Source organism: Gadus chalcogrammus, chromosome 18 (assembly GCF_026213295.1).
Source record: "Gadus chalcogrammus isolate NIFS_2021 chromosome 18, NIFS_Gcha_1.0, whole genome shotgun sequence".
Classification (NCBI taxonomy): Eukaryota; Metazoa; Chordata; class Actinopteri; order Gadiformes; family Gadidae; genus Gadus; species Gadus chalcogrammus.
This window is the reverse complement of record NC_079429.1, coordinates 9080693-9145430: the sequence shown is the minus strand read 5'-3', so window position 1 is coordinate 9145430 and position 64738 is coordinate 9080693. Positions and strand designations below refer to the sequence as shown.

The 64738-nt window shown below is 45.0% G+C and overlaps 1 protein-coding gene across 3 annotated transcripts; it reads left to right on the top strand.

The window, feature by feature from the left end:
* The first annotated feature begins 30950 nt into the window (after positions 1 to 30950).
* Positions 30951 to 59237, top strand: pax2b (paired box 2b). 3 transcript variants are annotated; one of them, XM_056577126.1, is made up of 10 exons: positions 30951 to 31008; positions 32296 to 32473; positions 33100 to 33297; positions 37715 to 37794; positions 38288 to 38407; positions 45927 to 46102; positions 48970 to 49087; positions 56698 to 56799; positions 58582 to 58668; positions 59011 to 59237. In XM_056577126.1, the coding sequence occupies exons 1-10, from the start codon at positions 30966 to 30968 to the stop codon at positions 59130 to 59132; spliced, it is 1224 nt and encodes a 407-aa protein (XP_056433101.1). In that variant the 5' UTR covers positions 30951 to 30965; the 3' UTR covers positions 59133 to 59237. The 3 variants fall into 3 exon arrangements, with proteins under 3 accessions (XP_056433101.1, XP_056433099.1, XP_056433100.1); XM_056577124.1 differs by having other exon boundaries at positions 30966 to 31008; positions 32308 to 32473; XM_056577125.1 differs by having other exon boundaries at positions 30966 to 31008; positions 32308 to 32473; positions 58992 to 59068.
* The last annotated feature ends 5501 nt before the right edge of the window (positions 59238 to 64738 follow it).

The window sequence follows — 64738 nt, the reverse complement described above, 5'->3', positions numbered from 1 at the left end:
CACCACCACCCCCCCCCGTCCCCCCCCTCGTCCCATGTCCCCCCGTCCCCCACCCACGTCGTTTTTCCAGTTCAGGTTTCCAATTAACCTGAGCAAAGCGTGACGCCAATCCGACGCCGTCACGTATCGACAGCGGGAACCAAAATAATAATGCTGTTAGGATGATGTAGCTTACAGGCGGGGGGAGGGGGGGGGGGGGGGGTGGAGTGTGTGGAGTGTGTGTGAGAAGTGTGTGGGTGGTGGTGGTGGTGGTGGTGGTGGTGGTGGTGATGGGGGCTGGTCTCTCTCTCTCTCTCCCTCTCCCTCTCCCTCTCTCTCTCTCTCTCTCTCTCTCTCTCGGTTGACAGGAAAGTTGGCTGCAGTCATTTATCAAGTCTCCTCTGGCCACCGAGGGTCTGGAGTGTCCCTGCAGCCTCCTGCTGCTCAGGGAGGGGGGGGGCGAGGGTGGGGGTAAGGGGGTGTTGAGGGGGGGAGAGGAGGTGGGGGGAGTGGGTTGGCGCCTTGCAATATGTGCATTTTAGGCCTCTGGTGGGCTGGGTGCAAAACTGCTGATGTGCTCGCCGCGGCTAAGTTTGATGGATTTGTTGTTGTCATTTGCTTTTGGTCCCGTTGTCTCCCTCCCCTCCCCTCACCCAACCCCCCCCCCCCCCACACACACACACACGCACACACACACACACACACACACACACACATACAAACGCCCCCTTCCCCCCCCCCCCCCGATCCCCGCAACAAAACAAAGGGAATCATTAACTCTTTTGTGCTACATGGGACTTTTATGGGGTTGGGGATAATGCAGAACGAGATGGGGTACAGATGGGGTCAGCGTGAGCACTCTGTTCGCCCGGGCCCCGGCAGAATGGGGCGCCGAGCATGCATGGGCGACTCGGGCGGCACTGAGAGCTGATTACAGAATGATTTAGTGACCGTTGATATCCTCTCTCTCTCTCTCTTTATCTCTCTCTCTCTCTCTCTCTCTCTCTCTCTCTCTCTCTCTCTCTCTCTCTCACTCTCCCTGCCCCTCTCTCTCTCTCTCTCTCTCGCTCCTTTCTCCTTTTCCCTCTCCTTCTCGAGCGCCCATCACTGGCCTCATTTCAGCTGCGAGAGTGCAACTGGCAGCGCTCGCCACTTATATTTATAGCCCGTCTCTGTTTAGCACCTCATGCGGTGTTCCCCGGCCAAGCTCAAGACCAAGACCATTACAGTGCATCACGGTTAGCGGCCCGCAGTGTTTACTGATGCACACTTGGCAGACGCAAGCCGCTCTGCCGTTTAGGGCTCTTGCCAAAAATGGGAATGCGGTGAAACCCTAAACCTGGCCTAACTCGGAAGGCTAAGGGGGGAGGGGGGCAGTAAGTATGAGTCTAAACGTATACGGCTTAACCGGGAGGTATTCAACAGGAAATGTTCACTTTAGGTAAGCTTGTGTAGATTCGTGAACTAGCACATTGACTTAGTGTTCAATTATTCAATTGGTTGTTGCCTCAGTTTTACAAAGGTCAAGGAATGGGAAAGCGACCAGAATAATGTTTCGCTTGGAAATGTAGTGGTGTTCATTTGGAAAGAAAGACTGATAAATAATGTATTGTATACATTATTAAGTATTTGATGTTAAGGTTGAATGAAATTTGTACTTTGATGAAAAAGATTAATCGACTCATTTACATACAAAAAACTCCCATTTTCAGATCCCATATTTGGGTGTACACAGTGTATAAAATCTAATTGAGCGTTTTGAACGAATCCCATTTAATACGTTCAATCTTGCGATGACTGTTCACACGTAAATGTATCTACTGAACGAGGGAATCCAACAGACTGTTTTGTTTTCTAATGAAACAAGAATCAACCTAATGCCTGTCTAGGTCATAGCAAAACAACACAACCACCCACACACACACACACACACACACACACACACACACAAACACACTTGCCGAACTTCAAGGTGAAAAAGACCCATATTTCCTCAGAGGAGAGATGAAGAACAAGATAGATCTTCATACTTCTCTCTGTCAAGTCATCACAACTCCCCGGCAAAAATACAAATTGAGATTGTAGCGAAGGGCTATGACGGTTGACTGTTGACTCCGAGGGTTACCTGGGTGATCGAGTATGTGTTTGACCGCCCGAGGCTGAGGGCTAACAGCACTGTTACACGGACAAGGTCAGCTCAGAGGGAGAGAGAGAGAGACAAAGATAACAGAGAGAGAGAGTTGGAGAGACAGAGAGAGGGAGGTAGGGTGGGAGGAAGGGAGGGACAGAAAAAGAGAGAGGCAGAGAGAGGTAGGCAAGAGGAGAGAGAGAAACCGGGAGGAGAGATGGAGGCAGAGAAAGACGGAGAGAGAGACATAAAGGGACATGGAGAAAGAGAGGGTAGGCTCAGCAGCATAATGCCAACATTCCCGACTACTTTGAACACAGGGCTTCGACAAAATTGATTACGGTTGAGGAACAGTACATGGGAGAGAGCAAAAAAAAAAGAAAGCATCAAGGTCCATCAAGACAGATGGAAACACGCAGGCTCTGGCCAACAAGATTAACTGCAGCCGCACAGCATTGTACTCACTGCTCATGTTTACGATGTGGTGAGTTTACACTCACGGAATCTCACCTCCCGAAACGGGGGGGAAATTTGCCTTGAAAAAACGGCTCGATTCTTTGACCAATGTTGAATCACATTTCCTTTTGAGGGGTCAGCAGTCATGATAATAACTCGATTTAGCTTAATGTCACATGAGCGCCCAAGAAGAATGGCTCCAGCATGCCAAGGCAATATTTTATCAATATTGACCAGAGAATCAAGCCAACCTTGATATGCTCCCCCCCCCCCCCATCCCCCTATTTTCATCAATAACACAAAATAGGAAAGTTATTTCCTATATAAAACTAATCTTTCCATTTTATTGTATTTTAATGAAACAGAGTTGGTTCTAAGAGAGTAATTCATTCCATTTGTTATGTTTGGACAACTCATTAACATTATCATCCATTATCATTAGACAGGAATTTTAAGCTTCTAGCCCCTTGAGATGCAATGCGGTCCACTTCTTCACTTTGCATGAGAACAAATGTGAATCTGCTGATGCATTTGATTAATGTGCCCACTATGAAGACCTGCCTCTACAGCCCCAGTGTAGCTGAAGAAAAATACCCAGTTTGTTCTCCCTTTAAACGTGTTTGAAATTTAAAAACTAGGTACGGTTTTCCTCAGTATATTTTGGTCGTTTGTTTGCTTGATTTGCTTACGATAGAAAGTTATCGAATTTAATCCACCTGAATCCTCTCCTAAACGTTCACGCGAGTTATGAAAAGAAACAGAAAAATAACATATTATTAAGAAAGAAATCGATATGTCTACACTAAGAGGCCTATGCTCAACGAAACTAGACTATATTATTATGTTCCCTGAAATGAATCTGTGCGTTGAGTCACTGCCTAATAAAATCATCCAAACTTCAAGCCTTTTAACACAGCAACACTGCTCTTGGCTGACTTCACATAACATTTGCTAATTCTTAATGCTAATGAGTCATTTAGACTTCCAGATCAAATTGGAAGCTCCTTATTCTCGCTGAGTCTGGTGCAATAGATAAAGCATTTTGCTAATTACAAAGTTTGCTTTTTTTTTACTGAATAAATAATGTTGATTAATTAGCAAGTCAAAACACGTGAAGATGATCTATGTAGTATATATCACTGTCATTGCAACGCGCTGAAACGTTTCATTTACATTGCTCGACTTCTTAATTACCTCCGTCCAAACTTTCCACGTCTGATGGAAATTTAATATGTTGTAAGGTGAAAGGTTTCATGGAAAACCTGCCAACTTCAACTAATCTAGGCGATTGAGCAAGCAAAGCGTAGACAAAAAAACATCTTAAGGCGTCAAAACGATTTATACTGTATTCATAATAATACCATCTTGGATTGCAACAGCTAATGTTTGTTCTTTCTGTCCGTCGTCCTGACAGACAGATTTTTTATTTTCTTCAATTCATTGTATTTATTATTTATTTATATTTTTGCTGCTACATTTTTACCCTTGTTTTTATGATATTATATTCTTACCGCTAACCAAAACTAACACAACCTCAATTGTATAATACTTCCAAGAGCTATCACTAGCCAAAACACCAAATATCAAAAAATGGCTGAAATTATTGAATGAATGAAAGACTGCTGTAGACAAAAAAGGTTATATAGTGTAATAGACTGTGTGTGGATGGAAATTACACAGCTAGTGCACAGCGTTAGCAAACGGCCCTACTGAGCAGAATGGAAGCAAACGTGCCAGGTAATCACTATTACACCCACGTCGAACATTCATCACCACCAACTAAAGTCCCAATTAAAGTCAAACATATCAAAATACATTCATGGGGGAAAAATGAATACAGTGTAATGACATATCATTCATTTTGTTCATTAGGAGCATTACTGTGAATTTAGAGGATTCTAAAAGCTAATTTGGTCATTCAACCTTTGAATGTTTTGGGTCTGTTAGCTCTTCAAATGGAGAAGAGGTGGAACACACAAGCACGATTCAAGGGTTTAGAGGTTCTCTGGCTGAAAAATTGCCTGTAATTTACCTGTAATCACCTTCTCCATAAAGGAAAAATGTCACGGTTTATAGCTACACATCATATTACACTGAATAAATTTGCCACAATCTTGCTAATTAGTTCTCTCAGACAGACCACCATATATTCATATTTATCGTTAAACAAAAATAAACGTTTTTGTTCATCAATCGGGAAACATTCTCCCAAGATTATCTTGCCCTGATTTAAATAACAACTCACAAACAAAAGGGCGAAGAAAATCTGAATGGCTACAAAAAACATCTAGTTAATTATCAACATAAAAATGCCAATTGTCTCCAAGTCTGGTCAGCACATGGCAGGCTCCTTTCAAGACCTGTTTCCCTCATTCAACTTGATTACACTGCAATTGATATTTAGGTAATTGATAATGCCTTTGTGAGTAATGTTGTCAATTTGGAACCTAAATCCTATTTTGGTGGCCATCTGGGCTCAGTAAATTGCTCCCTTGGGTTATAGATAGTAATTATTCAGAAGTCATTTACTTTAGAGGTGTTTAGTGCTTATCTGTTTTTTTCTGTTTAGTGGAAATGATTGCAAGCTATCAGCATACTTCATTCAAATGTCGAGCCACTTTTAAACTTTGCCTCCTCTAACATCGTAAGGAAAGTGTGAATTGGGTCATTTGCGCAGCATAAAAAAAACAATTAGGATGATTATGTCACCAAATGACAACTAATCAGACAATGTGTTGCCAATGTTAAGGCCTAACTCTGCAAATGATTATTAGCATAAAAGCTTTACTGAATACTTATATTCGATTTTATTGTATTCATTAATAGTATATATACACATTCCCTGTATTAAAATACAGTCGGATAATATAATTAATAATTATCAGTATGACGTTTAACACAGCAACATTGAAGAGAGACTTTTGTCCTAATAAGCCAATGGGCAGTGTCTTCAGGGTATTGTCTGGATTAGCAAAGCTCAGCCTGATGTACACAATCCATAGACTTCAGCCCCCATTCCAGTGTGAGGACACTTTGTCAAATTGATTACCCGTTCAACTACTGTGTCTTCAAGTCCCAGTCTATGTTTAGCCAAAGTATGATAGAATCATTGGCTCCCAGGGGCCCAATTCTCATTTGTGTGTCTGTCTGTGTGAGCGAGTATTTATGGGAGAGGGAGTAACTAATCAAAGAACTGGGCCAGGAATCGAGTGATAAACAAAAGGGGGCAGTTATTGGATGTGCTTCTTTTTTTTGTTGCAGTTATCAATGGCCAAGAGATAAACATGGCACGATGGGCCATAGCTTTGAACCATCCTATTGAGGAAGGAAACCAAAAACAGAGCATTGCCTGTGACAGAAGCTGTTCTCTACTAAATCTGTTTAAATAAAAATAAAATAAAAAAATAAATATGTGGCATTTAATTTATAACCTTAAATATATGTACTATAGGCTGTAGATAATATAATCTCAGATTTGTCTAATTTAGTTGAGATCATTGCTGATTTGAGATCCTTGTACTCCTGCCATTTTTTTGAACTGCTCACAACTAATTGTTGAGGTTTTGACCATGATACAGATTTAATCACCGCAGGGATAAAAAGCTGCTTCCTCTTAATCAGATGGAGCTGCACTGCTTGTAGCTCGCGCCACAGCCTTGGGGGGCTCCGGCTACGTTAGCACGTTAGCGCAGGACCGTGTGAGGTTGAGCACGGTTCAATGGCGGTTGGTCACACAAGGACACGACAAGGTACTTTATTTGCTAGTGGAGCAGAAATATCTTTATTGCATTATCCACACGGCTCCTGGCCGGATCCCGGCCAGCCAGCAGCGTCCACGGAGAGGGGGGGGGGGGCTGTGTGTGTGTGTGTGTGTGGGGGGGGGCAGGGGGTGGGTGAGAGGGGTCATGTAGAACCAGACAGACACTGGTGTGACACTGTGACGTGTTCAGATCCCCTCCACTGAGCTGTGCCGTGCACAACAACGCCGGCCGCGAGGAAATGAGCCACAAACAATGTTGTCCTGACCTCCTGAAGCCAGACAGACGCAGGGCCAGGCGCATGCGAGGCATGGGGCCACGCATGGACGTTCACGCATGTCCACTCACACCACGCACGCTAGTGTGCGCCGTGCGCACAAACACAGGCATATGCACAAAAGCACACAATAGTACATAGTATTCCAAGCAGGATTTCCCCCCCCGAAAGAAATTCCTGACAATGAATGAAAAAAAACTAAATTGTCGACTAAATGGACTTAATGTGGACTAACAATGTCAAAATTATCTTGTTGTCATTACACATCAGAGAATTCTGATGTTTATTTTTTATCTTACACGTGCCTGGAAGCTCTTAAGCACTGCAGGACGTTATTTCTGCACAGTGGGAAGGACGGTCCGGTGTGCAGGATGTCGGCGTTCCTGTGTGTTCGTCTTGTCCACGCGCCGGGGCTGACAAGGCTCCAATGGAAAAGGGAATTATAAGTCCTCCACAGGGCCTTCCCTCTAAATGAGAGTCATTGCCCCTATTAGATAAAGGTTAATAGTCACTTGGTGGAGGGGCAGAAAAAACGACACATTTTTATGTCTGATCTGAAAGCAAAATATGTTGGCCACAGGATAATATCCATTCCTTTTCTTTACCAAAACCCCTAAACATTTAAATTTTGACCGTGTGAAAAGGTTTTTTTTATGTTCATTTCGTCGTCTGTAGCCCGCGGGCAGGAATCAATGACATTTGAAATAATTGTTGGTGCAGGGGTAATCTCTGGAGGCAGAATAGGCCCCCAAAAAAAGAGAAAGCGGCAGAGAAGATCTGAGTAGATTACTGTGTCAGCTTGTATTTATTTGCGACAGCGTTGCCAGAGGCAGCACTTCAAGATGGCCATTAGGAGTCGGGGGGGGCAATAAAGACAGAGCATGTAGCCATTGTGGAAAAGTTAGCGTGTAATGCTGCAAGTTATCATCAAAGCACTCCCCGCCGTGAGCGCGGGGCGCGCACTGAGGAGTGTACATGTGAGGAGAACCAATTATAGCGTTTCAAATCCCACTTTCACAGGGGGAAAGACCATAAATAGATTCTATACGATTGAGTTTGCGCTATCAGGCAGCAGGCCCACATGGAGTTGCAATCTGGGGGAACTCCACCTTAAACAGAACCTGCATTAGCCACCCGCCATCCCGGGCACTTTCACTCACAACCGAAACATATGGGAGATCTCTTAAACCGAGATATAGCTAGCAAACTGAGGAACAGGAATAACCAACTTATGAATGAACTGATGAATTAGGTAACTCGCTAACTAGCTAATTAGCAAATTTTTGTATTTGGATTTCCGAAATAAACTTGTTAATATATCGGCCCGGTAAAATAGTTAACTCTGGTAAAGTTGTTTACGAGAGGTTCACTCAATATGTGTATGTTAGTTAAAGACACTTGCAGGGTTTGAGTTAGATTTTATTATATTATCGTGTCATATTGTGTCAAGATTATTAGGAAATGACAAGGGTGTCCGGGGAGGCCCTGGTTAATAAAGAAATCGCCATGACAATTTAAAATCCTCGCTAATCCTTTTTTATGCTGTTTACAGAACTAGTCTCACCTCTTAAACCCGAATGTCTGCGGTTATGAATCGGAAATAATGATAAAACAATGAATATGTAAGGTACTCATAATCCCGGGGCAAAAATGACATTTCTTTAAACCCCTTAGCTATTCAAATATATTGTGATAACCTGGCGGAGGCAGTTGACTTTTTAAATCCCCCTGACTTAAGTGAGGGGCTTGAAAGGATCAAACAATGAACAGGAAGTGGGGTTGCGAAGGGGAGGGCTGCATTAATTAGATGCCTGGCGATAGGCTGGGGCGGCGGTGGGGGGGGGGGGGGGGGGGGGACAAGGGCCCGGCAGAAGAGAGGGGATTGGAGAGTGTTTGTAGGGCCCTGCTAAACAAATGGTGCGAGGTCCCTACGGGGAGAAGGGATTATTACAGGCTCTGTGTCTGTCAAACATGCAAACACAATGCAGAGGAGAGAAGAGAAGAGGTGGGTGGGGGGGGGTGGAGGCAGCGTGTGTGTGTGTGTGTGTGTGTGTGTGTGTGTGTGTGTGTGTGTGTGTGTGTGTGTGTGTGTGTGTGTGTGTGTGTGTGTGTGTGTGTGTGTGTGTGTGTGTGTGTGTGTGTGTGTGTGTGTGTGTGTGTGTGGGGGGGGGGGGGGGTACCAGGCAGGCGCTACAGACGCTGAGGGCCACGCGGGCCCTCACTCTCCGCGGCAACACTGACCCTGGCGAAGAATGCCTGTAATCTGCGTGGGGGGGGGGGGGGGGTCCTGGCTTCTCCCCACCACCCCATTGTCCGGCGTGCCTCAAAGCAGAGCTTGGAGGAGAGGAAGCCCAAGAGAGAGGGGAGAGGGGAGAGGAGGGAGAGGGTTGGGGTGGGGGGGGGGGGGGTGCCGGCGGTTTCCCTTTTCTCAGCCCGGCCTTCTTCTTCTGAGAGCAGCCCCCCCCCCCACTTGCCACCATTGTCCGAACACTACAATTGCACTTTTTTTTTCTGATCTTTTGTTTGCGGCCCTGTTGACTGTGGTTCTGCGGTTATTGACTAAGCGGTTGGACATGGAAAGGATATGACCCCCAAGACCCCCCCCCCCCCCCATCCCCATCCCCACCCCCCTTAACCCCAACACCACAACCACCACTCTCTCTCTCTCTCTTTTTGGGGGGCCTTGACAAGAGAGGAAGCGAGCCCGGGGTTTACATGTAGCATTAGCCTCAGAAAGAGGCTTTGAGGAGGCTTACGGGGAGTAGCAGCGGGCAGCGGAGAGGCGGTGGCAGGGGCCCTCCGACAAAGCCTCTCTACGCCGACACACAATGACCAAGAGAGAGAGAGAGAGAGAGAGAGAGAGAGAGAGAGAGAGAGAGAGAGAGAGAGAGAGAGAGGAGAAGAAAGCACTTTCTCCTCAAAGCGAAAGATTTCTTCTTTCTACTTTTTCTTTTTTGTTGTGTTTCCATTCTCCACTCAAACAGATGCGGGGGCAGATGGTAGCAAATTAGCAGAAAATGGGCAGAGAAGGAGGAAGGAGACAGTATATTACAACAGGGTCCGGGGAGGACGGACATTATGAAATAGAGATTAAAGTGGCAGAGGGAGAGAGCGGCATGTCCGACCGGGAGAATGTGGGAGGTCTGTGTTGTCGTTCTAGAAATATATAACGCACAACACAACAGAGATGAGGGATACACTGTGGGCCCTCTGAGCAAGGACCCACGTTACACTATTAACCAACAACATTGTTTCCCTGTGTAAAATACTGCGATAACTAAAATGACTATAGTACATACTTATTGACGTATTTAGTTAGTGGAACAGTAAACAAATATGCAAACACGTCATTAGCTTAATTAATACCATTTAAAAAAGGATTTCTGCATTTTTGTTAAAACAGATGGTTGTTGAGAAGTAAAGATAAATAAGTGTGTGAGCGCTATGTCTTGCTCGTATTAACGGTACCGTCATAAAAATCTGCTACCAACAAGCTGCCCCACCGTCAGTTAGCCAAGTCACTTAAACGTGGGCTATAACCCATAGGGTATGGCCCCGGTTTGCTTGCTGTTTGAAAACGCTTGGGTTGAATCCATGCCAATGTGAAAAGGAGGATTCAGAAAGATAAACACACGAGAACGGAAGAGCAGACTAGGTTAAGACTACACAACATCACCACCTGTGATTGTGGCTGCCTGGGAGATTTATCAGGCGCCGTGCTCGTCGAGAGCACGCACTTTGTCTTCGGACATGAAAACAGCATCTCAAGTGTTCCCAATTCCACAGGGGTGGGCGGGAAGTGGAATTGCTGTTCTTTTACATTCCTGTATCTTTTTTTTTTTCTTTTTTTGCCCATAAGGAATATGGATAACAAATGAAATATTCAGCCCCATTGTCTGATTTATTTCTTTTATTATCTGCACATATCACCGGGGCAATTTAAAGGCTAGGATGGGCCGCCTCATTCCCATTCTGTTCGCTTGGGGGATGGGGGGGGGGGGGTGGGTCGTAGGGGGTGTTCTGACAGCCTATCAACTTCCTACTGCATAAACAGGTCAGGATTGTCTGAGCGTTCCAATGTGTTATACTTTAAGGTTTTGAGCACACTGAATTTCTAAATAGATATTGAAGAAAAAAAATGGACAGGGGTGGGAGAAATGCATCCTTGAGGGGATGGCTACAGCAAGCACCACACGCATACACATACACACACTCACACACACACACACACACACACACACACACACACACACACACACACACACACACACATAAACACACATACAGGAATTACACATTTGTACTGTGTCCATTTTAAAAACAGGAGGGAGAGGATTGGGGTGAGTTAGGGGTGGGTGGGGGGGGGAGTGATATGTTATTAATTTCAAACCAACGGGAGACCACCCTATCACAATTTCTCAGACTTTAAATAATATGAGGCTGGCGGTAAAGATGGCTGACTGACAGGTGCTTCTGTGTGGCTATTTCCTTTCGGCGTGTGTGCGTCTCAGAGCTCATAATAGGGCTCCCCAGTTCTAGGTCTCCACTGTTGATTCACTGTATACTCCCATTAGTGGTCAATAATTGCTCAGTGATATGTCTCCCCTGTCAGTGGGAAAGGGCCTGAGCCTGTATACAAAGATACAGGCATTGAGAATATCACTGGGGCCCACAAGCATATACATGCCTCTATGAAAAATAATTTAATGTTTTATTTTTAATACAGGGTGAGGTTATCCTAATGTATAATTTACATCTGCCTTTTATCTCAAACAGTACTCCTTTTATTTGTCAATAATATACTATATTTGCATTTAATAATATACCAAAAAAATAATAATTACATTTACAGTGGCCATATTAATTGTCGTTTGCGTTTCTGTGACACATGATCAATGGGATATTTCACATTAGCCATAAGCCAACCATAACAAGGACAACACCAACCCTAGCCCTTTAAAAGACAAACTAACACAAGTCCACCGCGAGTGAATAATCACTGCTACCAGAGTGCGAGTCCACTCTTATAGAAGACCTCCTCAAATATTTACCCCGGGAGGCATTGCACAACACCATGATGAATAAACTCCCTGTGCCACCACAACACCATGACCTTGACAGTGAACGTGAACGGGTGGCTCTCCGGAAAGCTCTCTCTGCTCCTCGGCATATACACTCTGTCCCTCGCTTCGAGTCTCCACCTCCACCACCTCCTCCTCCCCCTCCTCCTCCTCCACCTCTTCCACCTCCTCCTCCTCCTATTTCTGTATTTCTGCTTTTCTAAACACACCGGCTAAAGATAGTTCTTTCCCTACCTTGAACCGATCTGCAGCGCCTCCCGGGAGAGACGCGCTCTCCCACAGGCAGAACCCAAACCTCAGTACAGCGATGTGTGTGTGTCTGTGTGTGTGGGTGGGGAGGGGGGGTGGGGGGGGGGGGGGGTCGGAGGGAAGGATGGATGGAGGGGGGGGGGGAGGGAGGGATGGTTCGTGAGAATATTCAGAGGGAGAGAGACCCAGTTTAAATCAAGATAAAAGACTGAAATAGAAAATAATAGTTGGGTGTGGGTGGGGTGGTGGGGGGGGGGGGGGGGGGGGGGGGGGCTAGACGGTGGACCCCCCCAGGACCCTAATAGAAACACATGGCTGAAGGCTGAGGTGTTGTCAGCCTCATCCAACGAAGAGACGTTCCCCTTCTGATCATCTGGCCTGCCACCAAATTAGGCTAGCAAAACGCCCGGTGACAAAGATGCATGTTCCCCCTCCATAGGGCCGTCGTAAAAATAAGAAAGAGGGAGAAAACCCTCTATGGGTGACTCTGAGCTCCACGCAACTTCAATTTAAATTTACAGCGCCGCGAAAAAAAAAAAAAAGGAAGGGGGGGGCGAGAAGTGATATGCGCTCAGAAATTTTAATAACCTATTAAGTTACGACTTCAATTTCATTTTATGAATATTTTCCTTGGGGAGCAGAGCCATCACCAGAGAAAGATAGAAATTTAAAAAAGATAAATAGTGCCATTAATCTCCAACATTTCTCTTCCATTATCCCTGAAAATGAGGAGTTATTTTTGCTCAGATCCTCACATAATTAGCTCCTTACACTTGATTCACTAGCCAGAAAATGACCATGTTCAGAAAATTAAAAAATTGCCATTAAGTGGGATTTAACATAATACCATTTATCTTTATATATTCCTGGGCTGACACACGCCAGCCTCTGGAGTGTGAACAGGCTATTGTTCCACGGCAAAGACACTGTAAATGGGGGACTTTGTGCTTCAACAGCATCTGAAAAGTGTGGGTTAGCAGCTTACCGCCAGGTTCACTGCTGTGGGGGACTTTGGTCCACGTCTGAGAATATTTATCCCACTAATGGCGCTGTCATTTGATAATAAGAAAGGGACTTGCTGCCATTTGTGTTGGAATGAGTGTCGGGAACGAAACACACTGCGAATCCGCTGCCTACTCGAACTCTATTATGAAGACGAATGCGAACGTTTGGTTCACTTTATGTGTTCGGTTCGCTGTGAAGAAGGTTGCTGCTGAGTCGATCCACCTCCAGCATGTGTTCTTTAACTGTAAAACACTAAAGCTTGATTGAAGTATTATCTATATCATTTTTTTCAAAAATGTGCAATCATTGATATTTCCAGACAGCGCCACACAACTCAACTTTCAACACCATGAGACATTTAGTCTACGTTTTTTTCTCTTTTAATTTACATTTAGCCGGGACACAAGGAGACACATTGCCCTTCTTACATGACACAACAGATTCACCAATGTCACTTTTTCTCATTTGGATAATCATTAACTGAAACGTGGTTCCATTTATTTAGATAGATTGGGGCAGGGACCAACATTCCACTCCACGTGCCGTCGCTGAACTGTTGTGTCATTTAGTTCAAGACACGGAGAAGAAAAAAATAAAAAAGAACGAAAAGAAAAAAGAGAAAACGGATGAAGACGACGACGGGGAAAACGTTGAACGTGGTCATCATCAGAGTGCACAGCGGGCTATCCATTAAGATCTAATTGATCATCAGAAGGAATGGGGCAAAGAAATGGAGTTGATAATGGCGAGAGAAATCATTTTGTGTGGCTCCTATTACGTGGGGGGCCCCCGATGCTCTTGTTTAGTTATTATTCTCCTGTGACTAAGAAAAGAGGAAGTAAAATAGCCCACCTGCTGTACTATTCTAATGCGGTCCCGGAAAAACCCCGTCTCTGAGACCACAACACAGACACCCAAACTACCCCATCATCGTAATAAGACCCACTGTGGTACACCTGTGGGTACTGGTGGAAGATATGTCGTTGGATGGACACTTTTACACGCAGCAGAGACAAAACTGAGACCATACTCAAAGCATAGAGGGGGAAAGAAAGGTACAAAAATGGAGCAATGTTTCTATGTAAAACTTCCCTTGTCAGGATGCAGAATCCTAACCTATTGTCACTATACGCTTAATGATGAAATAATTTGTGTGATTGCGTTGCATAGCACTGAACCAAATGAGATAGACGAGGTAAAAAGAAGAATTCAGGTGAATTCATGTGGTTAATAAAAAGGCCCACGTCACCCATGCCTGCTCCCCTAAAGCGCAAACACATTACCGCTAGATTTAAAACTAATAAACTCATTTCATAATAATATGTGCATCTGGGCAGGTAATAAATCATTATGGGAGTTCTCGTTCCCTTGGTACAGTATTGAGGCATTGACCCCAATCAGGCACTTGTGACAAATACTTGGAATTACAATGGGCGGAGTTGATTAATTTCCACAGATTGTATTAGGCACCATGCATCGAAACATGGCCTGGTTGTGTGAGAGAGAGAGAGCGAGAGAGAGAGAGAGAGCGAGAGTGAGAGAGAGAGAGAGAGAGAGAGCGAGAGAGAGAGAGCGAGAGCGAGAGCGAGAGCACGAGAGAGAGAGCGCGAGAGAGAGAGAGAGAGAGAGAAAGCAAAGAAAGAGAAAAGGAGAACAAAAACAGAAGAGTAGAATGGATAAAGGCCAGCCACACAGAGAAAGGCATTCAGATTACAGTACAACGGAACACAGAGTCTTGTGATCTTTCCCACTCAAGATGTAAAAACTCTGGCCTTTACCAACACAACTTTCTTTCTCCCAACATCTTGAAATCAAGCGAAACTATTGAGTATTGTTTTGAGAAAATTCTTGTGCAGTGATAAAGAGGACATCTTTAGTGTAAGAACCTGCACGTAAACAGAGATCATAATGAAAATGAAGAAGATGGTCCATTGTGCGTAATGGCAACGTGAGAACATCCTGTAGAGCTGCCAAACTCAACCATAGATATTTTTCGACAACATCACCACCACCACCACCACTACTGCCCCCCCCCCCCCCCCCCCCATCTAAACAACATGGCACAACCTTACATGCAACTCACATCGATTCAGTTTCCCAGGGGCTCAAACCAATTTCTCTTGTCTTCTTTTTCGGCCAGTCTTTTATTTTTTTTCTTCTTCTGCCTCAACCTCAACAGCTATCAAACCCATTAATCCATCCACCGAAAATGACTATGAGCGATTTGGTGGCCAAACAATCAATTTGTTACCGCTCTCTCTCCCTCACTGTCTTACTCTCTCTCTCGCTCCCTCCCGCTCTCTCTCTTCTGGTGCGGATGTACAACATATCATGAAAAGGTGTCAGAGGTAATAGTTCCAGTGGTGTGAAATAATAGAGTAATAAGCCAATCAGCGTTGACCTTGGTGGACAGTTAATTCGTTCGCCCATCCATCTTAATTATTTCCTCTGAAATGGCTGGGAAAAACAGAACAATTTGTTTGTTTCCTGGTGACAATTCCATTTTTTTGTGTGTCATGTCCTCGTAATGGTTTTATTTTATTTTATTTGAGTGTGATACAGCAGTTTCTAGGCGGGGCTCCGTACCAATACATGATGAGTTGTACTAACTGCACTGTATTCAACATCCTGAGAGCAGCCCTAATGTATTAATATATAATTGAGTTGGTATTATTACAACCATCCTCTGCATAAGCCACAGAGAGAGCTCTGTACCCAGGGCAGAAGACAGAGCCTACAGGAGAAATGATGAAACCTTTGGATGAATTTCAGTCCACAGGGAAGAGGAGTGCAATCTTTGCTGGATTAACAAAAAAATACAGTTGTTGTTGTTTTTGCGGTTGTTGTTATTATTATAAACAACTTCATCATAATACAAAAGTGCCAGAATAGAGTGCTGGACACAAGGCAGAAGAGAGAGCATATAGGATCAATTATTATAGGAGTATTAAAAAATATCTATATTTTGCCAGTCCACAAGGAAGAGTGCATAATCTCTTCATGTCGCTATACAAGTTCCCCTTATGCACAGGAATTAATTCCATTCCAAGTATTATCTTATCAAACAAACATGTAAGATAATTTACTAAGCTAGTAGATGAGATATTCATTTACTGTAATGGCAGTCCATAAAAAGTATTTTATATAGCATCATTGTGGGCAAAAATCATGATATTATACATCATTTCATTACAGTCGAAGTAGGTATGTTCTATTTTTTCACAGTTTAAATACTTCCAAGACCAGAATACCGTGGTTTGTTACTGTTTTTTGTCTTTTGGGTCAATACAATATGAGAGATGTGCATTTTACACTTTTACATTTCATGTTTAATAATAACTGACCGACCATGAAACATATTAACATTTTGGAATAATTTTGAATTGAGCAAACGTAACCCATTTTTTTCTACAAACCCTGTCTTCCCGAAACTGAAACATATTATGTATGAATAAATACATACATACACACATGCATAAATACTCTATTAGATATACAATATAATTTATTCCGCTTTTTTCCTTAAAGTACATTTACCAACAGTGAAAGGCAGGGAAGATAACGAAAGAAAAAGTACATCCAATGATGTATGTTTGGATAATATTTGCATTACCCCAAAGGTTGTATTGCATTATTTACACAGATACACACATTTCTGATAATGAAAAAAGTGTCTTTCAACATTTGCTATACCAAACGTAATTGGGAGCATGATAAAATCCAAGTCATTCCGGGGCTTAGTTCAGACTAGTGGGACAGGATGGGTGGGGGGTCCATGTAGATAATGCAAAGCATGTCTAACCCTAGGCCTCTCTCTCTCTCTCTCTCTCTCTCTCTCTCTCTCTCTCTCTCTCTCTCTCTCTCTCTCTCTCTCTCTCTCTCTCTCTCTCTCTCTCTCTCTCTCTCTCTCTCTCTCTCTCTCAGCAGGACAAACATGCTAGAATGCAAAGCAGGGAGCGCCATCTGATAGCACAGAGCAGAAGGTAGCAGAGGACGCATGTGTCTGAGAGCGAAAGAGAGAGAGAGAGAGAGAGAGAGAGAGAGAGAGAGAGAGAGAGAGAGAGAGAGAGAGAGAGCAAGAGAGAGAGAGAGAGATAGGGGACAGCGGAGCCACATTTGTCAGGGAGAAGATGACAAAGGGGGCGGGGCTGTAGGGGCCTTGCTCGGCGCTATTCACAGATAATTTGTAAGCCAGGCTGTTGACGCGGGGCCAAAGACTGGCGAACAGCTGGAGTCCCGCCGTGATTGATAAATGTGTGGAGTGGGGTAGGGCAGCGGGGCTGGTGGGTGGGTGAGGGGGAATAGGCCCCCAAGAACTTCATTTTGATATGAATGAAGACAAAGGCGCGACAACGCGGTGCGAGTGTTTAATATTACCATCATTAAGTGGCGACAGTGGACAAACCCCCGCGTGTCCTCAGCTGGGGATACACACACACGGAGAGCGAGGTCAGCACCCACTGGTAATTAACATTGGAGTGTCAAAACCAAAACACTCTTTTTCTAGGGGGGTAAGGGCTCGGTAATTAATTCAAGACGAGCGATTAAAGGGACGTTTAATCTGGATTAAAGGGTTGGTTTGTTGTATGTTTGGATGGGATGGGGTGGAAGACATAGTGGCTAAACGCTGGTCTCAGGAAGGGAATAACGCTATACTGTAGATGTGTGTGTTTAGCGTTATAACGTCATGTTTTTGTGGTGCTACATAATGGATTGTTTGAAAAAAGGGCCTGTATGTGTTCGACCCTAAATAGAGGGCACACTATATTTCGATAAATTGCTGTTTGATTTAGATTAGAAAGCAAATATTTGAGCAACAATAATCTTACAGAATGAATTGTAGCATGAATAATGTGTGGTACACATAAGTGTTAGTATATTGGGCATATAGCAGTACAACAGCTACTTTACACAAGCTAACGACACAATGGCTGAAGTTGCACTGGACAATTTGAAAGAGCGAGAGATATTCTGATTGTCCTGACTCTTTTTGACCCACGTGGACCAGAAAAAAATGATCAAGGTAGGACAAAATGGGATATACTCATTAAATATTGGGTTCACGGCCTGCTGGAAACAGCTTTGGCAGATGTTCCTTGTTTTTGTTCAGTTTATTTATTATCAGTATTTGTCATTGTGTCACTATTTTGATTTCATTGTGTCACTTACCCTAAAACTAGTGACTTGCTGTGCACTGTGTTGTGTTTATACAAAGTATACTCAAACTACATTGATTAATCTTCAGTATAGCTGTTATGAAGTGTAAACCAAATATATTCACCCCTATTGTATGGTTGTGGCAAGGATCTACAAAAATATTGCATATATTTTTCCTTCTGTCATTAAGTGATGTATATAGCTATGACTGGGGTCAGTAAAAATTGGGAATTGTTCCGAACTCATTTAAAATTCCATTTCACATATTCTTCACAGCGACAAAAGGAGGGCATCCATCCAGTGATGCAGTAGAGAATTTGCTGCCAGGATTCACGATGAATGAGTGAATATTGATGAAGTAAAAAAAAAAAAGATCTTTCTTTCTACATCACTTCAGCTCAGGATTGGATGTGTGGGATGTGTGTGTGTGTGTGTGTGTGTGTGTGTGTGTGTGTGTGTGTGTGTGTGTGTGTGTGTGTGTGTGTGTGTGTGTGTGTGTGTGTGTGTGTGTGTGTGAGGGGGGGGGGGCAGGGTGTTTATGTGGGTTTCCATGGAGAGCTGAAGCTCTTTTTTGTGTCACCATCCAGAATATTCCAGTGTTCTGTATGAAGTCTCCAAAGGATATCAATCTCACTTTAAAGCACTGGGGGCTTCATTTGTTTGTGAAGGATGTGAGGTGCTGCCTAAATGACTATGCCAATTCTTCAAAACCCACTCGCACTTGACACACCGACGCCTCTCTATTCATTGTTCCTGGGCTCAAGTTCGCAGAACCGTAATTGAATATGGGCGCCACTTTTCAAAGAAGTGAACTCCTACTATAGGGGAAGATGTAGGTACTTTATTCAGGGCTGCGACTGAGGCCTAAACTTTGGTATGAAAACAGAGCTGAGCTGTGACTAGGGGCTAGAGTTGTGTACAACTTCAGTTCTTAACCACTTTGCAAAGGGAAAAAGTAGTAATTTCTGCACCACCAATGTATATAGTAGCCTATAGAGCTCATTTTAATTTGTATTTTTTTCTCAGGATATATGGGAGAACCTGATAAAACTGTTAAAACCCAAATAACACTGCCAACGCAATACAAGGCTGTATGTAAATTATAAATGTCGTTTTTGTCAAGTCCCTCCTTAGATCCTGACACAAGAAGAAGAAAAACAGCATCCTGAACGCTGTTTTTCCCTTGCTGGCCTGGGCTAAACTTGCCCCAATCAGGTCCTCTGCTCGCTTTTTATCTTCTGTGCAATGGGCCATGCCCCTCCCTCCCAGAGAGCCTTTGGAGAGTGGATCGCTCCACGGTCGCTCGGCTCTGCCTGCTTTACCAACACTATTGATTGCAGGTGATGTTCTGGACAGAGTCCATCTGACCTCTGGAGGGGGGTTTAAATACATCATTGTCCAAGGAGAGACCCTTCGAGACTCTGCTGGTCATACTGTGTGTGTGAAGTGTGTGCGTGTGAAATGTGTGTGTGTGTGTGTGTGTGTGTGTGTGTGTGTGTGTGTGTGTGTGTGTGTGTGTGTGTGTGTGTGTGTGTGTGTGTGTGTGTGTGTGTGTGTGTGTGTGTGTGTGTGTGTGTGTGAGAGAGTCTGTTCCACCACTAGACACCACTGATAGAGTGGCCGCCACAACAAAAACAGAAAGTCCAAGAGGACACATGGCTAAGCACTTCTTAGCCATGTGTCTCTAACCAGTTCTTAACTTCCCAGTAGACCGAACCCTAAGAAAAAATACTACTCGAATACGAGACCGCTTTGCTGGTTGATACTAACGCAGCGCTGCGTCACGTTGGGTTTGATCAGCTCTCTGAACATGAAGCCTACAGGACCGAGCGTTTTATTGGTTTAAGATCCGGCGGTCACCACCGGCTTCAAACTACCGACCGCCGTTTAGAGAATCCTCCGCGAGCCGTGTCCCAATCAAGCCCATCCACCCTCTCAGCCACCCCGCCACCGAGTTCTAATTGGCGTTATTAATAAGCAATCATGTTAACACTCGCTACCCTGATCCGCGCGCCATGCCTTTGTTACGAACACACCTCAGAGCCATTGATGGAAATCCAATAACACATAGGTTTACCTGCCATGAAAGCACTTTACCTCGGCAGCACCGATCGTCAACACGTTGTGGAGGAAGGGGTGGAGGTGGTGGTGGTGGCGGGGGTGGGTGGGAGTAGACTTTAGATTAATTAACATCAGACATCTTGTAGCAGTTCATTTCTGTAAACAAACATTCTAATATGGAGTAATTAATTAAATATGCCATGCTTCCGTTCGGGTTCCCTCCTCCTTGCTGATCTCGCCCTATCACAGCTCAGCTGAGAGGGAGGAAGACACAGACCCTATATAAACAATAGATTAAAGAAATAAAAATACTAGGCTTCTTCTGCCAGCACTAATGCCACAAATAATAGTATGGTTAGGGTTAGAAGGAGTGATAAGAAATCATCAACATCGTTATTAATATAGTAGCTTAATGATAGTTATGGTGAATTAATTAATTATTAATAATAATGCGAATAACAATACCCGTTTAAAATAATAGTAAGTAAATAATAATAATAATAATAATAATAATAATAATAATAATAATACATAATATAAATAGGAAGATGTTGATAATATTGAGATGATATAACGCACAGGCAAAAAACCTAGGACATGCTGTCTTCGTGCGTTCGTCTTGTCTTTGTTTAAAAAAAGATAGCCTATGTAGGCCTACTTCCGATTTTCCATATTAAATACTGGACACAACCGGCTGAGCCATCCGGCCGAGGCTGGCTGCGTTTGGCCCGGAGAGGGGAGCGCCATCCAGCAAGCTGAGGGCAAGCATGGCTGGTCAGAATCATGAAGAATAATGTTTAGGCTGGCACACGATTAGGGATGTTAATTTTTTAGGCGGGGCGGGGGCTCGGGTTGGGGTTCAGATTTAGCGTGGTGGAGGAGGTTGCGGTGTTGGCACTTTGTGGTGTCACTTTGGCTATCCGAGCTCAGTCTGGCAGTGAGGGGCCCCGATTTTCTGGCTCCCTAAAAAAAAAAAGCTCAGCTCAATTTGTGCGGCTCCTGCTCCATTTGCCTGTTAATGAGCGCTGTTGTTGGAGGTACCCATGTGTACCATGTCACCACGCAGGCAGGCAGCACACCTTCACCTGCCGCTCTGACCACAGAGGGAGAAACAGCAGCCGCAGCCGCCATGACAGATGTTTCCACCAGCCTGGGGAGAGAGGGCCAGGGGAGCCATGGAGGAGAGAGCGAGAGAGAGAGAGAGGGAGAGAGAATGATGGAGAAAGAGAGAAGGATATAGGGAGAGAGGGAGAGGAGGTTACTCTGGCCCCATAGCACAACACACTGCAGTATGTGACATGTCAAGCTGCCTCCGATCACCTTCAGTGAGAGTGGTGAAACAAAGACTCAGCTGTTTTTCTGTTTCTTTAGGAACTATATGAAAGGTGACACCAGTATAGCTCATCATACGGCCGCACCAACACTTTCATTTTCAACGAAAAATCTGCGGTGAAAAAAACCCGAACATAGATATCTTTGTAGGGGGGGGGGGGGGGGGGGACTTCGAAAAGAAGATTCCGGTTCCATGAAGATCTCCCAGGGTGCATCTGTTGTGCATTCTTTAAAACGACATGCTGTGACTAAAGTGTGTATTGTGCGGGCTGTGACAGCTCCCAGTGAGTCAGAGATCCCCAGGGCGGAGCAAGCCCCTCATGATCACAGTCAGCGGACAGAGGGGCCCGTGCTGAACTCATTACATCACACCATGACTAAAACAACACTTCATTACGATGAAACAGGGGTCAGCCGTCCCCGTAAGACACCTTATTGTGGTGTACAAGGTCTTGATCCCTCAGCATGAAGAACCTAAGAAGGGATAAGGTTCACAGTTGGAATAAATTCTTATGACAAGGGAATGGGGTCATGGTGTGTTGTACAAAATATAGCCTACATTTAGTAGTGGAAAATAAAAAATAAAGTCGTCTTAATATTAAATGAAATATATTGCCGGAAAGCAGTAGGCCTAGGCCTATGAACAACGTGCCCGCAAGCCAAACTTTAATTCATCCGAGAAGATTTGTGTTGAAGTTGAAGGTTCTTTAGTTATTTATTGCAGTCCTTGAATGGAATTAGCAAATAGCTCAGCTATACATTGAGGCAATTACCCAGCGCATCATTAACCCGATCCATAAAAAAAAATACACCGGCAACCGGGGCTCCAAAAATTTTAATGACAAGAGCACTGATCTGAGATCAGTATAAATATGGCGCGATTCAGCAAAGGTTTCACGGCTGGTTAAGCATGTACATCTTCCGGTGCAGGCGTTAACTGGTATTCTTCCAGCGCGATATATCAGAGCACATCAGCACCAGGGTAGAATTATCAATGATGTGTGTGAGCAGACCCGTAGGTCCAGGGGCTGCAGCGTGTCTGGATGATTATGTCGAGATGATAGCCTACAAGCCCGTCCTGTCCAATCCGAATAGGTGTGGCATAATGTGAACATCGTCAGTCTAGAGGGCAGGTTAAAGAGTGGTGGGGGGTGGAGTCGGGGAGAATAGGGTAAAACGTTTTGGATAGTTGTTTTTTTGGTGTTCTTTTGGTTGAAACCAAAGGCTGTCTCTGTTTTTCTACCCGTGGATCACTGAGTCCAGCAGTTGCATATTCAGATATAAATATGCTGGTTAGACAACCCCTCTCCCCTCTCTTCTCTCCTCTCTCATCCTTGCAGCATACCCCCCATCCCCCCCCTGTTTCCTTCCATCTGGCAGACAATAGTTTCAAAAATTCTTAATCCATGAGCAGCCATCGAACATTAGCACATTGCAAATTACAGCTGTTTTACTGTCTCCACCACACACCCCACACACTCTTACCCCCACCACCCACATCCCAACCCCCACCACCCTCTCTATTCCTTCCTCTTCTTCCTCCTCCTCTGCTTTCTTTTTTTATTATTATTTTGATCCCCACTGTCACTCAGTGTCACGCTTGCAATCCTCGTTCGGTCTGCATTCATTAGTCGCTCTGTGCCATCACGGCGCCATATGACACTGTCATCATTTGGTAATTAAACCTTTGCTCGTTTAAATATGAAAAGCTGGCAAGGGTGTACTTATAAACAACGTTGCGCAAACCCGATTCTTGCAGACTAGAAGAGGGGGTCTTTTGGTTGGAAAACGGGAGAGCGACATCACGGGCCGTTGTTTCTTCAACTTGGAGCAGAACAGCTTTCTCAAGATGGCTCCCCCACCAGCCCCCTAGCACCACCACCACCCCCACCACCACCAATAACCACGACTGTGACCAATTTTAGTTTGTGCATATTTGTGTTTTATTTGCATTTATGTTAATACAAGCATATTTATTTCCAATGATAACTTTCATTGTTACATTGGGCAAAAAACATAATTACTACAACACTTTGATGAGTTGGTTTTCTTGTTTGATCAAAATATAAAACGATACTTTTCATTCATGACTCATTGGTTATGTTAATCACAGCCCAGGCTTATTAGTGCTATATTTCTCCAGGGCAATCATACTATATCTCCCGGTTGAAGTACCAGGGCCAGAAGCACGGACGTAATCCGATGCTCGCATCGATTGATCCTTGATTTCCGACAACCACCACAACAAACAACACCATAACCACAGAGATCTCTAAGAGGGAACACTTAAACGACACAACAAGCACACATGACAACAATGCAACAACCCCAGCGTCACCAGCCTATCTGAAGCGGCTTTATGGCATCCTATTACCGCCGCCACACAAGACGATAAAATAAAACCCGGGGCCCCAAGACAACTGTCAGCGTCTCCCGAGTCGAATCTACATCCACGCCACCGCGCGGACCGCCGCCGCGAGATTTAGCCAAACCATTCCCGAGCAGTGTGGAGGAGGAGGGGGGAGGACGGCTGAGCCATTATGGGCTAAAACTACCGGCTTTTTATGACCACTAAACAATCCCCCCTCACCCACTCCAGACCCCACCCCCGACTCTCTGCTTCCCCCGGCCCCTGCGTGCTCAGAGCCAGGGAGGAAGTATGTGGGAGGAGGACATTCAGTCACATTATAGCTTTCCATAGATCAAGGTCACAATTTTCATGATCATTACGCTACCGAAGGTGACAGGAAGCATTTACAGAAGTGATCAGAAGCTTATGTGGAAACTGCTCATCCGTACGTTTCTGGTTGGGGGGGGGAGGGGGGGGGCGCTCTGTGTGGTGTGTGTGTGTGTGTTTGTGTGTGTTTTCGTTTGTGTGTGTGTGTGTGTGTGTGTGTGTGTGTGTGTGTGTGTGTGTGTGTGTGTGTGTGTGTGTGTGTGTGTGTGTGTGTGTGTGTGTGTGTGTGTGTGTGTGTGTGTGTGTGTGTGTGTGTGTGTGTCAACAGTCCTACGCACAAAGTCCCATAGCCTCTCTCTCACTCTCTCTATCTTTCTCTCTATTGCTTTAACTCCCATTCTCCCTCTAATACACACACTCACACACTCACACACAAACACACACACACACACACACACTAATGACCAAACAACACACATGTAACAGACACAGGGATGACAGCATTACACCATTACCATCAAAGACAACCACCACGAGATGAAATGGAGGAAAAATGTAAAAAATGAACAACAATAACAACACAAACATGGCCGACCCCACCTGCTGCCATGAGGTGGCTGCCACATTATGCATTCACACGCCATAGGCTGTACCACATGTCAGCGGGCTCCGTCGGACAGACGCTCCGCACTCAGGCCCCACATTGCTGACACGACTCGGGAAGATGTTGGCTGTCTGGTCGGGGCCCAGGCAGCTGGCGGGCCACCCCGGAGCGGCCCCGGGGCCTGGGTCCCAGCAAGACACCGCCCCTCCGATCCAGCATAAAGGCACGGGGCCTGTGGCAGCAGCAGCAGCAGCAGCAGCACAGGGGCCAGGGCCCATGGTGGAGGGGCCCGGGCGGGGGACTGGAGGCCACCGCAGAGAGAGAGAGAGAGAGAGAGGGGGAGAGAGGGATGGTGGATGGTGGTGGTGGGGATGGGTTGATGGAAGGGTTGGGTTTTTGGGGGATGCTGTTAGTTTGGGCCGGTGTTGTGTTGTGGTTCTGGTGGTGGATGAGGGAGGACTTGGGTGGATTTAGGTGTCTACCATGTGTGTGCGTGAGCAAAGACGTTTGGGGCGGATTCTGGTGAGAACAAAAGAGATTCTTTGGGAGATGGGTGACGATGGTAAATATGGTGCGGATTGAGGTGATGATTAACGAACAATTCAAGACAGATTTAAATTGTGCAGCGAAATAGGTAAAAAAATTGCCGCATGGGCAAATCCCAGTGATGCTCACAGAGAAAGGAGGGATGCTACAATGTAAACGTGCAGATGTGTAAATAGTATACAAATATACACATACACACACGCTCAAATAAATAAACACACGTAATACATTATTAAAAGCTCTCATAGTTCAGCGATGAATTCACCTTTCATTATTTGTTACATGGTAACTTAGAGGGGCACACACTTAACTATTCATGTGGAAAGTTTGATAGAGGATGCGGGGGATGTGGAGGGAGGGGTGGTGGTGGTGGTGTTGTGTGTGGGGGGGTAGCCCTTGTTCCCAGTGCAATGCAACAAAGTGAATATTTTTGAAATGATTTCCTATTTTTAATCCAACCACTGCAGGGCATATTTAACAACTACTCCCCAAATCTACATATTATATGATGAGAGGATTTGATCCCAGAGTGGTTTCAGTCAGATGGGATTTACAGCCACACACACACACACACACACACACACACACACACACACACACACACACACACACACACACACACACACACACACACACACACACTGTGCAGAACATATTAGAAAAGTGTTCAGAGGAGAGGTCATAGAGACCAATGTTGTTCACAGCCCATATCTTTCGTTTTTTTTGTAAGGCTTTTTTCTTTTCTTTTTAAGCAAAGAAAAACTTTTTTCTATATGATGCATAGCACAAGAATGTTGTGACAAATTGATCATCTTATTTGTATTTCAATACGTGTTTTGGAATAAACAACTACCACACCAATATATTATTAGTATTAATATTAATATTATTAATTGTAATAATAATAATAAATAAACAAATAAAAATAATAATAATATAAAATGGATTTATAATTATATTATCACCAGAATCTCTCTTGACGTAAGGTAATTTTTTTATACGTTTAAAATGCTAATTAGATGTTAATTTTACTTAATGATTTGCTCTACCTGAGGCGTGGAAAGCTCAGAACCTCCACTGTCTGACTGCTTGTGTTCTCAGGGTATGAAAAGTAATTTAACTAAGTGTTTTCCAATCAAAGTAATATAACCTGATATCTTGTGCATTTGGACACAGAGCCCATGTTTAAGCGAATCACGGAACATGGTGAGGGTGATGGTTGAGAAAGTCGTTGTGTGCGTGTGCGCGCGTGCCTGTTTGACGGTTCGCGCGCGTGTGTCCTCTGCAAGAATGGAGTAAAAAGTGATGATGGGGACATCAGACACAGCAGATATTATTACACTCTCGCAATGGGATGACATGCAATGAGGGCTACTATTTTAAGGGCGATGTGTCTCAGCCCATGCTGTGTGGATGGCCTGCCTTTTATCTGTGGGAAAGCTTATATGATAGTAGGCATATCACTTTCATGGAAAATTTATAAATACACAATAATAATATGTCGATATAATCACAACAGTGATGTTCCAAGATTAAATAAACGTGACATGAATAACGATAATAATAATAACCCAGGCCTATAACATTGACGATAAGAACAATAACGTCGAATCACAATAGAAATATATAATTAACTAAATTAATTAGAACTAATGAACAGAGATGTTCACAGCCTACGACATATAGATCACAGACTGATTCACGTTTTAATTTTACATTCAAATTGGAAGATCAATGGAATGCAGTGGTAATGATCAAATTAATTATGGAAAAATTAAAAGCAAGTACAAAATCAATCTCTCGTTGTGTCGAGGACGGAATTAAATTGATGCTCCATCTGTTCCACCAGCAGGATGTGTTGCCTAAAGTGCTTGTATGGGCAACATATCAGTAGTGTCCACTAGATAGCCTGCATGGTTGCAGGTTATTCTGATAATTGCAGACACACGTCCGTTCAATATTATGTCCAGGATTCTATGTCGTGACACCCCTCCAGCAGTTATAGTTCTGGTGTGGAACTTTCTTTCTTTATTGTATTTCTCTCATTATTAGTATTATTATATTTATTTATTATTTTTTAGTTTGTTGTGGTTTTGTTTTTTCGTTATATGACACACACGACGTTTGAAGTTCCCATTGAATATATTCCCTGCAAAGCCGTGGTTGGATGGGGAGATGGTTGCCAATATGCCTCTGCATTGAAAAGCCGTTCGGGCTATTGAAAGGTTTATTTTACTTAAGCTAAATATTGAAGTCCAGTGTTTGACAGACCCAATAAAAAAATCAATTTTCCAAACAACCTATCCATGACTATAAGCCAGGAAATTAACAAACCAAAATCCGAAATCAGGGAAGATCAGTCTGATGACTTAAAATTAAACAGACAGTTCCATGAGCTCTGCAGTGCATGAATCATCGATTTGTGACGTTGGGACAACCGACGGGATGAGAGCGTGGACTAAGGATACAGAAAATCAAGATCACCTGACCACCAACAAATCAATTATTAACATTAATAATAGGAAAAAACATCGTTGTAACTCAAACTGTTCCTCCTCGAAATGATCGTGCATTTGTCAATGTTTTCTTCTAATATCCTGCACGCATGTGCTCCCCAGTCCTCCTCTTCACACGTCTCTCTCTCTCTCTCTCTCTCTCTCTCTCTCTCTCTCTCTCTCTCTCTCTCTCTCTCTCTCTCTCTCTCTCTCTCTCTCTCTCTCTCTCTCTCTCTCTCTCTCTCTCTCTCTCTCTCTCTCTCTCTCTCTCTCTCTCTCTCCTTATAGACTACACAGACCATTAGCAGGCGCGGCAAAGATAAATTGCTCTCTGTCAAAGTATCACACCTATCTTAATGGGTGCACGCGGGCTCCAAAACATTTTCAAAACTCTTGACATCATCGTTGTCTATTTGCCTAATACTTCAGTGATGTAGCCTATGCAATTAAACAAATCAAGTCCAATTTTATATCGGACAAAAATATAGACTAACAGAAATGTAATTTATCAAACCACGTGCATGGCTTTAAAAAACAATTATTTCAAGTTCGATTTTAGCAGAGGGTGCTATTGACAATGTATTCAGTCATTCTATTGTTTATATGTCTCAATGGCTTTTAAAGAGACTCCGACCCTGTGTACCGTCTGAATGGAGTGGCCTCTTTAAAAATAAATAAAAGAGGGGTTATATCACCAAGTATGGAGCACAGAGTCAAACACGATGCACACGTGCTTCACAAATACAAAGACAAAGGGGGGGGGGGGTTAAATGCGTCTATTCATTTGGAAATGTTGACACAAATATCCTCGTATTTTGTCCTTCCAGGTTCAAAAAGGCATTACTTCTTAATTTTGGTTGCAATGGGACACTGAAATGTGCAGAGCTCGCGCAAGGGCATAGGCAAAGAACTGGTGGGGGGTGAGGGTGGTGGGGTGGGGGTAAAGGGTGGAGGGGGGGTGTCTTACAGAAGAAGAAAAAAAAGAATGTAGCTTTAAGGGAAATGTGCAGTCAAGTGTGAAATTACAGCCTATAGTGCTACATATTGTACCAGAAGCTCGCTCCAAAAACAGTAACAAAAAGAGAAATCATCCCCTAACCTGACCAGAAGGCAGAGCAAAGATGTGACCCTCTGCCCCGAGGAGATGGCCCCTCCAAATGCCCAGATATCAGTGGCGCTCGTTCCGGGCACGGGCCGCTGGAGCCGCAAAATAGCAGATTAGCAAAAAATTATAAAATAAAATATTTATTATTATTATTATAATAACAATAATTATAATGATAATAATAATAACAATAATGTGAAGTAGTTGTGAAGAATGTGAAGAAAACATGCAAATTGATTTGTTTATTATTTTCACAATAATAATATTATATTATTATTATCACTTTTTGATTATTATTTATAGAATAAAAAAAATAGGTAAAGAAATGTTGGTTTCTTAATAATTGTACATAATATGTAATATTTAATTCAAAGAAGCACATTTTATGCATATATAGGCCTATATATATATATATATATATATATATATATATATATATATATATATATAGTGTGTGTGTGTGTGTGTGTGTGTGTGTGTGTGTGTGTGTGTGTGTGTGTGTGTAAAAATAAACATTTTAAGCGATTTCAACCCTTTTTCTCGTTAATGAGAGTCAACAACTCCTGCTAGCATGAAGTCGTTTTACCAGCTGGCTTATACCCAATTTAAGTGTAAGACATGTTACCATGCAGAAGTCAGAAGTTAGGCGGCGGCCCACCTAGCTTAGTGTCTAAATCAAAGCACCTTAATTGATTTGCCATTTAGCCTCCTCGAGTTTTAATTTCTTTGAAGTGCCCCGCATGCATAGAGACTATACAAAGGCCTATACTGCACTGTCCGTTTAATAATCTGCATTTGTGAAACGATGCAGCGCCATCTACAGAATAGAGCAAGCAATGCTGTACGGTGATGCACCTGCTGTCTCTACAGAGCGGCTCGCTTTTACCTTCAACCTCCGACACAGTTCCCTGCCTGCAGGCTCAACCGAAGAGGGATGTAATAATCGGGCTATAAATAAAGGTCCACTGCATCTGAGACCAATCGTTAGGCCCGAGTATACAACGCATTGCCTCAGCCCTGGACACATTAAAAGAAAGTTACTAATAATTCGGTTGCAGCACTTCCATTGCTTTGCTATTGAAAACCATACTCCGGCATAACAAATCCAAGGGTGTGAAGACAGAAAAAAGAGATGCATCTATGCAAGCCTGTGGACATATTTACCGTCTATATCTTCAAGGCAAGGGTGCTATAAATCCGCTGACCAACGGGGATATCTGTGCGTCGCTGGTGCTATTACTGCACACCTCCGCTAAGCATCACACAATTAGCACTGTAGTAATGTCTCCAAAACTCTGATGCCCGCAACTCCGAATCCATTTCTTATTTATTTATTCCCTCCCCCTTTTCTCGGTGTGTCAGACCTGCAGAACCTCCTCGTTTCGGACCCCGGGGTTCTTGCGCTGGCGAATCACAAAGTGTTGGAACCTATTGCCTTTGTCTGACAAGTCATCCATATAAGCAAGGGGGGTCTGCGGAGGGGAGGGAGTCGCTGCTGCTTTTAGAAACGCACACCACGCGAGGGGGGCTTCATTCTCAACCCAAAGACCCTGGCCGGCGCATCCCTGACGGTCTTCTGTGTGAGAGACAGAAGGAAGCCACACTTTTACCCGGTGTGTTTCCCCACCCACTCCTTTTTCTGATGTGTTTGTGTTTGGACGTTTCTGAACATCGGCCCATCCTCAGCCAGACCACCGGGACTAACAGCGAGCTGCGGAGAGTGGAGATGAACATTTCCTAACGTGGTCTTTCTTGAATCGTTGTATACTGAGATCACCTTCCGCCTTGAGGGCTTTGCAACGAAAAACAATCCTAGAAATATAAACAGGAACAGCGTACTCGGTCATGAAGTGCACCTGTCGAGACCACCTCCCCGGAACGGACTGTTGAGATAAAGGCAACTTTTTCAGGAAGAAGTTGCCTCCGATCGATCGAAGACCCCGCGATCGAGAAGGCTGATACTCGAGTCGTTGTTTTTTTTCGTAGCACTTTTATCTTCGTTACTAAGTCGAAACGGCGAATTCAGTTGATTATCTGTCCTTTCTTTGCTATCCAATGGATATTCACTGCAAAGGAGACCCCTTCTCTGCGATGCACTGTAAGTAGAAATGACCTGATCTGAGATGGTGCTGTTTGCATGCGGAGGAGAATAGAGAAGATTCTGCATGATCGAAGGCCTTTGATGGGAAAGAGGCTTCTTTTTTTTATTAATGTATGTATACATGTTTACTTTGATAGGAGTCTAACTGAACTCAGCTTCAAAACGTAAGCATTAGAGATGTGGGAATGGAGGAGTGAGTATGATCTGGAAATCATACTAGCCATCACTCATTTGATTTGGCTATTTCAGTAATTGCAATTCTGCTGCCTTCAAGGAATTAGTTAATCGACCGTAAAAGGCAGAGATTTAACAGATGCAAACTTACAGCAAACTAGGGTAAACAAACAAACAAACAAACAAACGAATATGCTTAGAGTTTAAAGCAATTAGACCAGGCAACGTTGTGTTCCCCTTACTGGGATTTTCTTTAATAAAATAAAATAAATAGTAATAAAAGTAACTTACATTTAACTAATGTCAAAAAGGCATCAAGCATTAGTAGCTTAATATTATGATACCAGTCCTACATTTATTATTCATTATTCTAATAATAGGTAGCCTACACACGTGGCTCCTCTAACTAAATACACCTGCCAGAAGTGGACTGTATTTTGTTCACTAGTAATTTAGTGACTCTTTAAATAATTCATAGCTTCTTCGTTTACCATATAATATGTAATATGAGAAATCAAAGCTCATTTAATTATTTAGCCTCCAAGGAAAATGAAAGAGCTTGCAATTGAGTAGCCCACATGAGCCGTGGACGTGCTAAGATAATGTAACCTCTATGTTTTCAATAAGAAGGTAAGCTGAGAGACGTGAGGTCGTTATTTATAATAATAATATGGCCTAATCTCAGTCAGGAAAATTTGACTCTTGATTTTTATGCGCCAGTATAATGAATATAGCCTACTTAAAAAACACAATATTAGGCCTGGATTATATATCAAGTCTATTAAAGCATTAATAGTCAAAGATAATATAGCCTATATATATTAACGTGTAAGACTGTGCAATGCATTGCTTTACCATTATAAGTAGACCTTTTGGTTTTGTTTCTTACCGCGTTTGAATATTAATTTCTAGAAACATAGCGAGGCCTGGCGCACACAAACCCGGGCACGGAAACTGTGAAGAGAGCAGTAATCCTGTCCATGAAATGAAACATTGAACCCAAACTAAAACGAACCACCAAGTGGATCTCGTCGAGATAAATGTTCGCTCCACGCGTAAACACAAGCTTTGCGTAATGTTAGGTTCTGGTGTCTTTTTTTGGTGCTGTTGTGTCCCACGTAGGGCACGGGGGGGTGAACCAGCTGGGCGGGGTGTTTGTGAACGGAAGACCCCTGCCAGACGTGGTGAGGCAGAGGATCGTGGAGCTGGCCCACCAAGGTGTGCGTCCCTGCGACATCTCCAGACAGCTGCGGGTCAGCCACGGTTGTGTCAGCAAGATACTGGGCAGGTAAGAGAGTGGAACTGGGATGCCAGTCGCAATGCATCCCCCTTTGAAACCCCACGGTGTCCAATTCGATTGGATGCAGGCTTGTAGAATATGCAATACGTATGGGGCGATTGCTCGAACTGTCATTTTTTTTAATGAGAGAAAAGGACCGTTGTTGGGGAAATGTTTTGAGTTGCATACATTGCTGCCAAAAGAGTATCTCGAATATCATCAAGAACTGTAATTTAAAATGATAAGCTAGGGAAGTATATTCTGGTGTTGTTCATTTAATGAGCATGTGTTCCTCCGAATAATTTAAATTAAGGGGACTTGTAGGCCTAATTGTTCGCGGTGTCCTACATATATATATAATAGGCCGATTTAGGAATATCGGTGGATAATGCAGCCTATTTGGAAACCATTTGAAGGCTGGAAGGTATGACTCAGGCAGGGTTCCGGATCATGGTCGTCATAGGCCAATATTAATGGAACAAATACAAAGAATGGCGTGATTAAAATCTACATCATTACAATTCTACATTATTTCCTTTAGACTTGGGTAATTTTACTTATCATAACATTTTCTATCTAATCATTTTGTGGCTTTTATTTTTTATTTATTTTAATAATTGTATTATTATTTCCAGATATTACGAGACTGGCAGCATAAAACCAGGAGTGATCGGGGGGTCGAAGCCCAAAGTGGCCACGCCAAAGGTTGTGGATAAAATAGCCGACTACAAAAGACAGAACCCCACCATGTTTGCGTGGGAGATAAGAGACAGACTCTTAGCAGAGGGCATCTGTGACAACGACACCGTCCCGAGCGTGTCGTCCATAAACAGGTAATAACCATTTAATCAACTGTATTCATCAGCCGGGGGGATTGGAGAATGAAAGCTTTATTCTTATTTTGGATGGTAAAAAGGGTAGGCCTATTGCAGAAATATTTTTCGATTTTGTTTTGGTCTTGTATAGGCATATATGCCTGCAATAAATATATAGGCCTATATGCTTAGTCTCCTAACCGTTTTATCCTAAAAAATAACTAGAACTAACTAGAACTAAGCCTATAGGGCTTAGAGCAGGCCTGTGATTGTTCCATGTTGGGTCGTGTAGCTAAAACAAAATAACCGGAATTATGGCTGCACAAATGTAGAAAGGTCTCGAGGAAAGTGCAAAATAAAGCAGCGTATTGTTTGACCAACTTCTCGCGATAGTGGTCTCAGAGGGGTATTTCAATCTTCCACACCAGGCTCCCTCAACAATCAGCACTTCATCCAGACTGAGGGAATCTGTCTGGATGAAAATCCATCAATATTTGGTGACCATATCCCGTGATACTATAAAACAGGGCAATTTGGTTTTGCACATCTAATGTGTGTGTGGCGAAGCAAGTTCTCTTTTTTTTGTTGGCACTAACCCGAAAACGGTTTAATGTTACCTTGATATGCAATTAATTCAAGTGTTTGTTTCTTTCACAAATCAACCTTTTAATTCTACACCAGCACCAATAATGGTCTACTTAGCTATAACCTAGTTTTTTTAACCGTGTGCCAACGTTTTGTTATTTTTTTGCAAAGGTTATTGATTTTAATTTAATTAAGATATTGCTGGCTGCATTGTTTATTCATTGTTACTATTGTTTTTTTTTACATTTACATTTGGCATAACCCTAGATGAGGCTTTGTAGTGTATCCCAGCACATTTGCTATTAATGATTGAAGTTTACGTTTAAAATAAAGACAATATGAACTTGGGACCCCATAGGCCTGGGTCAGGCTCGAGACCACATATCTTACCCGCTGAAAAAAAACACCAAACATCTCCCCCATTAGTACTAATTCCTAATAGTCCAACCCAATATGATCCGGGAAGAGTGCTAAAGCCAGACTGTATAAAATCAGAGGGCGAACAACCGACCGACCCCAGCAGCCACCCCCTACTCCCCCCACCACCCCTCTGAACTTGGCCCCTCCCGCTTCCCCCCGCCCACCCACCCCCCCCTCCACCCCTCCCCCCGCCAGAGATCTCGCGCGGTGAACTTTGGTTAAGAGGCAGTGTTCCATAGAGCCAGCATCAGCATTACGTTTTAATGAGTTGATGTGAGAGCGCGGACAGCCTCGCACAAGACATCTTTTAAATAGAGAAAGGCTGAAGAAAATTCATTTCATGGTTCGTGGTCGCTTAAAAAGGCCCATTTAGGGGAGCTCAGACACATGTATGTGATAAATTCAGAATGTACATTAATATCATTCAAAGGCTCCTATGAAGTTTTTCAATTCTAATTAAAGATCAGTGTGTTTGACTGAGGGCACTTATGTGTCTTTATTTATGTAGAAAATTAAATTGTGACTACAAAGAAATGTAATTCTATTAAGAAAATATGAGAATTACTTTGAATCATTATTCCTGCATAATGTATTTTTCATTCAGAAACCATTTTGGAAAATTGTAAAGATTAAATGCCGGACTGACACGTACACACTAACACACACACACACACACACACACAAACCGGCACTAAAAACAACACACACACACACACACACACACACACACACACACACACACACACACACACACACACACACACACACACACACAATCACATAGCATATTGGGATCCATACATTAATGCATGTCTTACACAAAGAAAATTAAGCTCCATTGAAACATATGAAATGCATACTATTATTTCAGCATTAGACATGTCTCACTGCTGGTCATTCAATCCACTCATATTAAGTAATATTCATGAAATAACCTGTTAGAATCCTCCAGGTTGTTTCTTTTTTGGTTCACAGCAACAACAACAACTTAATTAATAACTATGTAACAACAACATGGCATTCACTCCACAGTCCAGTGGGTTTCATGTCTGGTGGGGTAACATAGACGCGAGGCGAGGTGTGACTGTGTGTGTGCGATCGTGCATGCGTGCATACGTGCGCGTGTGTGTCTGTGTCTGTGTCTGTGTGTGTGTGTGTGTGTGTGTGTGTGTGTGTGTGTGTGTGTGTGTGTGTGTGTGTGTGTGTGTGTGGGCGGGTATTCCCCCAGTAAAAGACAATTTATATAAAAAATATATAAATAAAAGGAGGGGAGGCAAGCCTTTCCAGATGAGTGGGTATGACCGGGGAGAGGGAGGGGGGGGGGCACCAGTCGCCGTGGCAGCCGGTGTGACCTCAAGGCGGCAGAGTGGACAATGGAGGATGTTCTATTTAAACACTCCTTCGTCAGCCGTGTGCACGATGAAAACGCCACAGTGATACTACTAGTGCTGCTGCTGTAGTGAGCAGCCACTCGTCCCGCCGTCTCTGTGTATTCCTTAAGAAATTAAAGAATAATTTAATCTATTCATATGATTGTGAAATGCTACATGAAAGGGTCGATTTACAAAATAAAATAAAAAGCTTTTAGATGCTAAAGTTTGATATAGTATTGATTCATGGGTGAAGCCGTTTTGATGTTTCTGGGGGGTTTGTCATTAATGCATTTTTCCGAAACGCTTATTCAATATCAGGAACAGTTTGGGTTTTAGGGGTCGAAAGCCTGTTGCGTACAAATGTAAATCATCAACATTGTCCTTGGAAAGAATATTGTTGTTTCTGTTGTGGTGTAGCTGTTCGGCCCCCCAGGAGGGTTTTGACAGTGTTGTATACCTTCCCTCCAGCCCCCCCCCCCCCCCCCCCCCCCCCATTACACCAATATCAATATCTAGATGGTCTGATGCGGCCCTGATAAACACCACAACGTTTTAATAGGAACACAAACCCCAAAACAGGAACGCAGAGGTTCGCAGACAAAGGATCATTTTGTTATGATGAGTCCTTTAATAATGAATTATTTTGATAATTGATGCCAGAAAATAGCAAAAAAATCATTCATCATGTTGATGTGTTGAAAACGGAGGAACCAAGTATAAACGGATAGGAGTATAATGGCCAGAGGTAAAAGCAAAGCGACCATTCAGCCATTCTCTCTCTAGAACCCCTCCCCAAAACCTTCCCCGCCCAGCACCATCCAAACCCTGCCTAATACAGGATGAACAGTTTGAAAGTTTCACAAATTATTGTGACAGCTCTCTCTCTCTCTCTCTCTCTCTCTCTCTCTCTCTCTCTCTCTCTCTCTCTCTCTCTCTCTCTCTCTCTCTCTCTCTCTCTCTCTCTCTCTCTCTCTCTCTCTCTCTCTCTCTCTCTCTCTCTCTCTCTCTCTCTCTCTCTCTCTCCAAGTGCCATTCAGATTAAAGGAATCTAATGCTGGCGTAAGCTTGTGCAAGGCAATAAGGAACTATTGCTTTCCTGTCACATGTAATTTATAGCTTTCTATTTGCATCTGTTTGCCCGTGTGACTAATCCCCAACTTTTTCCTCCCCTAGCGCCGATCGATACACCCTCATCCGCACATTGGCACCTGGGGGTGGGGATGGGTGGGGATGGTTGTGTGTGTGGTGGGGGGGGGGGGTTGCGTCAGTTTACAGAGATGTGTGATCTGGGGAGCCATGTGCAGGGATAGTGGTCTGTGATGCTCCCCTGCCCTCCCCCCCCTCCTCCCACCCACATCCTCTGCCTATCTATAGTGCGGGAGAGGAGAAGGGAGAAAGTGGGAGAGAAGGAAAGGGAGAGTCTCATGGAGGGAGAGAAGGAGGAAATGCAGAGAGAGAGAAGGGAGGAGAGAGAAGGATAGAAGGAGAAGGAAGATAGAGGGAGAGGAGGAAATGGAAAGATGGGGTAGATGACAAGAGAGATTGAAAAGGGAGAGAGAGGGAGAGAATGGGAGAGAGAAAGAAGGGGAGAGAGAGGTAGGGAAGAAGGAGAATGGAGAGTGTGAGAGAGTGGTAGGGAAGGGGAGAGAGTAAGTTAAGGAGGGGAATGAAGAGAGAGAGGGAGCTGATTAGCGGGGTCCAGGTAGAGGCAGTGAAGCTAATCATTGAGGTGAATTGATGTGATTTCATGCTTTGTTTGCAAGATCACCCGGACCAAAAGCGCAATAGAGACTTTTCTCTATACTTCACCTTGAACCGATATAAAAATAAACAACACTCTGACCATTGAGTAGAATGTGAAATCATCATCTTTGAGGAAATGTACTTCAATCTATGCTAAAGGTCGGACAGAACATTTTACAGATTTCTTGAAGGAATGGTAAGGAATTGCAAACGTGGAACCAGGAAATGCAAACAGGAATTGCAAGGAATTGCAACCTTTTTGTATGGTTGTCATAGGACTAAAACAACGTTTGCCGTTTGTCTTTGTCCTGCAGGATTATCAGAACAAAAGTCCAGCAGCCCTTCCATCCGTCTCCTGATGGAACATCGCTCTCAACGCCGGGCCACACCATCGGTAAAGCGCCTCACTCCATTTAAAGGCCATTCTAACAACAACCCGCATAGAGCAAGCCGTTGCTCTTCAATGCAACGCAATGTTGCCTACAATGTAGCCTGCATCGTAGCCTACCTTATAGCCTGCAGCGTATCCTACAACGCAGCCTGTGATGCAACCTGCAACGTAGCCTGCTATGTAGCCTGCAACGAAACCTGCAACGTAGCCTGCTATGTAGCCTGCAACGAAACCTGCAACGTAGCCTGCAACGTAGCCTACAATGTAGCCTGCAAAGTAGCCAACAATTTAGCCTGCAACGTAACCTGCAACGTAGCCTGCAACGTAGCCTACAATGTAGCCTGCAAAGTAGCCAACAATGTAGCCTGCCACGTAGCCTGCAACGCACCCTGCAATGTACTCTGCAACGTGGCCTGCGATGGAGCCGTATGCGCGCCACATTTAGCTATAAGCTTGAGCCCTAACGATAGCTTCATGTGTGTTTCATCTGCCTCAGTACCAAGCACAGTGTCTCCACCGGTAACTACCGCCTCCAACGACCCGGTCGGCTCGTACTCCATCAACGGCATTCTGGGAATTCCACGATCAAACGGCGAGAAGAGGAAAAGAGACGAAGGTGAGAGAGAATTCTGTAAGGAAATTTTTCTTTTTGACTTCATTTCATCTTAATGTTACAAAGGCAACAAGCACAATGCATTACATATTGTGAAGAGGCTAGCATCATTGTGACAGCAGTTCTGTAAAGGAGGCCTGTGTCTTTAAATAGGCTCTTACCAACACACATCTCCAACAAGCAAAAGCATTATATAAAAATGTGCAAAGTTGCAAGTGTGTCAATCTGACAAGGATGCCTGCCTGATTTGAAGACACAGCCTCCACTGTTGTCTCCTGCGATTAATCTTTATGGGCGTGATTAAGAGGCCTCAGATAATTACATGTCAAGATGATGTAGCCAGCCACCTAGGTCAGGGCAGAGGCAACCATCTCCCCGGGAAAGAGCTTTTCAACAAAACTGTCTCCACTTGACGCTGCTAGTGCTGCTGCTGCTGCCGGAGTCGTAGGTTAGTGGCGAGAGTAGTGCCTGAGGCGATATAGATTATTGGCTCTGTAAGCAGTGGGCTTGCTTAATGTCACCACATAAGCAGCCTGATGAGAATAGCTAAGCAGATGCAGTCGCTACCCGGAGAATTAAAGAATTAAAGACGCATTCCGCCGTACGGGTGAGTGGGTGGGGGGGGGGGGTGTTGATGTGGCTCCCAAAAGGGGGGTGTGTATATAAACAGTATATCAAACAAGGGGGGGGCGGGAGGAGACAGTAGATTTATTTCTGCAGTGTTTCGGACCGGGGAAGCTAATCAGAGCACGCGGCGGTTTACATAGCGTTTTTCTTTGTTCTGGCATTTGAGCGAGGCGTAGGGGTTTTTGCAGGATATTGAGTGGAATCGATGTTTTATGTGTTGAGAGGGGGGGGGTGGGTGAGGCGGGGGGGGAGAGGAGGCGGGAAGGGAAGGAGCGCGGGATGACTAATGACCTGTCAGAGGTAGATTTCCTGGCAAAGATATAAAAAAAACAGCATGACGTGGACATGGCAAATGACATAATCAAGTCCCTCCTTCCCTCTCTCACCCGCTTCGATCCCCCACCCCCCACGCCACCACCACCACCTCCTCCTCCTCCTACTCCTCCTCCTCCCCCTCCTATAAGAGATGCCATTGTGAGGGCAACGGGCTGCAAACGTCTGGTGTCTCCGAGAGTTCATTTACAGTCTTTGCAGAGGACGTGGCGTATTAGCCTGCGTGTAATGTCTAGTCACCCAGTGATAGAATGCACACATTTCTATGCAGATTGCTACTGAAGGGCAAAGAGGTATTAAAGGGCAGGCGGGGAGGAGTGAGGTGTGTGTGCCGTGAGTGTGAGTGTGAGTGTGTGTGTGTGTGTGTGTGAAGATGACAGCCCCCATGTTTCTACGGCTGTTCAGACTCAAGTCATCCCCCTGATGTGCTGCCATTTCTGTGATTTAGGACCTCGGCCAGTGTTGCGATGGAAGGGAAGAAGTGCGTGTGTGTGTGGCTGTGTGCGCGTGCGTGTGCGTGTGTGTGTGTGTGTGTAGGGGGGATGTTTGTGTTCATGTGTGTGCGCATGTGTGTGTAAACATACATGTGAGTGTCTTCATGCGGAAACATTTGCATACACGTCTGTTTGTTGCATTGTGCGTGAGTGTGTGTGCGCTTATGTTTATGTGTGTGTGTGTGTGTGTGGGCGTGTGCCCAAACATACATGCATGTACACAAATGATGTGTGTGTGCGAGGGCATTGTGCGTGTATGCGTTGCAGCGGTGTGTGTATGCGTCATTGCAGTGTAGGAGGGTAGGGACCGGGTTGGGGGCGGCGGTGTGTGGTTCTTATATACTCTCACTGCCTCTGTAGCCAGTCGGAGCCCACCTAGAAACACAGTGTCAGGGACACTCTATCTTTCCCAAACATAAACCCCATGCCTCTACACACAAACACACAAACACACACATGCACACACACCCCCACACACAAACATACACACACACACACACACACACACACACACACACACACACATACACACACACTCCCACGCACACACACAAACACCCACACCCACACGCACATGCATACACACACACACATGCTCATGTATCATCAAAACAGTGCTTCAAAAACAATGTCTTGCCCGGGGCCACAGTTTGTAAGAATAGTATATTACATACTACGGTACCCTCCAGATAGCATTGTCGTCTTGCTGTCTACTGTTTTAAAGCGCACCTAACCCAACCCCGGACAGAATGTCTCTCTGTCCGCACTGAATGATGTGCAGGGATGTCTCAGAATATCCCCTCTGCACATACGCATGCGTTCCTTCAACCCTACACTACTCTTCTATTTTATCAATCGAGATCATCCGCTACGATCAGTTTGCCTATTGTCTATCATTAGTTCTTAGCGAGGATCATTATTTGCATCCGTCCATTGCACGCCTCATCCTTTTGAATACTCAAATCCCTCTGAGGTTTGCTCTACGCAGACTGCAGCATGTTTGCCAATCATAACACTGTATTGTTTTCTGCCTGGCCCAGTAGGCAGTGTAAGGCAGCGCATTGTAAGGCAGTGTATATTCCAGTTAATGCTTGCATTCAATTTATCCCCACCGCACACACACATGCACGCACACACACATGCGCATACACGCATAAGCGCAAAAACACACAAATACACGGTAGCGATTGAATGCCTGAGCCCTATTTAACTTGGTAAGCCTCATGATGATTATGGCACAGGCAGTCATTATCAGCGGCTGAAAACAGGAGCAAAAATGGAGTCGGGGAAAATAGAATGGAGAGGAGGGTTGAGGAGTGTGTGGGTGGGGGCGGTGGTGGTATGGGGTGTGCGGGAGCACATCACCGGCCCCCGAGTATTTGTTTTAGGGCAGTGCCGTGGCATTCTGCCCAGTGTAGGGGGAGGGGGGTGGGGGGAGGTGACAGCCATCCTAAGTTTCCCCAAGTCTGCGTTGCCCTTAAAGGGAAAAGTCCCCAGCATTACAGGAGGGGGGTGTACAGATAATGTGGTGTGACACTCGCTGTGTACACCCAGGTCTCCTCCAGAGCCGCTTCGGGGACACAGGTGTCATAGGACCAATTAATCTGCTATTGCACGTGTTGTCGCAAATTAAAAGTAGCATGTTACACTTGGCAGCGGCCGTCGCTGATGGAGGAGTTGGTGGGGCGTAGAGTGTGTGTGTGTGTGTGTGTGTGTGTGTGTGTGTGTGTGTGTGTGTGTGTGTGTGTGTGTGTGTGTGTGTGTGTGTGTGTGTGTGTGTGTGTGTGTGTGTGTCTCTCTCTCTCTCTCTTGCTTCTGTGACCATGGCTGTCCCGTGAAGTGACATATGTATGAGAATTTGCAATTCTGCGGGGAAAAGCTATTACCTCACAGATGAACATCCAAGTACAGCCCCCCCCCCCCCCCCCCCCCACCCCCATACACCCCCCCTACCCACCCACACACCCACACACACCCACACACACACTCCACCCCACCCCACTCTACCCCGCTCCACCCCGCTCCAGCCCACCGCGCCTTCACCACCACCCAGCCCACCTCTGACCTGACCATCCATCCTGCTGTCGGCCAGCCCTCCATCCACCACCAGTCGCTGCTCACTAGGGTCCGGCCTAGGCCCCTCGTCCTTGTTATTGCTGGTCCTTGATATTAGGTTATGTTAGCATGCTCCGTCTTTCAAAGTTGTATCCCACATCTTTTTGGTGTGAACATCCCCCACCCCCACCACCACCACCTCTTAGTGGGTGGCTGGATCGATTTTAAAATTCTTAAAAAAAGAGTTTCAAAAGTATCCAGTCGCCCTTCCCTTCTTTTTGATTCATGAGCGAGAGGGTGCTGCCTCGATACGGCGATCATCACATATTCCTGCAAAAACCACACAAACAAGTAAAAGAAATTCAAGCCAGTAGCAGTGACAGGATGGATGCGGTGCTCTGCTCCAGTAGCTGTTGAATTAATTATACCTCCCTCTCCGAGCGTGTCTGTGTGAGCAGGGAACAGCGAGCACCGAGATGAGTGATGGGGAAACGCAGACTCCTCGCCTTACCCCCGGTGTCCCGGCATCTGTCGGGGCAGGAGGGAGAGGGAAAGCAGGGAGTTCCCCTTCCCAACCTGATGTCAGACGTGGCGACGCGACCCGTCGCGGCGCTAAATTAGATTAATAAAGACTTCTCGAGAAGCCCCGGAAAAACACAGCACAGGAAATTAACGGCCTACAGTTTGTTGTGCGATTGCGCCATTTATTACGTACTGATCGCAATTCCCACCACCCCCCCCCCCACACGCAAACACTTTGCCTGTAATTACAGATCTCTTTCCCCGGGAACTTATTCTTGTGTCGGAGGAGTCGAGAGAGTTTACAGCAGCTTGTAACATTGAACCAGCAGGACTTGGGTTTGCTTTACGTAGATCCTGATTGGAGCGAAGAAACCCATCTGAGTCCTTCTCAGTTCGAAAAGCAAATGAGTGTTCCCTGATTTAATTTGGCAACACACATATGGAACGGACTAACTGTAGCACGGTGCAGAGTTTGTGTTTCGACGAAAGGGCATGAGGGTATATCCGAGGGAAAGGAGTGAATGTATGTTGACATGTTATTGAAAGGCCGGGATAAGCCCATTCAGGTGAGAGGATCCTTTTAACGACCCTCAGGTGTCAGCCCAGCCCCCTGCGCCTCAGATGAATCAGAGCATTTAATTTGCCCAATGTAATTCTGTGTAAACAATCACAGGGTGTTCGTATGTGATCATCGGTATTCAAGGAGTGCGTTCCGATGCGTCTCCCAGACCTCCGATCCGATATTTTTCCTTCCACGTCAGCGACCATCTCTCGTTCTGTCTTCAGATCTCCGCCGATTGGGGTGATTTTTGGTAATCAAACCTTTGATCGTCCCCCTGTCCCCCTAACCCCCTGCTGGGGGTCGTGACCCCCGGGTGCCAAACCCACAGAGAGACGGCCGGTTATCTTGATGCGCCAAAGCCGGCTCCCTCATTAACCAGGTGTTAATACAGTCCCACGTCAAGACCAATACGCTCCAGTCAGCCGCGATGATCAATAACCTGAGCGGAGCCTACCCCCTCCCCCTCCCCCCGATAAACTGCTCAAAACAACACAAACACCGGGGCCGCTCCCGGAAGGTCAGAGATAACTTACTACTGTTGCACGATGGGGCAATTAAAGGGGAGGAATTAAAGGGAGGGATCAAGAGGGATTCGAGCGGTCAGAATAGCGACGCTTACATAGTAAGTAGAGCGGCAGATTAGCTGTGCGCGCGCCTTTTCCTTTTGTACTCGCGGTGTAATTGAATATGCTAAAGCACATTAGGGATGCATAAAATAGATTCACGTCAGTCCACCGAGCGCGATTAAATGTCGACAGTAAGGTTCTAAATGTCACGGGTCCTTCATCAGCGCAATATGGACAGTGGCGCGAATTTCATGAGCGCAATATATGATAATAATAATAATAATAATAGGGGATTAAAACATAGATATATAGACCTTCCAGTGAACAAACGGAACAGCTGGGAGCAGTCTCCTTAATCAGGGTGTGTAGGATGAGTAGTGTAGGTTGGCCTGGGATGTGTGTGTGCGTGTGCCTGTGTGTACGTTTGTATGTGTGTGTGGGATGTGTATTACACAGTGTGTAAATGACAAATGTGGCGGCATCGATTATGCTCCCCACTCAGGCCGGGGCTGATGGAAAGGAATTGATGAGTGTGTTTGCGTTTGGTAAAACACCACCGCTGACAACACCAGCAACAACAACAACAAATTGAGCTTGATAAACCGACAACGTGGTGGACTGCGGGCGTCCGTTGAGGCCTTCCACCAGGGAAAGGATCGCAAAGTCGTCGTTTGCTTTCCGATTACGTTGTCGTCCCTTTGGTCCAGCTCGATACAGCGGTTTTAGTCTTTTAGCGATAGCACGGCTGTAAAATAGATACGACCGCGTCGTCATAGCTGACCCCTTGACGCTCCCCTAGTGTATCATCACAATCCCAAGAACACAAGAACACATACATGCCGACACTTAACATGTTCACACACACGCACACACACACACACACACACACACTCCACTCCACTCCACCCAGAGTGGCCTTCATAACAGCGTGAAACTCAGAGATCCTTATAAGAATCAGGTTTCACACGATGGCTCCCCAGGCAGTGAAAAATAAAAGAAGATGAATAAGGTCAAGTGGTTAGACGATAGACCGGCGGCCATAACTATAACAGAGACACGATTGATCAATTGAATTCCGCTGCGCGAAGGGGAATGAAAAATAAATAAATAAATACGAAAGAAAAACAAAACAAACATGGGATTAAGTGGAGCATTATACGCACAATGAGTTGAGGCATGATTTTCATTTCAAGTTCATTCCAGCTCGCTCTCACTGGCGCCCAGATCAGGCAATCAATAAGAGGCCCTTGCATATCATACATCACCCACGCTCCCAGCCCTGCACAGAACATAATCTGCCGCAAATTTAGAATGACAGATTTGTACTGGAGCCCAAGTGTCATGGGGGGTTGGGGGGGACTTGAGGGGGAGGTGGGGAGAGCGAAGGCAGGACAACAGCCAGGACTAGGGGGGGGGGGGGGGGGGGGGGGGGGGGGCGGAGGGGTGGAGGTTGAAGGGAAGGGGGGGGGCTGGTGTTCTGGTGAGGTTTAGGTGGAGTCACCGAGGTGAGGGGAGGGGGTCACTGCTGCACACGCTGGTGGCTGGCCCGGGCACTGGGGCGTCTCTCCCTCTCTCTCATTAATCAGACAGGGTTATTGGGTTGCCCGGTGCTCTGTGGTTGTTTGTAAACCTGAGTGTTTACGAGATGTGTCTGTGCTCAGCGAGAACTAGAAGCAGCGATACAGGAATTAAAAGAGGCTTTACAAAAAAGGTGCATTTTAATAATTTTAGGTGGATGTAGAAATACATATGTGGTGTAGTCACAGCAGTCTGCAGCTTTCGTTTGTCCACCCCGTGATCGGCCACCACACCATGCATGCGTTTCAAAGCAATGCTAATCCATCAATTACCGAGGGGGTCTTCTGGATAGGATGGTGTTGATACTGTAGGGGGTAGCCGGCTCTCTGGCAAGACAGTTAAAACATAAAAACAATTGCGAGCGGCACTGTAGGCAGTGGCTCAGCATAGCCTTTAAGACATGGTGGAAGAACTGTCTCTTCAAGGAGCCTGCACACACACAAACACACACATACACTGACACACACTCTGACATACAGAGTGTGTGTCAGACATACACATACATGCATGTACACATGCTGCCACACACAGACACATAAACATTGACACACACACATGCACACGCACACACACACAACCACACTGACAAACACAAGAATTAATACACTCACGCTGACACCACACACACACACAGACAGATCCTAAAGTAAACAGACCATGAAAAGGGGGTGACATCAATAATGACACAAATCTTGCAGACCAAAGAAACAACAAACAACAACAAAAGACAACAAGTGCACAGCTTGCAGGGTCAGCATCTCGATTGTTGCTCTCTCTCCTTGTAGATGGTTCAGATGGTTCAGGCCCAAACAGTGATTCTCAGGGTAGTGTGGAGAGTTTACGGAAACACCTCAGGGCCGATGCCTTCACGCAGCAGCAGCTGGAAGCGTTGGACCGGGTGTTTGAGCGGCCGTCGTACCCGGATGTCTTCTCCACGCCGGAACATATCAAACCCGAACAGGTCAGTACCGCCACCGCGTCACACCCACCTTGGTTTTTTCTGTTCTGCTGGGGAGTTTGGTTTTGCCGTTTATTTGTTTGCTTGTGTGTTTTGCTTGCTTGCCTTCATTTCTTTGATTATGCATGTTCAGATTTGATTTCTTTTATTTTGGAGGTGTAAAATTGACAGCTAAAGTCCAGAGACAGCCAAGCAGTAATTCCTGTTGGATTATGAAAGCAGCATGTAAAATGCTGGAGGGATCTGCTGGAAAACTCCCACATGGTATTGATTTTGTGATGAAAAACGCAGGCCTTGGATTGCCTATAATAGAGAATAACAATAAGGCTACGGGAAATTAATCGATAACCCAGATTCTTCATTATTTTGTTCGAGTCACTGACTGCATTTTGTTTTCTTGTTGTCTTGCTATTGGGAATCTGCACAAAATATATATTTATATATAAATATATATACATAACTATATACAACTATAACTATATATATTTATATATAAATATATATACCTCATACATATTTCTTTAAAGCTTTCATTTCTCACGTGTTACAAGGCAATGAATCACTGCTACAATCCATCATCATTTAAAATAACGAAAATAATTAATATGCATTCGGTGTAAATCCGCTACCACACAAAAAGCAATAAACCATGTAACATATAAGAATATACGTATATACTTAATATGTCTATACGTATACATTCATAAAAACATATATACATATAAATATATATATAAATACATGCATATACTGTGATGTATATATATATATATATATATATATATATATGTATATATATATATATATATATAACTTTCTGTTAAAAGCACTGGGATTATTACAATGGATAACCCTTATTTACTTTCATCATACTCTTAAACAACAAGAGACTTCATTCATTTCCACCATGGACCTACAAGTCAGACCCATAAAGCAAAGACAATCGCCTAATTGAGTTCATTTTAATTTCTCTCCAATCGGGGCGAATTACGCAGGTGATAAATCAGTGGGACAGCCCTCACCTCCAGAAGAGGGCCTAATTTGCAGCTAATTACAAAACTGATTTCTACTGGAAGATCAATACTAAAGCGAATTGGAAATGACTTGCAATCACAAAGAGCATCAGGGAGCGTATTATAGGCAAAGGGGGGGGGAAGGGGAGGAATGAATAAAAATAGCAGCCAAGTCGAAGGAAGGGACGAGAAAAAATGGCGCCCTAGAACAGTCTAGAAAAATCAGCTTTAATTTGAGACGATATTAATCAGGGTTCTTTCCTTTCCCTTTTTTTTTCACTTCAAGTCCAACCCCCCTTTCGAGAAAAATGTGTCCCTATTAGCCAGTGTCTGGGCTCGGTAGCAGGGCATTAAAAAGCCATTCTGGAGTAGCAAAAAAAAAAAACAATGCAGTCACTCCTCCCACACTTCTGCTAGCCATGTGGTCATCCTTTTCAAATCTATCTTTTTCTCCCCCCCCCCCTGCTGCTGCCCTTTATCTGCATAATAAAACGGCCGTTGTGCGAACCAGGTCCCCGGAGAATAGAGGAAAACATCCGACAATGTGCCGGCTAACAGTTGTAGCAGACAATTAGAGTTTATCTGTGATAGAGGCAGACAAGGCTTGGGGTCGCAGGCGTGTCCCCTTGTGGGAGCAGCAGATAAACCCACACACACACACACGCACACACACTAACACACACACACACACACACACACACAAAGTGGGGCTTTGGACAAACACTTGGTCCGGACACTGAACCTCCGGAAGTGGCATCTAATTACACCGTGAAACCTGGTGACATCTGCTATGACTTCAGCTTCAACCGAAGTAACAGAAGTCGCACGTTGAAAGATCACGTAAAAAAAACTATCTCTGAGTTGAGATAGCCAGAAAACAGACAAATAAAAACTAAAGGAAGGGTTTAACCTCACTCGATTGAGGCGCAGCAACAATTATTCGTTGAGGGGTGATGCAATTCACCCTTTCACACCAATGTGTAGTAAAAAGCTACGGAAAATTGTTTTGAGGATAGGGGCTGCAAATTAAAAGCTTAAATAGTGCACGGTGTTGCTGAAACAGGGCCACATGGTGTCTGTAACAAAGCACAAGTGCTTCCTCCCTTGGCTGATCAGGGGTAAGGGGCTGCAGCCAAGCACAAAGAGCCAGCTGACGCCGCGGCCCCCTTTCTCTCATCTCAAAGTCCCACTTCCTCCCAGACAATACCAAAATACATTCATGATATGCTTGAACTGTCTCCCAGAGCTTAACGCACACACACACACACACACACACACACACACACACACACACACACACACACACACACACACACACACACACACACACACACACACACACACACACATACAGACGCAAACACACACTCATACGTGCGCACACATACATACACACAGATATGCATACTCGTGCGCGCAAACACACACACTCATGCGCTCACGCATACATACACAGTCATATGCACACACGCACACACACATGCACAAATACACCGTACAAATGCACACACACATACAAACACAAACCCTCGCATGCAAGTCCCCTACACAAACACACACACATGCAGGGACACACACAAACACACACAGGCATACACATGCACAAAGGCCCACACACACGCACTCACAAGCCCCCACACACACATCCGTGCCTATGCTAGGGGTGTTAGCACGAAGGTACATCGACAAACAGGCAAACAAACAAAACCAACAAAGACACCACACACAATGCAGTCACACAGACGTATACCCACGTAGGCCAACGGGGGCCATGTTTCCTGGGGAGGGGGGTGGAGAGGATTTCCATCTAGGTATTGTTTGGTTGTGTAATGACGACCACGTCCTCTTTTTTCCCAGGCTAATGAGTACTCGCTGCCTGCCCTGAATACCGGCGGCATGGACGAAGTCAAGCCCAGTTTATCCTCCAGCGCCAACCCAGACCTGGGCCCCAGCGTGTCGCAAAACTACCCTGTAGGTAAGATCAACATGCTGGTGGTAGAGATTAGGGCCCCCGCCAAGCACACTGGGGCCAGCTTTCACCCTCTGTTTGTTTCTTAGAGCGACAACAACAACAACAACAAAGTATGTAACGCATGAAAAATGGAAAAAAAACAACAACAATAATAAATTCATGCTGTTAAATTCTTTTGACCTGGCGTCCACAATTGCACAAATTGAAAAAAAAATAAAAGCCAACCGGCAAAATCCAAACAAAAAAAAGTAAGTGTGAAGACTTTTTTGATCACGGGCGAGCTTAATAGGTGGTACGTCGTTCTGATGGAAAGAGAAAGTGATTTTAGACATCCGAAGTAATGCATCGTATGGTTATCTTGCTGATCAAGCAGGGCAGTTGAGGGAAGTGTGTTTGTGTGGGCCATATATGTCTGTGTGTGTGTGTGTGTGTGTGTGTACGTGTGGGTGTGGGTGTGTGCTTGGCTGTATGTTTCTATGTATGGGTGTGTGCGTGCGTGGGTGTATGTTTCTATGCATGTGTGTGTGTGTGTGTGTGTGTGTGTGTGTGTGTGTGTGTGTGTGTGTGTGTGTGTGTGTGTGTGTGTGTGTGTGTGTGTGTGTGTGTGTGTGAGAGAGAGTGTATGTATTTATGTAGTGTTATATGTTATGTGCAGCAGGGAGGGGTTGTGGTGTTGGTGGTGTTGGTCAGTCAGGGCAGGACAAGGACCTTTGACGTCAGCTCGCAGGAACTATATCGGTGGAACAGGGGAAGGTCTTGTCAGGCGACAAGAGTAACTGCGTTATTTGTTTCTCGCTTTTTTCCGTGCTGCTCCACTCTTGCGTGGCCTTTGTGATCTGTTCGCTGAAGGTCTTGTCAGACCTGCTGCCTGTGTTTGTGTTTGAAAGAGAAACCTGTGTCGAGGCAGGAAAACGTTTAGGCATAGGCAGGCGTCACGCCCAGACGCAAGTTCATTCATTTACTTCTCATTGCACTGCTCTCTCTTTATCCCTTCTGCTCTCTCTTCTCCCTCTTTCTTGTCTTTCCTTGCGGCATCTCTCTTTCGGTTACAGTAAATGGCCGCCTGGCTAATTTAAATACTGTTCCGCAGTTCCTGTGTTATAAGCGGAAAAAAAGAAGGGGTTAAGTTTACCGAAAGTTTATGATGACTGTCTTGGGGGGGGGGGGGGGGCGGGGGATTAATACACAGAGCTGTTATTAAAATTCACACAATTATGCAGCCGCCATTAAAGGCAAGGAGTTTTGTATGTGGGGGAGGACAGAGTGATTGAAAATTGCAGCAACCCCCTCCCCTACACCACCCCCCCACACACACACACACACACACACACACACACACACACACACACACACACACACACACACACACACACACACACACACACACACACACACACACACACACACACACACACACACACACACACCACCCCCACCCCACGGCTCTCCCATGATAGCCGGAGCCAGTCTTATGCGAACACAGAACAGGCTCCTTACTCATTAATATGTGGGAGGTCGATTTCCCCTTAAGGGGGGCCTTGTGAGAAAGGTGTGCGTGTGTGCGGGCGCGCGTTTGCGTGCCCACGTGTCTGCATGGGTGTGTGTGTGTGTGTGTGCTTGTGCTTTTGCGCCCTGATGGTCCTATGAAAGCAGGTTTGATGCTATGAACGCACACGTTTGCAGGTTCGTCCATATCCACATGGGAGGCCCTCATTGGCAACACGTCCCTTCGTTAAGGACAGCATTATTATTGATTCAAAACTCAAACTGATCATTTCTCCCATTGAAAATAATATACACCATGACGAGATAACATAGTTGTAAAAAAGGTTTGGCAAAACTTCCCCAGCGCTGATCGGAGGGAAAAAGGGACAGAGCTCACTTCCTATCTCACCCTGGTTTTATGCTGGTACAGTCTACTTGAAACAGAGGCACGCAGTGTTCCAGAGGTCATACTGGGAGAACAAGCACAGCTCTGACTTCCTGTTGGTAATTAGTATTTGCTTAGTGTTGGGTCCCCTTGGTTTTCCCCTCAGTGGTTCCATGGATAAATGGTGAAATTCAGGTGTGTGGTCTCTCTCTAATGGCTGAGCATTACAGTTGACTTATCTGCGATAAGCCTTGCAGAGGAATTTTAAGCCCCCTTCCAAAAAAAAAGCTAGTAAATTATCTACAGCATTTAGGCTCGGATCCAATTTCAAATTAATTGTGTCTTTACGAGGGGGGGGGGGGGTACTGCAGATTATGTTCATCCTTAAAAAAATGCTTTCTAACACCAATTAAAATGCTTGCAGTTATTGATCTTGTTGATTTTATGTCCTGGAATTTGCATAATCTATTAGAAATGAATGATTCATGAAGTGCTCATTGCCAGAGATCAGGATTCACAGGGAACTGTGAGGCTTGAGAGATAGACATCTTTTGTGTCCTCTGCTTATCCTATTAGGGCTTGAGAAGTACCGGCAGGCCGGGCTCCAATAAGAAAGGGATTTAAAAGGCATTGTGCACATCATCGAAATTCAGAGGCAAGAAGCTACTTCCATTAAAGCATTTTCTCTCTTTTCTCTCTCTCTCGCTCTGTCTCTCTCTCTCCCTCTCCTGCACATTAATGCAGTATTACCTACTAAATAGTCCCTATTACCCCATAAAAACACCAAAGGGTTTCCGTGAATATGGGCACAGGACAATTGCATATTGTGAGGTAATTTCTATTGTTGATATGGGAAGTAATTTCTTTGATGAATTCCCTTCGAGCATTAGATTTCCATTCGTGGTGGGGGGGGAGGGGTGCTTCTTATTCTTGTTTCGTTGAAACTGCTTAAAATTCATACGGTGTGAGTCTTCGGGTGGAATTTATGAATAGTTCAAGAAGAACTTCATGTGTATTTTGAGCAATAAAATGCAGAGATGGCTTCGATACCGGGGTCGAATCTCCAGGCTCCCGTATCGCTTTGGTTTCTGTATTTCCAGAAACGACTCAAGCCCACCCCAAGTCCTGTTGGCGTTTCTGTCTCTCGCCCATCGCTGAGCACTGTGGGGGTCAGGTCCTCTGAGGATTCAGTAGAAGTTTTACACATATCCATGGACTGACTGTAGTGTACCACTTCGTGACGTATTCCCCGCTGGGCCTATTAACCAGACTCTCCAAGGACTTCAAACTCCCTGCGTCAATGACACTTTTCCTTTTCCCATCTCTTCCTTTTTTACAAGGTCCTTAAGAAGGTGCTTCTTGTCACTTCACTTGGGTCCATGTGCGTCCCTCCTCAGGGGAAGTGAGCCGTCATACACAGGTGTTTGGAAAACCCTACAGTCAATTAAGCGTCGTAGCAGCAGCAGCAGTAGTAGTAGGTAGAGAGTGAGCGATCTCTGTGTGAACAAGACAGACCCACCCTTGTCCGGTGAACAGCGAGCAAGGATCAGACAGCGAGCCTGCCTTCAGTGATGTGTGGCCTAATGACAAAACCACTTGTCTCGAACCCCGCTGGGGGAACTTGGCTTGGGGGTCGGGGCTCTGAAATTAATGCTTAATTTCGCCTTGCCCCAAAAAAAAAAAAAGAAGCAAACTAACCTTTGAGCACACATTTGATAATGAATGACTTTCAGTCGTTGTTTGGGGAATTAAAGCAATTTGGCTCTCCAAACATTCTTTACTTTACTTGTAATTAATTAGGGGTGCCGAGATTTCGGGCGAGTGATAAATCGCTCGGTTCCGCGCATAGCCTAGAAATTTGAGGTCGGAGAATTTTTTTTCGTCGTTTGTTGTTGTAGCAAACATGAAGGTGTCCCCGTCATGGTAAATTTAATACTCTTGCAAGCAAAAGAGTCGTTCGCAAATGACTTTGGCTCTGTGCCAAATAAAAAAGAAGGTCACCCGGATATTTTTGTTCAGTTTTTCAGTTGGTGGTTTTATTTTTTTGGAGGGAAAACCAAACTGATGTAATTGCAAGCAACCGTATATATCATGTGGTCCATGTTCCTGTCATGTTGGAACTGGTTAAGATAAAACACATGGTGTGCTGTGCTGTGCATCTCAACCATGCTTCTTCATTAATTGCCACTTTAAATAGGATCCACATGGCAATGATCGCTTTAGGGTCTTCATGCCTACTTAGTTAGCATTCTAAACATGTCTTTACCCAACTGTTTCTATGACTTCCCACTGCACAAAGAGTTTCAGATGAATAATCTAACTCAATGTTTCCTATAGAATTCAATACCTCAATTCAGTCAGGCGATATTGTACCCATGGCTCAATAGAGCCGGTTAAGAGACACTTATCGAATTAAGACAAGAAATCAACAGTCCTTTGTAACGGCCAATGCAGGGAAGGGAAAAAGAGGAGAGGAAAAGAAATAGCTTGATTTGCTGGCACTCCATCTAAGGGGACCATCAATAGGAACAGTCGGTTTGAAGTAGCCCATCTTTTAATGAGAAACTAGCGCGGCGGCTCTGTTATAAAACAACATTGCTTGGAAGCAAATAATGAGGCTATCATTGCTGTACAGAGGGTTTTCTCCACTGGTGCCTCGGTGAAAGAGGCTTTAAAAGGGGGGGGGGACATTAACAGGAGTTTACGCAATCTGGGCCAACAGCATTCTGGAATATATTTACAAAAAAAAAATCGGGGGCCCTCCCGTTCAGTGGAATAACTCTGAAGTACTTAGAGGCGTTGTGTGTGCTCACATACATAACGGTGCTTATGTTTCGCAGTGATTTAGAATAGAAGAAATGTCTTGTAATATCCATGGGTCAAACAGTGCTACAGTTTAGTTTTCGCTTTAAAAAAAACTATTATGCCCTTAGGTCACCAAAACTAAGTGAAAGTGAGAATGATGTTGAAGAACTGTGACTGTTTTTGACATATTTCCACCATAACACTTGTTCAAAGTTTCAATGCAAGGCTGACTATCATGTCTAGATGAGTTTAGTTTTAAATGTGTATTGGTATGGAAAGTTTTGCTCGCCGCTGGCTTTTTACTTTGAGGGGATTAAAAAGATTTAGTGTCACACTTCAGAATGCCAATTACACTGTAACTCCTTTACCGTTGAGGAATAACAATTGTCGACGTGAATGCTGTCGACTAATACAGAAAAGAATAAACAATTAGATGTACCCATGTATGCACACACAAACACATGCAAACACACACACACACACACACACACACACACACACACACACACACACACACCTGCTATTTCCACCCCATAGTGCACTGGCTTGTGTCTGACTAATTCTTATTAAAATCCGGAAGGTCCTTCTTTGCTCGCCTCTCTAAAGCTCTTTATTATCTTAAAACTTTCAGTCTAAACACTTTTAATGACACAGCATCGTCCTGATCCCTTGACATAAATCTTGCGCTAGAGAGCAATGGCTGGGTTATTAAATGTCCCATTTATAATTCCATATGTCATCTTATTTTGAGATGAATACAAACGATGGCTATTTAGTAAGTCGTTTTTCATCCAATAATACAGTAAATCCATGTGTGTTTGTCTGTGTGAGTCTGTGTGCCTGTGTGTACATGAGTGCGTGTGTGCACAAGTACATGTGTTTGTGTGTGTGTGTGTGTGTGTGTGTGTGTGTCTGTGTGTGTGTGTGTGTGTGTGTGTGTGTGTGTGTGTGTCTGTGTGTGTGTCTGTGTGTGTGTGTGTGTGTGTGTGTGTGTGTGTGTGTGTGTGTGTGTGTGTGTGTGTGTGTGTGTGTGTGTGTGTGTGTGTGTGTGTTAGCGCACGCGTCTGCAAGGCACACACAGCAAACCCATACCTAAGTGTGCCCAGTGTTCCTCATGCTGCGTGTATGTGTGTGTATTTGTGTGTGTGTGTGTGTGTGTGTGTGTGTGTGTGTGTGTGTGTGTGTGTGTGTGTGTGTGTGTGTGTGTGTGTGTGTGTGTGTGTGTGTGTGTGTGTGTGTGTGTGTGTTTCTCCTTCACTCTGGCAGAGGCCTTCATCCCTCCGACACCCTCCTCATCGTGTATTACACAGGAGCCATACGAGGCTTCCATGGCTCCCGTCACCCCCATCTCCTCCTCCTCCTCCTTCTCCTCCTACACCACCTCCACCTCCACCTCCTCCTCCTCCTCCTCCTACCCGTCCTCCCTGGCTTGCCTGGGCCTCGCCGACCACCAGCACGGCCACCCTGCCGCCCTCTCACTGGAGGCCCCGGCCCATTCATTCCCGGGCCCCCGAGCCCCCCGCAACACCCAGTATGCTCACCAAGCTATACTAGCAGGTACCTCACTGATCCCACCGTCCATCCCTCCATCACTAACCCCACTCACCCCCTCCCCCGCTCACCCTACTAACACGTGAGTGGTCGACGGGCCGACACGCAGGACCACTAACAATGCGATTGATTCAAGTCTGTGATTCTTAGATGAAGTTGTTTCATTTCTAAGCACATTTGTATTATACGTTCCTAGAACCAATGATGGGACTTTTATGGACATGAACACGCTGTTGTAGGACTTTGAGCTTGCCCGATATCCCCCTTTTACATGTGTCCAGACATCACTGTCATATGTAAATACAAATAACCCAGGTGCTAAAGGTCCCAAGTAACCTAGATACGTGTTCCACCTGCTGCTGACTACAACTGACCAACTCTGGCCAACCAATTGTTGAACCCAAACGTGTAGCTGCGAAAACCCAGCAGCAGCGTTGGCAGCGAGAGCGGACTCTCGCCTGATTCCTCGAGAACACAGATACTGTATTATGTAGCTCGGCGGACACAGGCTAGTCACAAGGCCTCCTCATTAGAGAGCCGTCGAGAGCAGGGGGGGGGGGGGGGTTGCCCTCTGAGACGGCCCTATCTAGCTCTCTCTGACAATGTCGCCGGGGCCTCTTTCTGCCACAGAGGGCCCGCAACGTATCCCCCACCCCCTCTAACGTCCACTAGACCCTCTCTCTCACTAGAAAAGAGAGAGAGAGAGAGAGAGAGGGACAATCAGACGTCAGCGTCAATTAAAGGAGTTGAATGTGGAGGGAACGTACGCCTTTGAGCCGAGGGGGGCTCTGTGAAGGGAGGCCAGCGCCACGCCTGGTCGTTACTGGCCCGGCTCAGACCCGGCTAATGGATAGAAGAGGAGGAGGAGGAGGAAGAGGAGGAAGAGGAGGAGGAGGAAGAGGATGCTTATGGCGTGTAGCAAGGGGAGGCTGCTATATTTAGATGGGATCAAATAGAAATCTATAGTGTGGTGGGTCTCTCGTGGCGTATATAGGTGGACGAGCGGATTGCTTTGTTTGTTCTCCACACAGTGGCCGAATCGGGTGGCGATCTCGATCGATGTTTGAAAGGCGTAGATGGAGCCGTCTTGTTTGTGGCGTTTGTGGAGGCGCAGGGAGAAAAGTGTGTGTTGGACACACAGGACTGTTGGTGGTGGCGCTCTGTCCCGTGTCTGACGGAAACGTATAGGAAAAAGGCTATGCCCGGAAGTCTAACCCTGGATTATTTGCTGTTCGTGGACAGCACTGTGTCACGTTGTGTCGTCAAACGCGGCGACACCGGTGACCCAGCTGTCATGTCGAACGATTAAGGAGGTGTGTGTCATTTTGATCTAGCGCCCCCGATGGAAATATGAATCATGTGTTTTTGTTTTCCTCTCTCCGCGCAGGTCGGGACATGGCCAACACCACCTTACCCGGGTACCCCCCCCACGTCCCACCTACAGGCCAGGGCAGCTATCCAACCTCCACCCTCGCTGGAATGGTTCCTGGTAAGCCTGAGCACTGTTCATTGGCTCATATCGCATTAGGCCACAGTTTAACAGATGGAACTGTCCTCTGTGCAAACAAATGAAACAGATGAGAAGCGCACACGGGGGAAAAACGTGTAGAAAAAACGCCCCACCAAATTGCCACCAGGAAATGCAATGAATATTGACCTGTGGGGCTAACAGATGCACACATTCCTCCGTCGCCTCCCTCTCTGTGTGTGTGATTGGATTAGACAGGCTGAATAAATGATCCGATGCCGGGGAAGAGGACAGTGGCTCTCACCACCACCGGTCCTGTCCCTCCTCAATCCCCCCCCCTCCCTCCCTCCTCTCCCCCCTCCCCTGCACCTCCCTCATTCCCTTCCCTCCCTCATTCCCTGATTCGGCTCATTATCTGCCTTGCGTTGTCCGTTCTCATTCGGGGCCGTCAATAAAACCGTGGTCCCCGGTCTCTCTCTCTCTCCCCCCCCCTCCCACCCCCCCCCTCCCTCCCTCTCTCCTCCATTCCCCTGCCCCGTGCTTCCTATCCCCCCCTCCCCCCCAGCCCATCCCACACTACTTAACCTGCAGTTCAGGTTCACAGCAAACAGTTAAGGGTCAAAAAGCAGCAGCAGCAGGAAGAGGGGTGTCGTTGTGTCGGCGGCGCGGGATCCCGGTGAATATTGAAATGACCGTCCCTCAGAGGCAGGTCCCGGATCGGGTTTCACCAGTGGGGGCAGGGGGGCGGGGGGGGAAACACCCGTTTGGTGCTACTGGGTTTCCCTTGTTCACCGGCGGCATCACCATCACATAGGCTCAACAGCGGCGGCACAGCTGTGCTACTGAATGGCGGGTTTTAGCTTTGAGGTGATTAACCCATGCGGAGAAGGGAAGCAGATCAGGTGTACAGCTGTGTAAGCAAATCATCGGCTAATCACACGCAAGGCATCAAACGGGGGTGGAGGGGGGAGTGAAGAGGGGTGGGGGGGGTCTCCTTGTTGCTTTTGAACGAAGAGCCACCAGATTGCTCCTCCAGGTGGTTTCAACCCGTTTTTTCGGTCGTTATATTGTTTTTTTATGTTCATCACTCTCACTTTTCTGGAGTGATGTGGTTATTTAACTGTCTTATCTGACACTGTTTCCCCCAAACAGTGAAGAGCCTTAATCCAACACCGTGGTGTTTGGGTGTTTAGACGAACCATTCATCCACCTCTCTGCAACCTCTCTGAGATTTAGAGACAGGCCATAACAGCAGTAAATTAAAGCCATTTCTCACCCGCTCTTTTAAATCAAGCCTTTTATGGTCTCATAAAAGGAGGAAACACAGTGAACCAACAGCAATGCACACGGACATGCCCTTAGCCACTCGCACTGCAATGAATTTCCTCTTTTCGCCAAACGTTAGAGCTCTAACAGTGAAGGTGCTACGACAGAAGATGTTAAAAGCTGTCCAAGAAGGGGCTGCAAGATTTATGGCGCCATTTCAAAATTTTAGGCATGCAGTCATTTATTACCACTAGGTATTTATTAGAATAGTACGGAACAGACTTGAGTATGAAGAATGGGCAGATATCCACAAATGGGAAAGCTGCCTTTACCGTCACATCCTGCATTGTTCAGTGTCGCATAACTTAAGTGAAATGAAAAAGAAATAAATTACTTGGTTGACTGGCCCCACATATAGATGGCTATCATTTCCCTCTCAAATTGCATCCTGTTTGAATGATGAGAAACGGCAGCATGTGAGAAGGTAATGGTTTTGACGTATTGAAATGCTAATTGATTTGTTGTTTTGTTTTTCAGGGAGCGAGTTTTCGGGAAACCCCTACTCTCATCCACAGTACACAAGTTACAACGAGGCATGGCGATTCAGCAACCCAGCACTACTAAGTGAGTAGAGGTTTACATTGGCATCATTTTTTGAACAGTATCCTAATGTTGATTATGTTTTGATAATAATAATTATTATTTATATTATTATTAAAGCATTAATGATATAAGGATACTGTTCCAAAAGTGTAATCATTATTATTATAACAATAATAGAAATCGTAACAATAATACTAAAATAACACTGTAAATAATTGTAACATAATAATTATATTTTTTGATAAACTGTTGGCTGAAGGAGGTTGACTCTGTCGTTGTGTAACAAAGAAATGGCAGTCAATATTATTGTTGTTCAAATGGCTCGTTCTTCTGTTAACTTCCAGGTTCCCCTTATTATTATAGTGCCGCATCGAGAGGCTCCGCCCCTCCCACTGCTGCCACTGCCTATGACCGTCACTAGTTACCATGGAAACCAAATCAATCTTCAGGACCATGGGCTCGGCCTCCGTATTGCCCCGGTGTGAGCGGCACGGTCGGCTGGACACTGGGCGAGTGTAGCCCCCGCTCACACAATGAGGAACTTATCTTTTTGTTTTCGCTGGGACTTCAAACTGGAAACTTCTCACTCCACAATTTTCCAACGTTCAACATCAACCCCCTCCACAACTCATCCAAGTCCACAAGACGCTCGATATTCCCAGAGACGTTGATGACTGACATTGTCATGAAGTACAAAATCCAGTGACTCCAGTAATTCAAAATGAAGAGAGCTCATTTACAAAGAGCCATCAACACGCTGAGACAGCTTTTGGAAGGTTCCAGCACAAGTTTTATTTATTTTTTTGTTTCTCCGTCACGGAACATCCACGAGACGTTGTACGTTCTCCATGGAACGTATCAAGAGGTCTGCCCCCCGTGAGCTTGCAGTCTATCCGCTTCCGTCTCCCCGTCGGTCTTCCACTCACAGGGCCGTGCAGCGAGAGAGAGGCGTGCATAGGACATTGGTGATGCCAACCGGGGTGGTGGCTGTTGTGTTTTTCTAGGATTTTTACGTTGATCCATCTTGAACTTGCAGTTACTAATTAACCAAACCAACCCCGACATTCAGCATGAATATTGCGCTTCAACGGATGCTGTGAGAAGATTAGGATATGTTCTCTGTGAAACACAATCAAGATGTAAAAATAAAAGTACAAAAAAAAATATGATGAAGAAGCATTGATTTAAAAAAAGAAATGGAGGGAGCCATGAACCTATATTATTATGGCCCTCTGTTTGCAAGGTTTCAATAAACTAGTAAATATATTCTTAAAATAATTTTTTATTTCATTTTTATAATTGGTAATGACTTGTGTTGTCTTACTATAGCAGACTGCTTGACGATAGCATTTTCGATTTCTTTATCAGGATCAAAAAAATTAAACAGATCATCCAGGCAACATCTTTGTGTTAATTTTGCACTATTTTGGAGGTTTGCCTCATTGCTGAGGCAGGATGATGCCTACAGCGATGAGGACGGGGTTTGATTGAGTACGATGTGCGAAGGCAAACGCGAGTCGAAAAACATTTTTGGGAAGTGAAAAAGGCACTTGTGGTTTCAAATGGTTGTTGTTCTTCACTCTGATATGCATTTGTAATTAAATGCTTTAGTAATGGTTTACTACTGTTTGACAGGCCCGCTGGATTTATTTTGTTTGTTATGTCACTGCCTTTACATGCACTATTGCTATTTACAGTACGTTGGACCTTATGAACCCTCCTTTTTAAGTTGATTAAGTCTTTGGCATTTAACTACAGCATTGGATTTGAGTCTTTCAAAAAACAATTTTCAAATCAACATTGCTGTTGCTACATTTGACAGCAATTATGCAAACAAGGCTATAAATACATTAACCAAATTCACTCTGATAACACTCTTAGTCAACAATGAAGCAAAGAATTCAGCGAACAGCAGGACCATTTTTCCGTTAATGCCTTAAACCTGTTTTCCTGCAAGCACACACGACTCTGTGTGTTTTTAAGCCAAGGTGTTGTGAAGGTGAAATTTGTCTCGAAAAATCAATGGATGGACTGTTTAAAAGATCCCTCAGACTATTGCTGCAACTGAATGTATTTATTGCATTTGCCAAAGACTTATTTCTCGTTATTGTTTATTTACAGCCTCCCTATAATCGTCATGAGAGCAGTATTATTATTATTATTATTATTGGTAAAAACACCCATTCCTCATGATGAAAGTATATGTATAAATTCTATGCAGTGCAAAGATGGTCCTCATATGCATATTGAGCTGTCACCCTAAAGGTAGGTGGATATTATTTAATGTTATTTACAAATTGTTCGTTATTAGATTATTATTTTTTCGGTGAGTGTTGTGTGAAGACACCCCTTCTGTAAATACAGTCAAAGAAAACTTGTCATTCTTGTTCATTGGTATTATCACTTTCATTATACTGGTCTCACTTGTACAAAAATAAAAGTGTCTGAAATCTTTTACGTAAAGGGGCTGCAGCACTGTCTTTCCGATTCTGTTAAACTGGTGTCGAAAGAGAAAGCACAATATCATAGTCAAAACCATAATACGAGAGAGAAAATACTGTATCAATATTTTTGAAAGAAACGACGAATTCAGATTAGATATACTTTGACATAACTCCCCTAGCAAAGTGTCTGCCCCAAAACTTGACATCACTAAACACAACGTCTGTGTGTCACGAGCTAAATGGGTCTCAGCTCCCCCTATATACAGCCAGCCAAGTGCACCTCACGTACAATGTGGAAATCGTGTCTGAGTTGACTAATTACCCGGTCTTTAGCAAATCTCCAGTGTTTAAACAAAGGCTGTCTAAACAAACACCGTGCTGTAATGAATTCGCTGAATTAATGAGAACATTTTGAGATTAACGTATTGACTTTTTCCTGATATAAAGATCCTGTGGTGACTGTGAAGGGGGCTACAGTGAGAAAGAGCCTCTGAATGTGTTTTTTCTCTCTCTCTCTCCATGATTTGGATCAGTGAGCAGCACATAACACTGTTTAACCTCGCTGTGCCTTTTTGGTAAAGCTGAATTAATTTTTCTAGCAGTTTGCCTCAATTCAATTTGTGGTAAGTTGCAGTGAGAGGTTTATGCATGAAATCCCTCTTAGAGCTTATTTTCTCTCCTTTTCTGCTGTAATCCCTCCAGTACCCCTGCCACTCTGTGTGACTTAGGGATATCATAATTGATTTACAACAAGTGGACACTGTGCTGACTCCTGCCCTTGTGTGATTTGAGAAGAATTTAGGTTTGTGTGCAAGATAATGACAATCAACAAAGAGAGAAGTATAAATGTAATAGGATGTCAGACATGTGTGTCTGTTGTGAACAGCAATCATATTCCATTTGCATGTTCGCTCAAACTCTGACCCCTCCAATTTTGCCAGGCATTCATTGCAATGCAGCACTATTATATTTTGCTGTATCCAGTTGGGATGCATGGGAAATAAACAAAATCCCCCAAATATATGCAATTTCTACCAAATCGCAACAACCTTATATGGACGAAATTCATAGGTTCACACCATATACAGTACAGCATGACTTGAGTTGGTACTGCTGTATGTGTTTGTTATTCAAAGACATTGTGATTTGAGATGAAGGGGGAAAAAAAGAAAGAAAAAAACTTCCCTCTGCCTCTTCCCCTAGACGGGTATTCCCAGTGGAAAAATTATTCCATTTGGAGGATAACTTTTATTTGTCATACTCCTGTCTAAATTGGCATCTCTGGTTTGTTCTTGAAGAAACCATTACACTGAAAAGCTGGATGCATCCGTCAATCAAGTGCATCTCCGCAACGTTATGCCAGATGATGGCATCATATCTTCATACACACACATGTGTATAGATATATATTATATATCCAAATTAGAAAGGCACTAAAGGGCACCTGTCTTGTGCTTTTGCTACCCACAAAGAATTGTTATTCTGATGACCTATATCCGAGCAGTCATTCAAACTCATCCAATAGCTTGCATTATAATGCCCAAATAACAATGGCAATGTACCGTGACACTAAACTCACACAGATCATGCGCACCAAGCACTGTGACCACTACAGTCGGCCCTACGTCGATCCTTCCGTGGCAATGGATTTGTCAAACCTCGTATCAGTGTACAGCGTGTTATACTGTTCATCGTAGCGCCACGATGGCAGAGCTAACTGTTTAACACAGAGCTGCTCTGTACTGCTACTCCCAAAGCCGTACTGCCGTCTATAATTTGGTTGCCAGGCCGCACGTGTGCATGTGTGTGTGTGTGTGTGTGTGTGTGTGTGTCTGTGTGTGTCTGTGTGTGTGTCAAGTGTACAATAAATCCTCTGGATGTTATCATTCCGCAGAGACAAGTCAGGAAGCAGAGGGGAAGGGAAGGAGGAGGAGGGGGAGGAGGGTGCTTCCAAGATATGAAAACGCAATTCACGTCTTTATATCCGAATCCTAGTTTGGCATTATGAAACAGGAAATAGATCTGCTGCTTTATGTGCTGTATCTAATTGGATTTCCCGATGTATAATACGATACTTCACCGGGATCCATCAATTGCTGCGGCTGGACCTGTTTGCATGGAGGTGTCAGTGGGGCAGCCTTGCTTGTTATGATGCCTGAGCAGCAATTATGAGGTAATTTTTGACTCTTTGCTGGGCGAGGCCACGCAGCAGAGACTCAGGGGGTGGGGGGGGGTTTCCTAATGAGTGAACATTGATTGATTGGCCGTAATAAGTTCTCCGCTCGACCAAAAGAGTATGAGGAGGAGAAGATAAGAAGATAAAAAACGTAAAAAAGGAGAGGTGGGGGGGATGGGGGAAGGTTGAAGGCGTCGACGTGCCGAAATGACGGCAGACACACACTTAAACGAGCCCAACGACCGGGAATCATTTTTGCGTTCATCAGGTGAGGCGGACTGACGACACTTTGCGTCCGAAACATCGCCAGGGACCGCAGCCCGTCGGGGGGGCCGGCTGCCTTGGCCCGGTCCACACTGAGTCCGCCACGCCGGCCCCTGTGAAGCCCCCCCCGTGCCAACCCCAGAGCCAAACCTCATTTACCCTTCACCAGTAAATAATTACCCTAATGGCTATTGTGTGATACATGATGCAATTAAAGGCCCTAATGCAATGTGCCTCACTTAGTGAACGTGTCAGAGCACCACAACATAACAGGGCTGCCGGCTCCAACGCTCCGCTGGCGGTGATGGTGGTGGGCAGCAGGCTGGAGGAATGGAGGGCTTTGAAGGTGGGCTGGTGGGGGTGGAGGGAGTGAGGGGTGGAGGCACCTTACCGGCCCTGCGTAATGGGGATATCATCCAAAGCAGGCAGTGGGGGCTCCCTAATCAGCTGGATCTGTCAGTCGGACCTGTTTGTTTGAAACCCAAGGAGCCCTGCAACATTTGGATGGGGCGGGGGGGGGGGGGGGGGGGGGGGGGGGGGGGGGGTCCCGCAACACACACACACAGATATACACGTGAACATGCACACAAACTCAGTCATTCAATCACACAAACAAATACACAAATGCCAACACCCACACAGACAGACAGACAGACAGACAGACAGACAGACAGACAGACAGACAGACAGACAGACAGACAGACAGACAGAAACACACACTCAAACACCCACACAAATAACACACACACACACAAAGAAAGGAACTGATAGGAGAAGTTAAAGCGGGAAAGGGCAGAATTAAGATCAACGCAGCAACCCCCCCCACCACCACCCCTCCCTCTCCCCTATCCTTCCCCCCCTAACCCCAGCATCTCCATCGCGGCTCCCCTCCCCCCCTCCTCACCCACACACCCCCATTCACTGTCAGGCCAAACACATGATGAATTGCCCTGTCAACAGAATTCATTCAGGGACCAATTAATTCAGCAGAAATGAACTAGAGCCATCAGTCGCTGAAAAACTCGGAGCAAAGAGAGAGCAAAAGTAGCTCCCTTTGTATCGCTCGCTCAGCAAGGGCCGAGAGACAGCCGCGGAGACACACGGGGAGGGTGAGGGAGAGAGGGAGAGAAGTTGGAGAGAGCCAAAGAGAGGGAGAGAGGAGTATAAAGAGAGAGGGTTAGATAAAAGGATGATCAAATGATGGAGA

Bases quoted from the DNA above. Each gene is read 5' to 3' on its own strand.
- pax2b (XM_056577126.1), top strand. From the start codon at position 30,966: ATGGATATTCACTGCAAAGGAGACCCCTTCTCTGCGATGCACT. The intron at 37,795-38,287 runs GTAAAGCGCCTC...CATCTGCCTCAG, and splicing joins AACGCCGGGCCACACCATCG to TACCAAGCACAGTGTCTCCA. The intron at 46,103-48,969 runs GTCAGTACCGCC...CTTTTTTCCCAG, and splicing joins AACATATCAAACCCGAACAG to GCTAATGAGTACTCGCTGCC.